The sequence below is a fragment of the Vigna unguiculata genome, chromosome 11, assembly GCF_037176805.1.
Source record: "Vigna unguiculata cultivar grain cowpea cultivar isolate G323 ecotype 2 chromosome 11, ASM3717680v1, whole genome shotgun sequence".
Taxonomy (NCBI): domain Eukaryota; kingdom Viridiplantae; phylum Streptophyta; class Magnoliopsida; order Fabales; family Fabaceae; genus Vigna; species Vigna unguiculata.
The window spans coordinates 2624579-2696667 of NC_140802.1; the positions used below are offsets into that span (position 1 = coordinate 2624579).

At 32.4% G+C, this 72089-nt stretch overlaps 3 protein-coding genes and 1 pseudogene across 4 annotated transcripts; 1 reads left to right on the plus strand and 3 right to left on the minus strand.

The window, feature by feature from the left end:
• Positions 1-5369: 5369 nt before the first annotated feature.
• On the minus strand, positions 5370-51596 carry LOC146880836 (putative disease resistance RPP13-like protein 1). 2 transcript variants are annotated; one of them, XM_085668978.1, is made up of 2 exons: positions 51207-51596; positions 5370-8499 (listed from the first exon to the last, which is right to left on the minus strand). In XM_085668978.1, the coding sequence occupies exons 1-2, from the start codon at positions 51220-51222 to the stop codon at positions 5447-5449; spliced, it is 3069 nt and encodes a 1022-aa protein (XP_085525104.1). In that variant the 5' UTR covers positions 51223-51596; the 3' UTR covers positions 5370-5446. The 2 variants fall into 2 exon arrangements, with proteins under 2 accessions (XP_085525104.1, XP_085525102.1); XM_085668976.1 differs by lacking the exon at positions 51207-51596 and having other exon boundaries at positions 5370-9049.
• LOC146880837 (putative disease resistance RPP13-like protein 1) lies at positions 47828-51200 on the minus strand. The gene has a single exon (XM_085668979.1). The coding sequence runs from the start codon at positions 51144-51146 to the stop codon at positions 47880-47882; it is 3267 nt and encodes a 1088-aa protein (XP_085525105.1). The 5' UTR covers positions 51147-51200; the 3' UTR covers positions 47828-47879.
• Positions 51597-55100: 3504 nt separating the features above from the next.
• Positions 55101-55948, plus strand: LOC146880838 (uncharacterized). The gene has a single exon (XM_085668980.1). It carries the CDS (start codon positions 55107-55109, stop codon positions 55857-55859), a length of 753 nt encoding a protein of 250 aa, XP_085525106.1. The 5' UTR covers positions 55101-55106; the 3' UTR covers positions 55860-55948.
• Positions 55949-67510: 11562 nt separating this feature from the next.
• Positions 67511-70408, minus strand: LOC146880839 (putative disease resistance RPP13-like protein 1; annotated as a pseudogene).
• Positions 70409-72089: the final 1681 nt, after the last annotated feature.

Here is a 72089-nt window from a genome sequence, read left to right on the forward strand (position 1 = left end):
ATGTTTTTGGTCCTCAAGTTTGAGCGAAATTTGAGTTTAGTCCCTCATCAAAACTTTTGACCAATTTAGTCCTTCATCTTCCAAAATACGTGAATTTAGTCCTTTTAACCAAATTTTGTTAAGTTTATCTGACATTTCAAGCGCATTTCATGATAGTATTTAAATTATTTATACTGTTTGACACATTTTTGCTTCAATGTTAACTTAAATACTATCATGAAATGCGTTCGAAACGTCAGATAAACTTAACAAAATTTGGTTAAAAGGACTAAATTCACGCATTTTGAAAGATGAAGGACTATATTGGTCAAAAGTTTTGATGAAGGACTAATTCCAAATTTCGCTGAAACTTGAGGGACCAAAAACATATTTATCCCAAAAAAAAAATACTAATAAATTATCTTATCACAAAAATGTTTTTTACTTAAAAGAATTAAACAAATGTACCTTTGTATTTCGACTAAGAAGTATCCCAGAATTCACATATATGATAATTTTTCTAAGATATATGATAAAAAATTTCCAAACCACAATTATTTTTTTATTAGAAGTAATTATGTTGAAGCGTGCTTATTATGTTCATGTCCCTTTTCTCCTTTTTCTCTAAGTTGGTTGCTGCCCACTCCAATTTTAATGGGGACAGATTGGGAAGATCGAGTACTTCCTAGTTTAATGGATTGTCTCTGAATGCAATTCTTGAGTCTCATAAATTTAAGATTTGACGCCAAATCTCCCTCAGTGAACGACTCAAGTTTTGGACAATCTTCTATGCATATTGACTTTAGAGACAACATATGCATGTTTCTAGACCAGAGCCATGGGAGCAGAAGCCTCAAGTTGTTGGCAGTCTCTAATCTCTAGTGTTTCCAAAGGAACAAGTTCCTCTGGCAGGTGTCCTTCTAGCCTGGGACAAGAAATTATAGAAAGATATTTTAGACGTGGAAAAACACATTCTTTGCATTCCCATTTTTTCCATCATCCCATATTACGCCAAACTTTGCAAGGACATAAATGAAGAAGAGTTGTTCCCATGAAAATCAGTGTCAATACTCACGATTCCATCAAGTCCAACAATACTCAAGTCCTTTAGAAATGGAAAAAGTCCAAGGAGACGTAAACGTTTGCAAGATTTACATCCGTCCAACACTAAGGACACCAGGTTCGGTAATGATTGTAACCAATTTGGAAATTGTTTCCCACCCTAGTCAAACATTGCCAACTCCTTTAAGTTTTCAAAAGGTTGCAGATTCTTAATTACTTCCTCTTCTTTTTATGAATCAATAGAGTCAATATTCCCTCTTCGTCGCAACTCTAGCTTCACAAGAAGTGTTTTATTTAGGGATATGAAAAAAATCCGTACCGCAGGTATTCATAGATAAAATCTATAATAGATAGAAAATGAATATATTATAAATGAATATTCGCGAGTAATGGGTACGGATATTTTTTATACCCGAATGTTAATGAGGTGGGTATGAGTATCATAGTATATGTACCCGTGGATACCTGTACCCGCTATATTCTAATTTAAATTAAAAAAATTTAAAAAAACATGATTAAAACATTAAGACATTGATTTTGAATGAGTTGTTTTTTATCAATTGATTTTAAAAACTCTTCATTTCTTTGTAAATTGTTATTCAACACTATTTAAATGGGTTATTTGCACTTTGTTTGAAATTTATGAATGTTATGTATTGTATTTTTATTTAAATTTATGATTAAAATACGTTATTAAATATTAATTTTTTTTATAAATATCTGTTGGTACTCGTGGATATTCGTGGATATTAAAACAATATGTGGGTACCCGCATAACGGATACCCACATGGATATTGATATGGATACAGGACAAATATTTATCCAACATGTAGGGTACGGGGAAACTACTATCCAAACCCTACCCGCCTCGTTGACATCCTAATTTTATTCTTCAAATATGCTTCTTATGCATTCAGTGAATTTTCAATATTCTAAAGCTCCTAAATTGATATACGTCCATCAAGGTTGCGAGATGCTATCAAACACTCACAAATATGTCCGAGTGTGAGGGATGTATCCTTAGCAGAGTTTTGTGAATAATTTAAGAATGCAAACACTAATTAAAATGGTTTTTTTAGATAAAGATGTGTCACGTGTAATTTGGAGAAGCAGTTATTTAATACAAAGTTATATGCATTTAAAACAAAATTGAAGAATAAATTTCAATTAAAAGTTATATCCATTTAATATAATGCACTTTGGATAAGTAAATTAGAATTTCAAATCTAAAATTCAGTTAAGACGGACTTGGTTTGAAATTCGGCCTAGACTAATTCGACTCGACCTTTAGTTTAGGATGACTAGGTTCAAAGTCATCTCATATTGACCTTCAACTAGGACCGATTAGGGATATCAACGGGACGGGTAGGGTACGGGTAGTAGCTCCCTCGTACCCTACCCGCTGGATAAATATTTGTCTCGTACCCATACACATATCCGTCGGGTATTCGTTATGCGGGTACCTGCATAATTTTTTAATATCCACGGCTACCCGCAGGTATTTACAGAAAAATATAAATAAATATTTAACAATATATTTTAATCGTAAATTTAAATAAAATAAAATAAAATACATCACATTCATAAATTTCAAATAAAGTCCAAATAACCCATCTAAATAGTGTTGAATGACAGTTTACAAAGAAATTATTTTTTTTTAAACTAATTGATAAAAGAATAACTCATTCAAATATGTTAATATTTTAATCATGTTATTTTGTATTTTAATTTAAATTAGAGTATAGCGGGTACGGGTATCCACGAGTACAAATACCATGATACCCGTATCCACCCCATTAACATGCGGGTATTAAAAATACCATGATACCATGATATCCATGGGTACAAATACCATGATACCCGTATCTATCCTGTTAACATGCGGGTATTAAAAATACCCGTACCCGTTACCCGCAGGTATCTATTTTCTACCCGTTGTGGGTTTTAACTGTGGATACCTGCGAGTACGATTTTTTTGACATCCTTAGGGTCGATTATGCTCAACATGGGACTTCAATTGACTCGGTTCGACCTGTGGTTCGATCCAAATCAGCTTGACCTTCGACTTGGACCGACTCGTCTCGACCTTCCTGTCTAACTCGGCTCGACCTTCAGCCCGGGCCCACTCGGCTTAACCTTCGACCTTGTCCGACTCGGCTCGACCTTCAACCCAACCTGACTTGACTCGACCTTCTGTCTAGCTCAACTCGACTTTTTAGATCTGTGGATTTTTTTTCTCCTAACTAATGAACAATTCCACAACTTCGAAAATTGCAATTTTCCCTTTTTCTAAGTGAATTTCAAATTCTTCTTTTTAGTTATTTTAAATACCATGTTAAAATTTCCCAATTTCAATTTTCTTTTAATTTTCCCATCCAAACATATCATTTTCCTTAAAAGAATTTCAAAATTTTCAAATAAATGAATTAATTTTTTATATTGCCTCATTCAAACATATCATAAAAGTATTACAAAATATCATATTCAAATATTATTGTTTTAATCTTAATATTTATTATTCCAAAAGAGATAATAATATCTTTGATTTCATATGTCAATATTGTTCGATATATTTGTCTGTATATACCCGTATATGCTTATATTTACAAATTTCAACATCAACCCCATGTTATCTTATTTGGTATGGGATCATATTTACACTATATCTAAATTTTACTTTAATATCAATTTCTGCACTAATATCTCATTTTAATATAATATATAATTAGAAACTCTAATCGTAAATTTTAATCATATAATCATTCGTTTACTACACATAACTAATAAGTTGTTATATCAATTTTATAATTTAACACAAACAAATTCATATCCAAATATTATTTTCTAATCTTCCAAACAAAAAATATTTACAATACTTTATTATAAATTCAATATCTACAATAATAACAATATATGCACGTATTTCATTTTAAAAATTTTAACTTTAATTTCACAGTATATTTACATTTTACGTTAAGCTCATTTTTATACATACATGTTATTTTTGTTTATAATATTTTAAGTTTAACTTTTTTTTATCTGATTTTGTGTGCCAATACCTTTTTTGTTTACATGGAGGTTTGAGGTTTCAAAATACATATACTCATTCCATGAGTTCTATCAAATATATTTGTTTTTTCTCATTCCATGAAACCTTTATTAAGCATACATTATGTTGTGGAGCGACCACATTTCCATCCCGCCGTTCTAACACGAATATACTTCGCTTTTTATGTATTTATGTTTTCTCATTTAAAGACTTTCTAGGTGATTTATATTTTTGCTGGTGTATTATTTGATGAATTATTGTTTTAGATTTGGGATATATATGTGTTTTCTTTTCATCCTAATTATTTTTTTTCAATTACTTGCACTTTCTTTTAATTTTTTTTTTAATTCATTTCAATGTGTAGTACAGCATGGAGGAGCACATACTATTATTATTTTTATTCTTTGTAGTACTATTATTATTATTATTAGTAATCCATTATTGTTATTAGTATTGATATTCTTAGTTGTATTTTGTATAATCTATTGTATTAGCATAAAAAATAAATATTAAAATAATACTATTTATTTTTAATTAATTTGTAATAAAAATAAATAAAAATATCTGTAATCACTTATTTAACTTTTTTCATATTATCAAAATTTTATTTAAATTATTTATTTAAATATAATAATAATTATATTAATTTTCTTAATTCATATATATATATATATATATATATATATATATATATATATATATATATATATATATATATATCATACTAGTTATTACAAAAATAGCTATAGCATTGAAATTGAAGTTATTTGAACATGTAGCAAAATACTATTTAATTATTTTATCAGAAAGATATATTTTTCTTAAAAGAATTAAATGGTACGTCGATTAAGAAGAAGTATCCCGCAAACCATAAATAATTTTCTTTATTAGTAGTAATTATGTTGAAGCGTGATTATTGAATATAACTATATACAATTTAAAGTCATTAGAAAAGAGAAGTAAAATTTGTGACAGTATAATTTTTTTAAAACAGTATCATCTAATTATGTTTGAAATTTACCACCATATCTAAAGAAATGATGTTTACCATCGATTCGGGTATATCCTCATATATACACTGAGAATAAATAATAAATCATGCAATGGTTAGAATGTAAGAGAGAAGAAGCGTCCCTTATTCTCTTCTTTTTTCTTCAAGTTGTTGGATGCTCTCTCCAATTTTTAATGTGGACAGAGTTTATTGTAAAGCTAATAGTCTATAAAGAGAAAAATTGATGAAATGAGTGAATTGTTAGAAGCTTTTTGCAGGACTATCAACAAAAGAGAAAATAGTTGATATATACATATTAAAAAGAAAATAAATTGTAGCCGAACTATTTAAAACAAATCCATCACTAGTGTATATACAAGTCTTGAATGTGAGAAAATTTTTCCCAGTATTCGCCTATTTCTTTTTGGCAACGCTGTTCCAGCAAAGTACAACGACCTATGTGAAGATATGAAATTGATTTTGGAAGGCCTTCCTCCGGTAAGCATTGAAGGTTGGGGCAGTTATCAAGAGTCAATGATTTAAGAGATAGGAGTTCATAAAGACCCTTATAGTTCAGTTTTTGTAGATTTGGAGAATCAGAGATGGTTAGTTGAGTAAGAGAGAGTGGAAGCAAACCTTCGTCAGGAAAACATTCTACATCCACTTTATCAATGTACAAGCTTTCGAGAGAAGGATTGTCTCTGAGTGCTCCTTTCAGTGAGCCAACAAGTAGTCTAGAGCAATTGTTGAGTGTCATAAATTTTAAATTTGATGGTAAACCTCCCTCAGGAAACGACTCAAGTTTTGGACAGTCTTTTATGTGTAGGTCACTAAGAGATGGAAGTAACATATGCATGTTTGTAGACAATGATTCAAATTTAGGACACTTTTCGATTGTCATATCCTCGAGATGATTGTGAACGTGATCCTGTGTAATCATTTGTAGATTAGGAAACCCACTAAGATACAAATTCCTGAGTGTTGGGAAGAAATCCAATGGAAAGATCCTTAGAGAGTCACAATCATCGCTTATCGACTCCAGGGTAATGTCCAAGTATTCAACAGTGTCAGACCTAACAATTTCAACCAATGATACTTCCATTATGAGACTTTTCATGGTAGCCCAATCCAAATGCAGCTTTCCACAATCTAGAGCGATTAAATCTAGAGCCCTAGGAACGGAAGCCTCAAGTTGTTGACAATATGTAATTTGTATATTTTTCAAAGGAACAAGTTGCTCTGGCAGCACTCCTTTCAGCTTAGGACAATCATGTAGATAAAGTGTTTGAAGATTTGGAAAAACACCTGCTTTGCATTCCCATTTTTCCCATTGTCCCATATTGGAGAATGCTAAACTTTGCAAGGACTTAAATGAAGAAGAGTTGCTCCCATAAAAATCAGCATCAATACTCACTATCCCATCAAGTCCAGCAATATTCAAGTCCTTCAAAAATGGCAAAAGTCCAAGGGGAGGTAAACGTTTGCAAGAGTCACATCCATCCAAGTCTAAGGACACCAGGTTCGGTAATAAATGTAACCAGTTTGGAAATTGTTTGCCAACATAGTCTAAGATTGACAACTCCTTTAAGTTTTTGGAAGGTTGCAGATTCTTAATTACCTGCTCTTCTTTCTTCGAATCAATAGAGTCCCTATTCCTTCTCCATTGCAACTCTAGCTTCACAAGGAGTGTTTTATTCTTCAAATATGCTTCTGATGCATCCACTGAATTTTCAATATTTTGTAGCTCCCCAATTAATAGACTTCCATCAAGGTTGAGCTCTCCAAGTTGTTGAATACCGAACTCCCTGCCATGGCCAACCTTAAAGGATTCCATGACTACTTTAAGATTCTTAAGTTTTCCCAAACCTGATGGCATCTTTTTCACATTACTCGCTATCAATTCAAGGCGACACAAATTGGTGAGTAAATGCAATTTTAAGGGCAACTCCTCCAAATCGCTACAATAGTTCAACTTCAATATTTGCAAGTGGGAGAGTGAACATATCTTTTCAGAAAGTTTTTTTAGTAAAGTATATGAGAGGTCTAACAATCGGAGATGCTTAAGATTTCCAACAGAGTCAGGTACCTCTTTAATGTTAGACCAATGAGAAAGAGATAAAATTCGTAAAAGCCTAAACTTAGAGAAAAACTCATGTACCGACATATTGACACCCCAATGGGCGAAAGAATCAACTGTCCTACCTATTGACATAAATGTACGTAACCTTTCTGTGTTGTATGAGATTCCAAAACCATCAAAATACTGATTGTATCCAAGTTCAACTGAAAAATGACGAGTTACTTTTTGTATCTTCTCTTCTTGATCAACTTCCCAACTAAAGTATATGTCTCCACCAACATACTTTGCCAAATCATTTAGAAGGTCATGCATCACAAATACTTCTTCCTTTTCACCTGATTGTTGGAAGAAGGATCTTGATAGTAGATCATTGAAGTATTGTTGGCAAACTTTTTCTGAAGGATGGTGTAGGAGATTTTCAGTCATCCACAAGTGCGTCAAATGCTCCTTCTCAAACATATAATCCTTGGGGAACAAGGCACAATAAGCAAAGCAGACCTTCAGATGAGAAGGAAGGTGGATATAGCTCATTGCTAAAGCAGGGATAATATCAGAACGCTCTTGTGAAAATTCCCATATTTCGCTCTGGAACACACTTTCCCACTCTGAAATAGATGGTTTGTTGTATAATAGACTTCCCATTGTTTTCAATGCTAGAGGTAGTCCTTTACATTTTTCAACTATCTTCTTGCCAATCTCCATGCACTCTAGATTTTGTTGAGTATCATCATCTCGGAATGCACATTTAGAAAACAACTTCCAACAATCATCTTTTGGTAATTGCTCTAGGGAGTGAACTTCGGACTGCATGGTAGAAGCAACTTCCTTACTACGTGTAGTGACTAGAATCTTACTCCCTTGGACTCCAAACATGAGGGGCTTCTGCACTTCTTCCCAATTACGTTGGTTCTCGTTCCAAACGTCATCCAAAACGAGAAGAAATTTCTTCTTAGTCAAATTTTCTTTTAATCTTGTGTGGACCATCTCTAAATCTCTACTATCATCAGTTGATTTAGTGACAGCCTCAAGAATTGTTCTTGATACTTTAAAAACATCAAATTCATCTGAAACACAAACCCAGACTTTGACATCAAATTTAGCCTCGTTTATCCTTGGGTCATTGAATACATGTTGGGCAAGTGTGGTCTTACCCAGCCCGCCCATTCCCACAATACAAAGTCTTGATGGCTGGTTAGAATTGTTGGTGTCAGATATCAGCCAGTCAACGATCTGTTTTTTATCATTATCTCTGCCATAAATGTCAGTTCCAACAACCAACGATGTTGTTTGTGATTTCTGTGGCAGTTCATTGCTCAACCTAGATCCAACAACCCTACCTGTTTTCAATCCTAGATCACCCCTTTGACTTGAGAGAAATTCTAGGTTTTCAAGGACTTTTTGCATCTTAGACTCAATTTCCTTATTAGATGAACTAATAGGAGAAGATTTGAAGAAATTGAGTACCTTGAACGTACAACATGTAGAGGTTTGAGATTCAGAATCAGCATCCACTTGTCTTTTGGAGAGCATTTGTATATCATCCAAGAGATCCTCTGCATCAAGAACAACTTCTTTGACCTCAAGCAACCAGTTTCTGACATTTAGATCCGTGAACTGCTTTCTCTCTGCATCATCAGCCAGAGAATAGATGGAGTTCAGCTTGGTTTTCAACTTGTTCAACAACTCCTCATCAAGCTTTCTTGTATGAAAGAAATCGAGAATTTGGGGAGAAGCTAGCTTCTTGAATGCAACGTCAAGAAAAACAGAAAGAAGAGCTCCACCAACAAGTGCTAATGCCATGGTAAGACAACGATGAATGGATTCAAGTGCAGTATTAGGTTTTCGCAATGAGTCGGTGCAAGAGAGGTTAATGGAGTAATCAAAGTGACAATAAGATATTCGATAACATTTTCTTCTTCGTTGCTTAGTCAAACAATAATTTTTTAGTCTTTCCCAGATCGCAATCTTCAACAGCTGTATTCATTAATGAATATTATTATTATTATCTGAAAGAGTGAGTTGAATTCCAAGTACACACTTATAAATTTTGAATTTTTATCATATATTTTAAAAATATCATTACAAAAGTCAACGCTTGTATTGTAATCAAAATGATCAAGTTGCACAATACATTTGCATTACTATATTAAAAGGTTTAGTTTGTGGTGATGGGAATAAATAAGGACAATACATAAGATAAATAAAAACTACCCATGTGTTATAATTGTCACATTTTAAAATGAAAACCCTTAAAACTGTCCATAATTTATAGTCCAATGATTTGAGTTTGACAAAAAGAAATGAAAGGAAGGCTCAGATTAAAACTATTCTAAACAAAAAAAAAAATTAATTTTATGAATTTATTGAGTAATGATCTTATTTATCCTGATCAGTAAAAGACTATTTATTGACGAGATATACCACTAAACAATCTAAATAAATATACACAAATTATTGACTCAACTTTTAATTTAAAATTTTAAAAAATTAATATAACAAAGACGGTACTTTTATTTTTAAAGGTAAAATATATTTTTAGTATAATAAATATTGAAAAATAATCTTAATATAATAAAAAAATTCATTGTAGTACCGATATATATGTCCGACCATTCATTTTGAAAATAATAAAATATTATATTTGATATATAAATATAAAAAAAATATACGGATAATTTTTAAAAATATAATAAATATATAAATGTTTTTGTCTGATTTTAAATTAAAATCATATATATTAAAATTGACAACATAAAAAATATAAATTATTATCATTATAAAAGCACTACTATTTTATAAATTAGATATTTTATTAATAATATAAGAAAAGTATTATAAAGTATCATATATAAATATATATATATATTAAACACATATATAACTTGACTCAAGTTGAAGTATTAGTGTATTAGGTTATGATTGAAAAATGTATACATTTTTATTTGAAATAAATAATTATTACAAAAATAATTATACCATTGAAATTGAAGTTATCTAAATATGTAAAAAGATATTAAATAATTATTTTATCCCAAAAGTATTTTATTCTTAAGAGAATTAAACAAATGTCCCTATGTATTTCGTCTAAGGAGAAGTATCCCAGAATTCATATCAGAATAACAATATCGGTATACAGAAAGTTGTAGGTTGTGTTCTTGACCAAACTTTTTCAATTTGATTTTTCCGACATATATGTTAAAAAATTTCCAAACCATGAATAGTTTTTTTATTAGTAGTAATTATGTTCAAGCGTGATTATTGAATATAACTATATACAATTTAAAGTCATTAGAAAAGTGAAGTAAAAGTTGTGACAATACAATTTTTTTTAAACAGTATCATCTAAATATGTTTAAAATTTACAATGCTTTATAAGAAATGATGTTTACTCATTTATACACTCGAGAATGATAATAAATGATACAATACAATGGTTCTAACATGGGACAGTGTAAGACCCCCATTTTTATTTCTGCCCTAAAAGCTAGTAGGCTGCCCTTGTAAGTGGGCCTGAGGCCGGCCCAACATATAAAGCCCTTAGGTCTGCCCTAATTCCACACTCACTCTCACTTTGCTGAAACAGATCTCCCAAGCCCTCTGAGCAGCCGCAATCACCTCCGCTAGGGCTCAATCTTTGGCCTCCACCGCGCTTGTTCAAGCCAGCTCCGCCCCGCCTCGCTAAACTACTCTAGGAGCTGCTATAGTCTGTGTTCGTGTCCAAGAACTCAACTATTAGCCCTTTTTCCAAGTACGGGAAGTTAGAGTTCTTAGTTTCCAGTCGTTTTGGTCTGTGTTTGAGTGGGTTACTGCTTGTATGGTTTAATCCTTCTGGTTAATGCGTGAGAACACTCTATGGGTTTGCTTGGTTTGAAAAACATGGCTGTCCCGACGAACCAGTGGCGAGATCTGTAAATCTCGCCCAAGCGGGTCCGTCTCGCCCAGGCGAGATAAACAGGGAGCTCGCCTAGGGCTTTTGCGCGAAAGGTCGCCCGGGCGACCAGCTCGACGTTTTGAGCGAGCGAGCACCTCGCCCAGGCGAGAGGGGTCTCGCCTAAGCGAGATCCCGCAAGTGCTCCTATTCTCCTTTTCGAGCCCTCGCCTAGGCGAAGGGGGGCTCGCCTAAGCGAGCACGTCTCGCCTGAGCGAGACCCCTCAGCCTGAGCGAGGTGCTGGGCGAGACAGTGCTGCGATTGGATGTTTGTTTATGTCTTAATGATCTGTTTTGGTTGGGTATGAATGTATGATGAGTGATATGTATATAATGGAGTATGAGGTATACGTAGTATGATTCCTGAATTACAAATGATGGGCTTGGCATGAAAGTTGACATGATCTCTACATGACTTGTATATGATGAGTTGGTTACATATGTATGTGTGTGGGGTCACAAACTTGGCATGAACAATAATGAATCTCGGTGGTTGGTAAAGCTTTGGTATGGTTGGCATGAGGAGAAACACCTTACTCATGATAGAGAATAACGAGTTGGTAATGATTCAACATATGAGAAATGGAGTTTTTGTTATGGGATTTGGGTTGAAACCTTATGTGCAATGTATGTATAAATAAATCCCTGGTTGTATATGTATGTTGGTCCGTGTCAGTGCATAATTCCTTGGGGCCTCTAGGTGAGACTTTCAGGGTTGCGCTTCAGTGGTCGGGACGTAATTCCATGGCCCCTGTTAGTGGGTGCCCATGGTGGTGTCCCATCTGTATAACTAAGTAAGGATTCAAGGTAAGGACTGCATCCTGACACTCTAAGGGGCCAGTTAGTCTCACTTAGAGCGGACTGACTCCTGTGGTGAGAGTAGCAGGAGGCCTGAAATTCATTAAGGGCTAACCTTGTGGTGAGAGAAATTGATTCAATGAAACACTTGTAACACATAGCTCGGGGGTGAGCAGCTCGGGGTTGAGCAGAGGTATCCACCACAAGTGCAAGTGTCCGCTGAATCCGACTAAGTTATACGTATCCGGATGAGTCGAGTCAAGTCGTAGTGTATTGAATGAAGGGAAATAACATGTTTGGTTGTCATATGGATGTAAGATGATGAAAATATATTTGACTGTATGATGCATATGTTGTTGGCTCTAGCTTACCCGTTTTGTTGCATGGTTGTGTTGTATGTGGCTGTTCTTTCTTGCGATGATCATCAACTTGATTGATGGGAGCAGATGGGTGAGGTCCTCGTGGTCAACAAGGAAATGGCGACTCCGCTACTTAGCCATCTGGGCTGGATCTTATACTTCTTTACTTTATGCTTCTTGAGGGCTATGGCCCCTATATTCGTGGTTATTAGATTTTTAAACTTTTAGTTAACCGTTATCCTGCTTTTGTTGGCATCGTGGTGTGCCTAGTTTTGTAGGGGTGATGTTGAGAACCCCAGGACTGCATTGTTATAATATCTTATGTGTGGCGTTTCCTCTAATTTTACGTATTAAATTAAATGGGACGTTACAGACAGTAAAAGTATTGAGAGGAAGGAAGGTTTAAATACATACATAATGAGCATCTAAGAGAAAATTATATATATATATATATATATATATATATATATATATATATATATATATATATATATATTATCATATTTTTAAAATTTTGACATATGTGAATTCTAAACAAATAAGATATCATACACATTTGATATTTCAAAGCATCTAATGGTCTTTCAATTCATACATCTGTATTGAAAAATAGCTCCATGCCTTTCACTATGGTTGTTCATGCTATAAATATTACCAGGAATATTTACAATAATTACTGCTCATGTAATATAGATATCCAAAAGATTTTATAGATATACAAATGATTAGTTCATATAAAAATTTGACAGATCTATTTATAAAGTTTATGTTAAGAAGAACTTTTGAGCAAAGATTCACAAGTTTGGACTCTTTTATCTTAACTTAACGAGAGGGAGAATTAGAATATGTGATGAATAATATCATATTAAAAAATACAAAATGTTGTGTACAACTAATGCGAAAAAAGAATAAAAGCTTCAAACCCTTACTTTCTAAACTTTTATAACTTTGATGGTATAATATACGGTGGAAAAGAGCAAATTTGATGACCCAAAGCATAAAATACATGTGAAATTTAAAATTTATAGAATTATGTGCCCATGGTAAAGTAGTTGCCATAATAAATTGTTGTCAATTATATGTGATTACAATATCAAAATTTATGTAACAATTATAAATTAATTGACAAATGGAACACATCTATGGAAATATTTGACCATGTAAATATCTCATATTATTCCACATATCACACACTTGAGAAATTTTCAACATTCTCTCATTTAGTCCATTTATCCCATTATCAATCAATATAAGAAACTAAAAAATACAAGGATCATGATGACAAGTCCTCCAAAAGTAAGTATTATCTCTCATGTATCACACTATATCAAGTCTTTCATCAAATATTCTTAACTATAATGAGTAAACCATATGTTTAATCGGGGTCAAACGAAATTTCTTAAAATAAATAAATATGTGCATAACAAAATGATAAAAAGTCGAAAAAGAGTTTTATCAAAGTAAAAATAATGATTGTCATAACATGGAACTAAGTACCATTCGCGCTAAATGATCCTTAAATTTTTTTAATAACATGCCTTTAATAAAAGGATCGACAATCATTAACTCAGTTCTACTATGCTCAATACCAGAACTCTAAAGTCATATATAAAACTCTTCAAATATATATATAAATATAAATATATATATATATATATATATATATATATATATATATATATATATATATATATATATATATATGTATCATGTAACGTAGTCTCAAAATAAGAAACAAACTCGGTCTCCATACCGGATACTAGAAGTATCAATCAATTTTGAAGTATCAATCAAATTTGCTTTTTGCTACTTCAAAATATAGTTTCACCCATTAGCATAAAAATACTCAAATTATTTTATTTTTTACATTTTTACCCTTGTAATTTTTTACACTTGAAAAAAAATAAAATAATTTGAAATAATTTGAAAAGTTCTTTATTTTTATATTTTAAAACTTTAATTTTTATTTTTCTCTGAATTTTATTTAATCTAATATAATACTTTTAAATAAAAGAAGGAAGGTAAGTGTCATTTTATTAAAATTATAAGAAAAAACGAATATCATTCATTAAAAATATAAAGAAGTTAATTATTTAAAAACCAGAAAGAACATGGACATAGTTTTATTAAAAATGTAACAAAGATAATTATCTATTTTAATATCGGAGGATGTGAGTGTAGTTAATCATAATCTTATAGGGTTAAGCGTTTTTTTTTCCTTTTATTATATAGATTACAATTGAAAGAAAAACTTTAGTTATGATTGAAAAATGTATATGTTTTTATTTCAAATAAATAATTATAGCATTGAAATTGAAGTTATCTAAACATGTAAAAAAAATACAAATATATTATCTTATCACAAAAATATATTTTACTTAAAAGAATTAAACAAATGTACCTATGTATTTCGACTAAGAAGTATCCCAAGAAGTATCCCAGAATTCACATATTTGATCATTTTTCTAAGATATATGATAAAAAATTTCCAAACCCCAATTATTTTTTTATCAGAAGTAATTATGTTGAAGCGTGCTTATTATGTTCATGTCCCTTTTCTCCTTTTTCTCTAAGTTGGTTGCTGCCCACTACAATTTTAAAGCGGTCCGGATCATAGGGCCCATCCGGGACGTCGGGCCCATCTGGGTCGTAGGGTTTGTTTGGATCGTCACATCGGTTTGTGTTATTGTGTCATTCGGGTTATAAGGTCCGTGTAGGTCGTTAGTCTCGTTTGGGTCGTTGGGTCCGTCTGAGTCATCGGGCCCGTCCGGGTCGTCGAGCTCGTTTGGGTCATTCGAGTCGTCAGGTCAATCTGAATCTTCTGACCCATCTGGGTCGTCCGGCCCGTTTGTGTCGTTGTGCCCATCCGGGTCGTAAGGTCCGTGTAGGTCGTCGTGCCCGTCCAGGTCGCCGAGCCCGTCCAGGTCGTCCGCTCCGTCCGGGTCTTCGAGCCCGTTCGGGTCGTCGGGCCCATCTGGGTCTTTGGGCCTGCCTTACCCGTTCGGGTCTTCGGGCCTGCCTGACCTGTTTTGGTCATTGGGCCTGCCTGGTTCGTTTGGGTCTTCGGGTCCGTGTGACCTATTTGTGTCTTCGGGTCCGCCTGAACCGTTCGGGTCTTCGGACCCGCCTTACCCGTTCGATTCTTTGAGCCTGCCTGACTCGTTCGGGTCATCGGGCCCGCCTGACCCGTTCGGGTCTTTGGGCCCGCCTGACCCTTTCGGTTCTTCGAGCCCGCTTGACCCATTCGGGTCATTGGTCCTGTCTAGCCCGTTTGGGTCTTTGAGCCCACTTGGCCCGTTCGGATCTTCGAACATGCCTGGCCCGTTGGAGTCTTCGGGCTCACTTGGCTCGTTGGGGTCTTCGGGCCCGTTTGGCCCGATGGGGTCTTCAGGCCCACCTGGCTCGTCGGGTCATTGGGTCCGCCTGCCTCGTTCGGGTTATCGGGCTCACTCGAATTTTCCGGATCGTTGGGCCCTATCGACTCGTTCGGTTTGTCGAGCCCGCCTAGCCCGTTCATATCTTTAGGCCCGCCCAACCTCTTATGGTCGTCAGGCCTGCTCGATCCGTATAGGTCATCGAGCAAGGCCCATCCAAGTCTGAATTTAGCCTAGTCCATCTCAACCTTTAATCCAACCTAACTAAAAATTTAAATTGAAAATTTGGATTGGATTTTTTGGATTATCCATATTTAAAAATCTTGATTTATAAAATGGATATCCAAACCATAAAATATATGAAATGTAGATTAGATTGAAATCCAGATCCATTAAAATGGATTATAAATGGATTGGATGGGAGCAAAAGTAGATTGGATCAAGAAAATTAGATTTTTTGCCCACCCCTACCTAGTTTAATGGATTGTCTCTGAATGCAATTATTGAGTCTCATAAATTTAAGATTTGACGGTAAACCTCCTTAGTGAACGACTCAAGTTTTGGACAATCTTTTATGCATACTGACTTTAGAGACAACATATGCATGTTTCAAACAATAATTCAAATTTGAGGCACCTCATTATTGTTAGACGCTCTAGATTTAAAGGAAAACCTCCCTCAGGAAACAACTCATGTTTTGGACAGTCTTTTATCCATATAAACTTGAGAGATGGAAACAACATTTGCATATTTGCAAGCAATGATTCAAATTTAGGGCACTTTTTGATTGTCACATCCTATAGATGATTGTGAACGTCATCCAACATAATCATTTGTAGATTAGGAAATCCACTAAGATCAAGCAACCTGAGTGTTGGGAAGAAATCTAGTGGAAAGATCCATAAAGACACAATCATCACTGATTGACTCTAGGGTAATGTTCAAGTATTCAAGAGTGTCGGACCCAACAATTTCCAGCAATGGTGCTTTCATGTTGAGCTCTTTCATGGTACCCCAGTCCAATTGCAACTTTCCACAGTCATATAGCTACCAATGTAGAGCCATGGGAGCGGAAGCCTCAAGTTGTTGATAGTCTCTAATCTCCAGTGTTTCTAAAGAAACAAGTTGCTCTGGCAAGTGTTCTTTCAGCTTAGGACATGAAATTAAAGTAAAATATTGTACACGTAGAAAAACACCTGCTTTGCATTCCCATTTTTTCAACTGTCCCATATTGGAGAACACCAAACTATGTAGGGACCTAAATGAAGAAGAGTTGTTCCTATGAAAATCAGCATCAGTACTCACTATCCCATCAAGTCCAGCAATATTCAAGTCCTTTAGAAATGGCAAAAGTCCAAGAAGAGGTAAACGTTCACAAGATTCACATCCATCCAACTCTAAGGACACCAAGTTCGATAATAAATGTAACCAGTTTGGAAATTGTTTCCCACCATAGTCAAAGATTGCCAACTCCTTTAAGTTTTCTAAAGGTTGCAGATTTTTAATTACTTCCTCTTCTTTTTTTAATCAATAGAGTCCCTATTCCATCGACATCGCAACTCTAGCTTCACAAGAAGTGTTTTATTTAGGGATATGAAAAAATTTCGTACCCGCGGATATCTGCGGATAAAACCTACAACGAGTAGGAAATTGATATATTGTAAATGGATATCCACGAGTAATGGGTACGAATATTCTTTATACCCGAATGTTAATGGGGCGGGTACAGATATCATAGTATTCATACTCGTGGATACCTATACCCGTTATATTCTAATTTAAATTAAAAAATTTTAAAAAAACATGATTAAAACATTAAGACATTGATTTTGAATGAGTTGTTTTTTATCAATTGGTTTTACAAAAATCTTCATTTCTTTGTAAATTGTCATTCAACACTATTTAAATGGGTAATTTTCACTTTGTTTGAAATTTATGAATGTTATGTATTGTATTTTTATTTCAATTTATGATTAAAATATGTTATGAAATATTAAAATTTTCTTTTGTAAGGTACCTGTGGATATCCATTAATATTAAAAAATTATGTAGGTACCTGCATAACGGATACCCACACGGATATGGGTATGGATACAGGACAAATATTTATCCAAATGGTAGGGTACGGTAAAGCTACTACTCGTACTCTTACCCATCCGGTTGACATCCTTAGTTTTATTCTTCAAATATGCTTTTAATGCATCCAGTGAATTTTCAATATTCTAAAGCTCCTCAATTGATAGACGTCCATCAAGGTTGCGAGATGTTATCAAAACACTCACAAATATGTCTGAGTGTGAGGGATGTATCCTTAGCAGAGTTTTGTGAATAATTTAAGAATGCAAACACTAATTAAAATGGTTTTTTTAAGATAAAGATGTGTCACGTGTAATTTGGAGAAATAGTTATTCAATAAAAAGTTATATGCATTTAAAACAAAATTGAAGAATCAATTTCAATTAAAAGTTATATTGATGGACATTCTTGGTGTAAGAGAGGAAGGAGATCATGGAAGACACCAAGAAGTAGATGAAATGCAGCGGAAATGAAGATAAGAGTAAGAAGAGCTCTCGACAATGGAAGTTTTTGGTGAAAATGAAGAGTAGAAGTGGAGCTATGGTATGGAAGGTGGCTAGAGGCGATGAAGGAGAATGTTAGCCATGTATGCTCTCAAACTAATAGAAGAGTGGAGTGATCTCAACACAAACATTCTATTAGAAATTTCAAGAGTTAAAAATGTACAAATGGTATACTTTTGGCTTTTATATGTGAGCCTAAAAGCTAGACTAATTCTTGGCCCTTAGATCAAGCTTGGAGGAGAAGCTTTAATCATCACCCTTGGATGGTGGCTTGGAGAAGGAGGCATCTTCCTAGCCTTTGGATGAAGACTTGGAAAAAAAGACACTCTCTTGGATGAAGGAGGCACATGGGTGGAGTGCGGACTTGGCTCCATGGGTTAAAACCATAAACTACCTCAAAGGGTGAGAGTTTGGTGGTGCTATGGACCACTCTATTGTAAGCAAATTCAATAGGGGGATGATACTCATTCCAAGATTTATGATTCCCCTTAAGCAAAACCCTAAGCAATGTGGAAAGGGATCTATTGACTACCTCGGTTTGCCCATCAATTTGTGGGTGACAAGAGGTAGAGAAAGAAAGTTTTGTTCCTAGCCTAGACCACAAGGTCCTCCAAAAATGGCTTAGAAATTTAGCATCTCTATCAGACACAATTGTTTTGGGTAAGCCATAGAGGCAAACCACTTCTCTAAAGAACAACCTTGCTATGTCGCTAGCATCATCTACTTTGTGGCATGGTATAAAATGTGCCATTTTAGAAAAATGGTCCACTACCACAAATATAGAGTCAACACCCCTAGAAGTTTTTGGAAGCCCCAAGACAAAATCCATAGGGGTGGAAGCAACAGGCAAAAGAGTATACATCCCTGCAGGCATTGCGCTAGACTTAGCATACAAACAATTCAAACAACTAGCGCAATGGTTTTGTATTTTCCTTTTCATATGGGGCCAAAAGAATTTCTCTTTAAGCATGACCAAAGTTTTGGCGACCCCAAAGTGACCCATAAGTCCCCCATCATGCATCTCTTTGATCAAAAGTTTTCTATGAGAACCTAGAGGAATACATATGCGGCCTTCTTTGAAAAGATATCCATTTGAGAGATAAAAGCCGCCTTGGGACTTAATGAGACAATCATGATAAATGATAGCAAAGAAGGGATCATAAATATGCAATTCACATATGTTGTCAAATCCAAGAATTTGGGATCCAAGCTTGGCTAAGAGAGTATATCTCCTTGATAGTGCATTAGCCACCACATTAGCTTTCCCTTTCTTGTACTTGATAACAGAAAGGAATTGCTCTAAGTATTCAACCCACTTTGCATGTCTTTTATTCAATTTGTGTTGGCTTTTCAAATACTTGAGAGTTTCATGATCACTATGGATAATAAACTCTTTGGTCACAAGATAATGTTCCCAAGTATGAAGAGCTCGCACAAGAGCATATAGCTCTTTGTCATAGGTGGGATAGTTACGAGAAGAACCATTTAGTTTTTCACTAAAATAGGAAATTGGATTGCCTTCTTGTAACAAAACCACACTTATTCCCACCCAGAAGCATCACATTTTAGCTTAAAAGTTTTCTCAAAGTTTGGAAGAGCAAGAATGAGAGCTTGGGTGAGCCTAGTCTTGATATCATCAAAAGCCTTTTGTTGTCTTTCACCCCACTCAAAAGATATGTCTTAACAAGTTCATTGAGGGGTGAAGCAATGGTGGAGAAGTTGAGGACAAATCTTCTATAAAAACTTTCTAATCCATGAAAGCTTCTAATGTCCCCAACATTCTTTGGCACAAGCCATCCTTGGATGACCTTGATTTTTGCGGGGTCAACATGCACCCCACTCTTATTGACCACAAATCCCAAAAAGATGACACTCACTACACAGAAAGTGCACTTGTCAATGTTAGCATAGAGTTGGTGGTCTCAGAGAAGAGATAACATAACTCTAAGATGACCCACATGAAGCTTAGAGCTTGTACTATACACCAAGATGTCATTAAAATAGACAACAAAAAACTTTCCTATGCAATCTCGCAAGACATGATTCATTAGGTGCATGAATGTACTAGGAGCATTGGTTAGGCCAAAGGGCATGACTAACCATTCATATAGACCAAATTTTGTTTTGAAAGTGATTTTCCACTCATCACCTTTTTGAATACGAATTTGGTGATAACCACTTTTGAGGTCTATTTTTGAAAATATTTGAGCTCCATGTAATTCATCCAACATATCATCTAGTCTTGGGATTGAGTGCCTATATTTTATGATGATGTTGTTGATAACCCTACAATCATAGCACATGCGCCACTTTCCATCTTTCTTGGGCACCAACAACACAGGCACAACACAAGGACTTAAACTTTTTTGAACCCATCCATTGTCTAGCAACTCATTCACTTGAGTTTCTATCTCCTTGGTCTCAATTGGGTTTGTCCTAAGGCGAGTCTATTAGAAAGACTTGCCCCTGGGATAAAATCAATTTGGTGCTCAATCCCTTTAAAAGGTGGGAGACTATGGAGGCCATCCTTAGAAAAAATATCTTGAAATTCATGAAAGAGAGCACAAATGAAAGGAGGTAGATCCTTAAGAGAAGGATGTTCAAGACAAGTAAGGATTGCTTGACAAAGTAAGAGGAAGGGAGGTTGCTCATTATGAAGAGTGTGCAAAAGAGTTTTATGAGTTAAAAGAACTTCATGAGCAACATCCTTAGAAGAAGAAATTTCCTCTACCTTTGTCTTGTCCGTATAATCTTTAGAAGTATTAGAGTTCTTGGAACTCTCTTCCTCTCTCCTTGCTTGCATTTGAACTTGATCACTAGCAACTTGGCTAGAAGTGAGGGGATGCAACATAAAAGTTTTTCAATGATGTTAGATGGTGATCTCATTGGTGTGGCCATTGTGTAAGGTTCTATGATCAAATTGCCAAGGCCTTCCCAAGAGAATATGGAAAGCTTCCACAAAAAGGAACCTAGAAATGCGTTAATAGATGAAAAAAATTGAAAACAGAGAAGAAAAAGTGCTCAGAAACAACCACTGTACTCATTGCAATTTTGTGCCAAATTGAGGGAATAAATTCCACTTATATTGAAGGCAAACTCAATCCAATATAGCGTACACAATCAAGGAATCAATTAGAATAACAAAGAGTACTTAAAAGCACCACAAAACGCATAAAACAGTAGTAAAACAGAGAATTTCCGAGACCACTGCGCCAGAAAACATGAAAATTTGCCTTAACTTCGCCAATTTTTCATTTTATTTGTACTCAACATTTTTGAATGATTCTTTTTTTTGTATTTTTTGTCTGGATGTTAGCTAAATGAGGAAAAATTCAGATTAAAATTTGGACCAGGCAATGAGTCATGAAAAATCTCAAACAGTAGGTATGCATGCAATGAAAACTAGAAAAATAGACTGGAGCAAAATTGCTCACAGAAATTGTAAGATGTTCTATGAAAATTCAAGATGAATGAACTTGATTATGATCTAAAATCAAGTATGTATTATAGAAGAACATCTTAAACACTCAAAAGCACAATCCAATCGGTGAAATGGACGAAAAACAGTGAGACCATTGCCTTACACATCCACAAGCATCACTTGAAGTTCATAGCTCATTTTGTGTGATGTAGGACTTGGTTCTCATTAAGCAAGTGCAGAATTCAGCCATATGAACGAAAATTAAGATGAATTAAAGTGCTAAAACATGACTTAAGACAAAACACAACATAAGGAATTGAAAATTAAAAGATGCACCGATTAAAATGAAAAAAAATAGCAAGGAAGAAAAGAACAAGTGCTGGAAAACGAAAATGGAACCTAAAACAAATTTGCACCAATGAAACAAGGAGTGCTACAAGATGAATCAATGGAGATTTGTGTAGCCTCAATGTCAAACGATGGAGAGCAGCAAGAACATGAAAAAGCAGCAGAAAAATTGAAGAAAACAGTGGAAAAGAAGAGACAAAACAAAAATTGAAATAAGACACAAGTATGGTCCAAGAACCTTACCCAAACCAAGAGGATGGATGCACCAAAGGCTTGGATGGCTCTAGATACCAATTGATGGACGTCCTTGGTGTAAGAGAGGAAGGAGATCCATGGAAGACACCAAGAAGTAGATGAAATGCAGCAGAAATGAAGATAAGAGCAAGAAGAGCTCTCAGCAATGGAGGTTTTTGGTGAAGATGAAGAGTAGAAGTGGAGCTATGGTATGGAAGGTGGCTAGAGGAGATGAAGGAGAAGGCTAGCCATGTATGCTCTCAAACTAATAGAAGAGTGGAGTGATCTCAACACAAACATTCTATTAGAAATTTCAAGAGTTAAAAATGTGCAAATGGTCTACTTTTGGCTTTTATATGTGAGCCTAAAAGCTAGACTAATTCTTGGCCCTTAGATCAAGCTTGGAGGAGAAACTTTAATCATCACCCTTGGATGGTGGCTTGGAGAAGGAGGCATCTTCCTAGCCTTTGGATGAAGACTTGGAAAATAAGACACTCTCTTAGCCCTTGGATGAAGGATGCGCACGGGTGGAGTGTGGACTTGGCTCCATGGGATGCATGATCCATGAGGAAGTCAGGACCTAAGGGAGACTCTTAGTGGGCCAAGCCCATTTGTACATGTAGCACCTATTTTTATGTGTTACACCATTATTGAAAGCAAAGTCCAAACATTGGCCCAATTTAAATCTAGACTACTTCCTTTATGCATCATCTCATATTTTAGAGGTTTCTTTAGCCCATGTGAATAATGTAAAAAGTTCATGATTGACTTGATCATCTTGTGACCGTTACTGTTTAAAATCTGTTAACTATTTTAATAGTGTTAATAGAAATGATCAAATTGAATAAAATTAACAAATATTAAGATCAAATTGAAAAAATAAAATAAAAAGTAGAACTAAATTGAGACAAAAACTAAGACCAAATAATTATTTAAGCCTAAAAATTAATATATTAAGGTTGACAAACTTTTTAGACCATATTATAATATACGTTTTTTTCATTTATATGAATGTTTAAATGTATTAGAATAATGTAGTACTATTAACTTAATCTTGTTAACCCTTTTTCTTTTGCATCCTTAAATCGGTGTGCCATCTAAGTCATCATTAGTCATTGTACGCACAATAAATACTGTAATTTATCTAAATATAGTACAATCCCACTTGCATTGGTACAAAATTTTAATAAATAATTTAAACTTGAAAGATAATTCGTGAAGACTACAAATACAAGTTACCCTTTTTGTATGTACAAGTATGGTGCTTCAAGTTACTAACATTTACATAATTGGTAAAAAGTGAAGACAAACCTAAACAATGATTCTCGGAAAAAGAATTAGGGGAACCAACAAGGGTGGACAAAAAATCCTATTTTTATGATCCAATCCATTTTTTCTATGATTCAATCAATTTAATATCCATTCTATTAAAAATCCAATCAATTTAAAATCCATTTTATTGGATCTGGATATCAATCTAATCTACATTTTATATATTTTATGGATTGGATATCCATTCTCGAAATCTAGATTTTCAAAATGGATAATCCAAAATATCCAATCCAAATTTTCACTTTATATTTTTTGTTAGGTTAGGTTAAAGGTTGAGACGAACTAGCCCAAATTTAGTCGTATTTGATTGAGTTGGCGTGACCCTGTACAAAATTTGGCCGAATTAGGCCAAATTCTGTTAAGTCGGTCTTGATCGAGATTTGACCCAGTTGGTCCTGGACAAAATTTGGAAGTATTTGACCAAATCTGTCATATTCTTTGGTGTGAGCCCTATGGACACAAATTCGGATCCACATCCATTATTTGGATCCAAAATGGATATGGATTAGATTTTCGATAAGGTTGACACCATAGAATTTGACAGATTTTTTGTCGAGGCCAACGAGGCCAAATATCAGCATGGGATGAACTTGGATGACTTTCAAACGAATTTCGGTCGGGGACGACGTGACCAAATTTGGGCTAAGGTCGACTCAAAAAAATTTCAGTTGAGATCGACTTGACTGGATTCGACTGAATTTTGGCCACGACCGATTTTCCTAATACGACCAAATTTTGGCCAGGGCTGACTTGGCCAAATATGACCACATTTGGGTCAAGTCCTGATCAGTCAAATTTCGGTCAGGGTTGACTCCACTAAATTCTTCGGCCGAGACCGACTTGACTGAATATGGCCAATTTTCGATCAGAGCCGACTAAGTTGATTATAGTCAAATTTCGTTTGTGACTTAGTTGACCGAATACGACTAAATTTGGGTAAGTACCGAGTTGACCAAATTTTGGTCATGACCAACTCGACTGAATTTGGCCAAATTTAGGTTAGGACCGACTCACCTAAATATGACCAAATTTCGGTCGCGATCGACTCTGCCGAATACGACCAAATTCAGGCCAGGACCAACTCGGTCAAATTTTGGTCGCGGCCAACATGACCAAATTTTGATCGGAGCCGACTCGACAGAATTCGGCCGAATTTCGGTCATGGCTAACTCAGTTGAATACGGCCAAATTTCAATCGTGACCGACTCATTTAAATACAGCTAAATTTCATCCTAGGTCGTCTCAGCCAAATACGACCAAATTTGGGTCAGGACCGACTCAGCTAAATCTCAATCGGGGCCAACTCGATTGAATTCGACCAAATTTTGACTGGAGCCAACTAGGATGAATACAGTCAAATTTTGGTCGCAGTTGTCTCGGCCGAATACGGTCAAATTTTGTCTAGGTCGACTCAGGCCAATGCAGTCAAATTTGGTCAGGGTGAACTCAACCGAATACTTCCAAATTTTGTCTAGGAGCAGCTGGGCCAAATTTCGATCAAGACCGACTTGACAGAATTCCACCAAATTTTGTATAGGGTCACGCCAACTCAATCAAATACGACTAAATTTGGACTAGTCGGTCTCAACCTTTAGCCTAATCTAACCAAAAATATAAACTGAAAATTTGGATTGGATATTTTGGATTATCCATTTTGAAAATCTAGATTTAAAGAATGGATATCCAATTCATAAAATATATAAAATATATATCAAATTGATATCCATATCCAATAAAATGGATTTTAAATGGATTGAATTTTTAATAAAATAGATATTAAATGGATTAGATCATAGAAAAAATAGATTGGATTATAAAAATGGATTTTTTGCCCACCCTTGATTAGAATTTTGTGACACATCTCTTCGCATATTGAATGTCAGAACAGAAAACCAATAAAAAAATATTGCCAGCCAACATCTAAATACTTTCCTAAAATCATCGATGTAATGATAGCAGATATCTGCAAAAGCTTCAAATTATTGTTGTTGCATAAGGTTAGCTTTCCTATTTCTGGTAAAATAATGTTTTTTCTCTTCTTTCGATCAATAAGAAACTTGAAGAATGATAAGCAACAAAGAAGAACCTTAGCTATACTGCAACCAGTAAACCAAAGCACCATTATTTTATGACCGAATAAAGTATTTCAGTGTAATAATGTGAGACGTGCGACGTGAGACGTGCGACGTGAGACGTGAGACGTGCTATGTGGGACGAGGAAGGTAACATGTGAGCGTGAAACGTGGGACGTGCGACATGAGACGTGAGACGTGAGACGTAGGATGTGTGATGTGAGACGTGAAACGTAGGACGTTGGACGTAAGACAAGAGACAACGTGAGAAGTGAGAAGTGAGACGACGTGTGACGTGAGACATGAAACTTGAGACGTGGGACGTGGGACGTGCGACGTGAGATGTGAGAGGTGAGACGTGGCACGTGGAATGTAGTACGTGAGACATGAGATGTGAGACGTGAGACATGTGACATGGGATGTGAGACGTAAGACGTGTGACGTAAGACGTGGACATGGAACGTGAGACATGAGACGTAAGACGTGATATATGAGATGTGAGACACGAGACGTGGGACATGAGATGTGGGACATGAGACGTGGGACATGAGACATGGGATGTGAGACATGGGATGTCGAATGTGCGACGTGAGGCGTGAGACGAGAGACTTGAGACGTGAGACGTGAGACGTAGGACGTGGAACGTGGGACGTGGAATGTGAGACGTGGGACCTGGGTTGTGAGACGTAGGACGTGAAACGTGAGACGTGAGACATGGGACATCGGACATGGGACTTGAAACGTCGAACATGGGACGCGAGACATAGGACATGAAATGTGGGACGTGGGACGTGAGACGCGACACGTGAGAGATTTGGGACATGGGACGTGGGACGTGAGACGTGAGAGACGTGAGACATGAGAGACGTGCGACGTGAAACGTGAGACGTGAGACGTGAAATGTGAGACGCGAAACGTGAGACATGCAACGTGCGACGTGAAACGTGAGACGTGAGACGTGAGACGTGCGACGTGCGACGTACGACGTGAGACGTCCGTAAACACTAAACCTTAACATTTATATTCATAACCTTTAAAACTTACAATTTAATGGAAAATTTTAGAAGTTTAATAAAAGAATTTTTAATGTATCCATAAATTTGTACTAACAAATTTAAATTATACTCTTGTAAAAAAATGTATTGATAAAAAGAGATTAAATACATATAAAATTGAAAGAATAAAAATATGAGGGTAAAAGTAATAATTAATGTTTATTTAACACAAAAATAAAAATTATGAGAATAACAACAATAATTTATATTTATTGAACTCTTAAATGAGCAAAAGGAAGTAGAGAAAGATTTGAAAAGTTAAACTATGGATGAGCAAAAAATCTAATTTTCATGATCCAATCCATTTTTGCTATGATCAAATCCATTTAATATTCATTTTATTAAAAATCTAATCCATTTTATTGGATTTAGATATCAATCTGATCTACATTTTATATATTTTATGGATTGTATATCCATACTCTAAATCTAGATTTTCAAAATGGATAATCCAAAATATCCAATCCAAATTTTCAGTTTATATTTTTGGTTAGGTTAGGCTAAAGGTTGAGACGAACTAGCCCAAATTTACTCGTATTTAATTGAGTTGGCGTGACCCTATACAAAATTTGGCTGAATTTGGCCAAAATCTGTCAAGTCGGTCCCGATCGAAATTTGGCCCAGCTGGTCCTGGAAAAATTGGAAGTATTCGGTTGAGTTCACCTCGATTCAAATTTGACTGCATTGGGCTGAGTCGACCTAGACAAAATTTGACCGTATTCGGCCAAGACGACCGCGACCAAAATATGGCTATATTTAGCCTAGTTGGCTCTAGTCAAAATTCAGTCGAATTCAATCGAGTTGGCCCCGATTGAGATTTGGCCGAATCGGCCCTAGCCCAAATTTGGTCGTATTCGGCTGAGACGGCCTAGGATGAAATTTGGTCGTATTCAAATGAGTTGGTCATGATCGACATTTGGTCGTATTCAACTGAGTCGGCCACGATCGAAATTCAGCCGAATTCAGTCGAGTCGGCTCCGGTCAAAATTCAATCGTGTTCGGCCATATTTGGTCGAGTAAGTCCTGAATGAAATTTGACTATATTCAACTTAGTCGGCTATGATAAAAAATTGACCATGTTCAGTCAAGTCAGTCCCGACCGACAAATTTAGTAGAGTCAACCTTGACTGAAATTTGACTAATCAGAACCTGACCCAAATGTGGTCATATTTGGCCAAGTCGGCTCTGGCCAAAATTTGGTCGTATTAGGCAAAATCGACCCTGGCCGAAATTTCATCGAATCCAGTCAAGTTGATCTCAACTGAAATTTTGTCAAGTCGACCTTGGCCCAAATTTGGTCACGTCGTCCCCGATCGAAATTCGTTTGAAAGTCATCCAAGTTCGTCCCATGCTGAAATTTGGCCTCGTTGGCCCCGACAAAAAATCTGTCAAATTCTATGATGTGAGCCCTATGGACACAAGTTTTAAAAAATTTAATTTGAATTTATTTTATGAAAAATGAATTTTGGATTTTGAACTTGATCCAAATATTTAGATCTGGATTTAAACTTGATGTAAATATTTGGATATGGATTTTTAAAGAATTCAATCTACTTTTATTTTTGAAAAAATAAATTTGAATCGAAAATCTAATCTAATTATTTGGATCCAAAATGGATGTAGATTAAATCATTAAAAATTCAATCCATGATTATTCCTAGGAACCAAGGATCTTTGTCTTCAACCGACCATAGTGATGAATTTCGGACAGTGGGAACCAGTTAACAAAGAAATTGCTCTAGCCAGATAGCATGGTGCTATTTTTTAAATTTTATAATACAAACTAAAAAGTACCTTTATTCCGATATAATAATTATTGTTCAAGGTTCTTTCACCTAAACCAAGAAAAACATTTAATTCTTCTATTTTATCTAGAAATTGTAAATTTGACATCAAAATCAACAAATTCTCCTCCAGAAAAAAGACTATTACATAGGAACAAATGTACTACACGTATAAATACTTCAAAAGAAAAACGCCTGAAATTAAAGAACTTTATAATAAATAATACAAGAACATAGTAAAGAAGTCAAAAAAGAAAGATCATAAATATGGTACAGAGAAATCTAAATGAAGATCAAAAAGAAGCACAAGATATTTGAACAGAGAAGTCTAAAGAAAGAAGAAAGAACAAAAGCAAATGAAAAAGGAGTCTTATAAACTGTGAAGTAACAAAGGTCAGAACATAAGTAACTACTGTATTCCAGGGGTAAAGATGTCGACACTAAATGGAAAAGGTTACTTTGAAGTTTTTCTATGGTAGTTCAAGTTTATGTGCTTGATTCGTTCATGAAAAGTGGAATTGTTGACGATTTGTCCTGTAGATTGGCTGCCACAGAACGACTTGATCGATAGGTTGAACTCGCAGATCGTATAAGAGATAATTGAGCCACCATAGTTCATAGGTGGTGTTGGCTAAGATTATGTATTCAACTTTGGAATTGGAAGAAGATCTAGAAACGGTGCTTTGTTTTTTTTATTTTCAAGAAATAAAAAATGTACCTAAGAAAATATGATACCCAGTAACATACATATTGTGTTTGGACATATAGTCCAATCAGAGTTGAAAGTTTTGATTTGAATGTTATCGGTATCGGTAGCTGAACTATTTTTTTTTTAACAAACAGTGATCAGATTTGGATTGTTTAAAACCAATAGAAATAAGAAAAGAGTTGTGAATGCATATTGAAATAACCTTTCCATAACAAAATATCTAAAACAAACTTTTTGAAACATATGGGATACCTTCCTGAATAAATTTTTCAAAATAAAATTTTCAAAATAAGTTTTCTTGAATTTGTTGCAATTGAATTCTCTTCATTTTTTAAATAATCTATTTGGATAGAGTAATTGAAATATCTTACATTTCAATTGCTTGTTTGAATAAAGTAATTGAATTTCTTTTATGAGATAAACCTTCATTTTTACAATATTTATTTTAATATATAAAAATTTGAAATTAAATTTAAAAAATATATTAATCAACTTAATACATTTAAATTCGATCAAATTTCAATTAGATCAATTTGATCGAATTCAGTCAAACTTTCGCTGGCATAAACTAAGTCCAATTTGGTCAAATTTAGGTTGGACTCATCTCGGTCAAATTAGACCGCGGTAGACTTGACAAAATTTGGCCGGGTTGACTGTACAAAATTTAGTCGAAATTCTGTCAGACTCGACTCGATATAATTTCGTCAAATTTTGGTCCAAGAACCTTACCCAAACCAAGAGGATGGATGCACCAAAGGCTTGTATGGCTCTAGATACCAATTGATGGACGTCCTTGGTGTAAGAGAGGAAGGAGATCCATGGAAGACACCAAGAAGTAGATGAAATGCAGCAGAAATGAAGATAAGACCAAGAAGAGCTCTCGGCAATGGAGGTTTTTGGTGAAGATGAAGAGTAGAAGTGGAGCTATGGTATGGAAGGTGGCTAGAGGAGATGAAGGAGAAGGCTAGCCATGTATGCTCTCAAACTAATAGAAGAGTGGAGTGATCTCAACACAAACATTCTATTAGAAATTTCAAGAGTTAAAAATGTGCAAATAGTCTACTTTTGGCTTTTATATGTGAGCCTAAAAGCTAGACTAATTCTTGGCCCTTAGATCAAGCTTGGAGGAGAAACTTTAATCATCACCCTTGGATTTGTTGCAATTGAATTCTCTTCATTTTTTAAATAATCTATTTGGATAGAGTAATTGAAATATCTTACATTTCAATTGCTTGTTTGAATAAAGTAATTGAATTTCTTTTATGAGATAAACCTTCATTTTTACAATATTTATTTTAATATATAAAAATTTGAAATTAAATTTAAAAAATATATTAATCAACTTAATACATTTAAATTCGATCAAATTTCAATTAGATCAATTTGATCAAATTCAGTCAAACTTTCGCTGGCATAAACTAAGTCCAATTTTGTCAAATTTAGGTTGGACTCATCTCGGTCAAATTAGACCGTGGTAGACTTGACAAAATTTGGCCGGGTTGACTGTACAAAATTTAGTCAAAATTATGTCAGACCCGACTCGATATAATTTCGTCAAATTTTGGTCCGTGCCAACTTTGTCGCATTCAACCAATTTTGGCTGGGACGACTCAATCAAATTCGGTCTAATTTTGATCAGGACCAACTCATTAGACTTTCGGCCGAGGTTGACACGACCAAATTTCAATTGGGGCTAACTCAGCTAAATTTTTCCAAATTTTGGTTAGGTCAATTTGGCCGAATTTTGGACAGTGCCATCTGGGCCGAATTTTGGTCGGGTTTAACTCAACCAAATTCAACCAAATTTTGGCTGGTGCTGACTCGACCACATTTGCAAAATTTCGAACGAGGTCAACTCGACAAAGCATGACAGAATTTCAGACGGGGTCGTCTCGACCAAATTTATCAGAATTTCTCTTTGGGCCGACTAGGTCAAATTTGGAAAAAAATTTGATCGAGGCCTATTTTGTTGAATTTAGCCAAGGTTGACTTTGCCAAATTCATCCACAATTCGACCAGGGTCAACTCAAATTTGGTCGAATTTCAGACATGTCTGACTCGACAGAATTCATCCAAATTTCGGCCAAGTCTAATTTTTGTCGTATTGGACCAAATTTTTTTAAGGGACGACTTAATAGAGGATTATCCCTAGATTCCATACATGAAGAACTTGAAGATGAACCTTTACAATTCAAGGACCTATGACAAGGGTAAGGAGAAAGATATTGGAAGATCAAATCTATTCAAAGGTTCTTAATGCTACAAGCAATTGAAAATTTAAAGGATATGAAGATAATGGCTTGGAGCACATTTGAAGGATAGTTTTTAGGAAAATCAGATTATGTTTTTGGACTTTGGGTTTTCTTTAAAAACTAGTTATGTTTCTATGGTTTTGGGCTTTGGGTTTTCTTATATAAATTCGTTTATGTTTTTATATTTTTGGGCTCGGGCCTTCTTGTAAGGTTCCTAGGTTTCCTTAAACTTGTGTGCCTATATATAGAGGTACAAAAAATTGATGTAGACACTTTTAGTCATATATTGAATTTTATTTCATTGAAGAGGGGATTCTCTTTGTTCTTAGCTTAGGCCTCTGGTTCTTATCAAAGATTACATCTTTGTGACGAATCTTCACTTGACTTATCAATCTGCTAGATTGTGGCATCCTCCATCTTTGTCTTATTTTGCAATCCTCTCTAATTTATTTTCATTGTACTTTTGGAAGATTCAAATTCATAAACGATCGTACTCTTTCTTGGATAGAATCGCATCATCTAGTATCTAGAGCAATTTTCTAGTTTGAATTTCCTCTTCTATCTTATTTTTCTGTCATATAAAAAAAAACTAAAATTTTTGGATGTCTCTGTGTTATGTGTTTTATTTTGAAATTTTGTTTGTTTCATTATTCTTAGAATTTTTGAAGGAGTAAAACCCCTAAGGTTTTATCCAATTCCATTGAGTTTTAAATTTGTCGTGTCTTTTTTTGTGTTATTTGTTTAAATTGTGTTTTTCTACATTTGATTCGGGAAAATTGCTTGTTTTTATGTTTTTTGTTAATGTAGTCCCAATTAACTGTTTGCAAGTGCAATTACATTGATTTACATGAACTTAGTGGTTTGAAGGACAAATTGTTTGGTTTATTTGTGTGTTGAACTTTAAAATTAAAAAAAATGTGGATCAAAGTCAAAAGGAAACAAATATATATTGAAAGAAAAAAAGAATAAAAAAAAGGACTTCAACACAAAATTTTGCTACAATTTTATTTGTGCTTTATTGATTTATTGCATTGCAATCAGTCTTTTCTTAGAGTCTTTGTTAGACTCGTGAAAATTAATTAATTAAATAAATAAATAATTAATAAATGCGGGTAGTGGGAGCCTGTAAGACATTAAGTATTGATTAATATGATGTGGAAAAGTACTAGCTTAAATAGTTGAGAGTACTTAGATTGTGTGAGAGGACTTGAGTTCAAGTCCTATGTATGCTGTTTATATGCTATTTAATTTATAATTATTTTAATTATGAAATTGTTTTATATAATATGTTGGTTGTGGTGCGTGATATTATATTCTTAAATGAGTAAAAATTATCACAAAACATGAATTGATTGAATGGTTGTGCATTGGTTTGACATTGGCATGGTTATGGGTTTGAACCTTGGTAAATCTAAACTAAATTTTCCTTTTTGCTAAAATTAGTTTTGGAATGAAGGTGAAAGGGTAGAGAAAACCCTAGCTGAATGAGCCTCCAAGGGAGGCTGGAAAAAAGGTGCGTCCATTTTGATCAAAGAAGAAACCAAGAACCCTAAGTTTAAACGAAGGAGTCCAGGTTAGGGGAGCTAAATATAGTATGATTATGCATGAACTATTTTATTTCGTTTAAAGCTAGTGTTTCTTGAAATTTTCAGAAACTGTCTGGTCGACGATGAACTGCTGTCAAACGACTCTTTCCTTTCTAGGTCATTCTGGGTTCATGTAGAGGAACCATCTGCCAAAATTATCGTTAAATAGCATGTTTGACCAACGTTGACCCGCCCTTGCCCAGAGTTGACTAGTTGACCAATTTTGACTCTTTAACGGTCCATTGAGAGGATGCCACGTGTCTAAGTAGTCTCTCTCTCTCTCTCTCCTTTAGCATTTGGCTGTCGTGAGTGGTTCAGGCGAGATTATGGTGGTTGTCGCGGTGGCTGCGGAGTTGACGCGGAAGGTATTGCTGGGTCCGCGGCTGTCACGGAGATGTGGCGTTAGGTCTGCATTCTCAATCGCGGAGGGTGGTTGCACGAAGGGCTTGTGGCTGCAGGTCACGGTGCTGCTGCCATTGAAGGATCGAGTGTGGCGACTTCACGTTTGAGCATGGTGTTGCCATCAACGTTGTCGCGAAGATAAAGGTGCAGATCGAGAATGGTGGCTCCAACAGTGTGTTGAACAAAGACGATGGTGCAGCCATGGCGATTCCGGCGTGAAGCGCTAGTGCTGGTGCTGGTGCGTGTTTCAAGGACTCGTGCTCCATTAATGGAGTTTGGCACAGGTGCTGGTGCGGGTGCTACTGGTGGTTCTGAGTTTGGTCTGGCGAGTTACAGGCACGACATATGCAGGCTCACGAGCGCGAGTGGTGTTATCATAGTGGTAGCCGCGTGATGAACGGAGAAGACGACGCAGCAGAGCTCTGCGTTGGCTGCTGCAAGTCTCGCGAGCTCCGACGGTGCAACAATGGTGGTTGCGTTTCCAACTTGAGCGCGATGGGGTGACTACGGTTCCGGCGAGTTGCAACGGTGGTCAGACGTTGCGGTGGCTATCGTAGAGGGTGGCGGCTACAACATGGTAATGGTGAGAGAGAAGGAAAATTAGGGTTAGGGTTTCTGATTGTGTGAAGAAGAGAAGGTGATAAGGTGTCACTCTATGATTGGTTATTTTAATGAGTGGAGGATTGATGATGTGGCAAGTTTTAATTGGTTATTTTAGTGAGTGGAGGATTGAGGACGTGACAAGCTTTAATTGGTTATTTTAGTAAGTGGAGGATTGCCACGTGGCGTAATCTGGTTGAGTGGAGTTTAAGTGATATGAGGGGTGCAAATTAGTAAAAAGTAGGGGTGCAGAACAGAGTTAGATGACCGAATTACAGGAGGGGTGTGTAAAATAAAACCTGGAGGTGCATTTAGCTCCTGAAATATTCCTTTTCAGAATTAGATGGGCCAAAAGAAAAAGGGGTATGTAAAAATGAAAACTAGGGGTGCATTTAGCTCTTGAATCATTCCTCTCCAAAATTCTGATTTTGGGACTTATTTTGTAACTTGAAAAATTCCAAATTCACACTCTTAAGGACCTAAATTAAATTCTAGTTGCATTCTTAAACTTAAGAATATACAATAATATATTATGCAACTAAAATCAACTCTTAAGTGCAAAAAGGATATTAAATCCCCAAAATGTAAACACTTAATGAGGGCAAAGGTTTGAACTCATCATACCCTCTAGGGGGTCTGGAAGTGGAAAGTGCATGGCGCCTCGTGAGCAGCAGGCGATATTGCTACAACAGAATCATGTTTTGTTTGTGTGATTTGCGTGGTCTACAAGGTTTCTAGGATATCTTAACGGTCGGCTTGCAAGTGTTCCTTGAGTTGTGGCTCGGAACATATCCCTTGAGTTGTGGCTCAGGATACGGGTTAAGCACGTGGTATTCCTTGAGTTATGGCTTGGAATAGCAACTCTTGAGTTGTGGCTCGGGATGGCGGATGAACATGAGGAACTATTGAGTTGTGGTTCGGGTTGGCGAGTGTTGCCGGTGTAACATCCCTATTTTTTAATAAACTGTATTATTTATTTTAAAAAAAACAATTAGAAAATCTTATGTTTTTACTAATGTTTCATATTTTATCTAAATGTAGTTTAAACAGTGAAAATATATTTTATCATGATGTAATTTTTACTTATTGAAAATAACAATAAGAAATAAACAAAACAAATAATATAATATATATATATATATATATATATATATTAGATAAAAATATTTTAACTAAATAGGTGTGTGTACTAAAAAAATATGAAGAATCTTCTAAAAGAGATAAAAAGAAAAATATAGAAAAGAAAAAGAAAAAAAGAAGAAGAAGAAGAGATAAAAAGATAAGAAGATAAGAAGATAAAAAGATAAGAAGAAAAAAAAAGAAGATAAGATGAAGAGATAAGGATTATCTCTTCATTAATGCATGTAATGATGATTTTGAAAGAAAAAAAAAAGAGCACATGCTTTGCTTTATATATATATGGAATGAGAGAAGTTACGGGAGGTGAGAAGGTGAGAAAGTGAGAAAGTGAGAAAGAAAGAAAGTAGAGGGAGAGAAAGAAAGGAGAAAGAGGGAGAAAGAAAAGGAGAGAGAGAAAGAAAGGAAAGAAAGATTGAGAGAAGAGAGAGAAAGAGAAAATAGAGAGAGAAAGTTTAGAGCAAAGATTCAAAGAGATTCTAGTCCTCTACAAATATTATTAGTGTGCAGTGTGCTCTTCAATTAAGGTAAGGGGGAGCGAGGTTAAGCTTTTTTTATATTAATCTTGATAAACTCATGGATTTTATATTAATCTTTTATTTATTTTGACCAATATATTATTCTATTTACTTTCATTTAACTTATTTTTATTTATTATCCTCTTATATTTATTTCATTTAATCTTCAATTATACATTGATCTTGTTTATTTATTTTATTTAATTTATCTCTAGTTATGCACTAGTCATGTTTATTTATTTTATTTAATTTATCTTCAGTTATGCACTAGTCCTGTTTATTTATTTTATTTAATTTATTTCCAGTTACACATTGGTCCTGTTTAATTTATATTATTATTATTATATTTATTTATAATATTATAATCTTTATCTAATTATTTATTTAAAGTTTTTCCTTTGATTCTTATTTTATCATTATTTTAAAATTAAAAAAAATGTGAAGTGAAAGTAAATATTATTTTATCATTATTTACATTTTATCGTTGTTTATATTCTTTGTGTATAGTTTATACAATGACATGATTTGATAGTTATAACATTTTATGACCTTTGAAAATATCCAAGAGTATGTCAGTTAAGTAAGAGTTAAGTCTGGTTTCAATAAGTTGAGATTAAACTAGTGTTAGAGTGTTTGTATTTGGGAAGTCACAGTTTGGTACACTGCGGGATGAAAGGCAGGGACCATGGTGGGGTCTAAGGAAGTTTTACCAAGTAGGTGAATATCTGGATAGTTCAGAATAGCGCACTGTACTAGGATATTCATAGGCCAAACTTAGGACTATCCAATACCTGCTCGGCATCGCCAAGGTTAGGTAGTGAGTATATATCTCTTTTATGGGCTGATAAATTACTAATATTCTCGAGAAAGAAATAATTATAATTGTACCAATGTTTTATGAGAAATATTCAACTACCTAATCACTTCCCAAAGTAACTTTTGATGTTCATAATGGATCATCAGAAGTGGAATATGGATCCATATGTCTGGTAAAACAAGATCAAGTTTTGTGGTCGTAGGTCCAAATCTAGGCCCCAGTGTCTGTATTGTTTGTTGAGTTTATTAAGATTGATATTTAAAGTTTGTAAAAGTAACGATCAATTTTTAATAATTTAATAAATTATTATATTTAAAGGGTAAAATTGGTATTTTGAAATGTGGGCACAAAAAGGGAAATCTCCTTTATATATTATTATATATATATATATATATATATTATTTTTATTATTAAGAAAAAGTATCCCAGAAACCATAAATAATTTTCTTTATTAGTAGTAATTATGTTGAAGCGTGATTATTGAATATAACTATATACAACTTAAAGTCTTTAGAAAAGAGATGTAAAATTTATGATAATACAATGTTTTTTAAATAGCATCATCTAATTATGTTTAAAATATACCACCATATCTAAAAAAATGATGTTTACCATCTATTCAGTATATCCTCACATATACACTGACAATAAATAATAAATCATGCTTTTATATAAATATATATTGACGTCCCTTCTCTCCTTTTTTTTTCCTTTTAATGTGGATAGAATCTAATACTATATACAATTGGGAACTAACAAAAGGTAAGTTTTTCAATTGAATAATATATCTGAGATACTTCTCATTTCAAATTTTTATCTACAAAAGGAAAAAACGTTGATGTGTCAAGCTCTCAACATTTTGAAGGTAGAAAAAAAATTGAAAAACAAATGGAAAAATGAAAGTTTTAATTCAAACTTCATTCTCTCTCTTCCTCAGTCTTCTCACCTTTCGCCTTCTCAATTCTTTCTCTCTCTTTCTCATTCTCTCTGTTTTCGCCTTCTCACTTCTTTCTCTCTCTTTCTCATTCTCTCTGCTTCCGCCTTCTCACTTCTTTCTCTCTCTTTTTCTGTTGCTCCGCGTTCATCATGGTTTCTCTGCCTTTCTTAGCTTCTTCTCTAACATCTCCTTCTGTTCATCTTCTTCTTTTGATCGGGCTGTTTTTAAATCGCAAAAAACCGACTATGGAGATGCTTTATATTTTTTTCTGAGCTTTCTTTTGTTCATCTTCTTCTATTCATCATGTTTCTTTTGTTTACAGGCTTCAACTGAAGATTACAAACACATGCATGTGAGATTTGCCGTTCATAATGAGATATTTTTTTGTGTGGAGATCTTTATGTTTTTTACTGAGATCTAAGTGATTCTTGGCTTGATCTTATGTTTCAGGTTTTTAAATCCTTGAAATGAAGAGTACAACCACATCCATGTGTTTTAAACCGCAAAAACCGACTATGGAGATGCTTTATATTTTTTTTATGAGCTTTCTTGTGTTCATCTTCTTCTGTTCATCATTTTTCTTTTGTTTACAGGCTTCAACTGAAGATTACAAACACATGCATCTGAGATTTGCCGTTCATCTTATGTTTCTTTTGTGGAGATGTTTTTTTTTTTGCTTTCTCACACGAACTGGTATGGTTCTTTATGTTTTTTTCTAAGATCTAAGTGATTCTTGGCTTGATCTTATGTTTTAGGTGTTTAAATGCTTGAAATGAAGAGTACAACCACAAACATCTGTTTTAAACCGCAAAAAACTGAGTCTGGAGATGCTTTATATTTTTTTCTGAGCTTTCTTCTGTTCATTTTCTTCTGTTCATCATGTTTCTTTTGTTTACAGGCTTCAACTGAAGAGGACAAACACATTCATCTGAGATTTTCTGTTCATCTTATGTTTCTTTTGTGGAGATCTTTTTTTTTTTGCTTTCTCAAGCGAACAGGTATGGTTCTTTATGTTTTTTACTGAGATCTAAGTGATTCTTGGCTTCATCTTATGTTTCTTGTGTTTTAATTCTTGAAATGAAGAGTACAAGCACAAACATCTGTTTTAAACCGCAAAAAACCCAGTCTGGAGATGCTTTATATTTTTTTCTGACCTTTCTTCTGTTCATCATGTTTCTTTTGTTTAAAGGCCTCAACTGAAGAGTACAAACACATGCATCTGAGATTTTCCATTCATCTTATGTTTCTTTTGTGGAGAGCTTTTTTTTTTTGCTTTCTCAAGCGAACAGGTATGGTTCTTTATGTTTTTTTTTCTGATATGTAAGTGATTCTTGGCTTCATCTTATGTTTAAGGTGTTTTAATTCTTTAAATGAAGAGTACAACCACAAACATCTGGTTTAAACCGCAAAAAACCGAGTCTGGAGATGCTTTATATTTTTTTTTGAGCTTTCTTCTGTTCATCATGTTTCTTTTGTTTACAGGCTTGATCTCCAGACTACCAACACATGCATCTCAGCTTTGTTCATGTCGTTATTTGTTTTTATTTTTTATGTTTTTCGATTCTTTCTTTAACATTTTCAAAACTCTTTGTATTATCTTCTCATTTTAAGATATTTGATTTTATGTAAAAAAATCAGTTCACAAATATGAAATTTTTTATTTTAATTATTTATTTATTTTATTATTTCAACCCTATTATCTTTTAATTTGTACTTTTTATTCACTTTTACAAGCAACCCGTTCATCTTCTTCATTTTTCTACCTTCAACTCTCTTGGTGTAATTTTTTTTCGTTCATGGTATTTTTTAATAATGCATTCTATCAGCAGATCTCTTTATTGTTACCTGATTTACGTTTTTATTTGGACATTTTTCAAAGAGTTCATCATATACTATATTTTTTTCAAAGTTCTACACCAAAAAGAGTTAATCTAACTATTTTTTCCGTTTATCTACTTTGATCTAACTGTTTTTCTTCTAGATACAGGCTTCAAATCAAGATTTCAAAGTCATGCACGAGTCTTTTTCGCTGTACAACTTAACTGGTAAGTAATTTGTATCAAAATACCTTTTTCTTTACCAATTTACCTGTATTTTTCCACCTTTTACAAGCAAACCCTTCATCTTCTTCATTTTTCTACCTTAAACTTTGTTTGTGTCATTTTTTTTCGTTAATGGTATTTTTTAATAATGCATTGTATCACCAAATCTCTTTATTTTTACCCAAATTTTGTTTTTATTTGGACATTTTTCAAAGAGTTCTTCACACTTTTCCAATCACCGTTTACTCCATCAAAACCATTTCATTTACAAAACGTTTTGTATTCCAACCCCTTCAAATACTGCTTCGAATTTTTTCCAAATCAACCTATCAATCAGTATTCAAACGCATTAAATTTCGCACTGCTCGAGATAATGATGAATAAACTGCTCCATCATATCTGTCACTACTCCATCATTTACCACACGTTATAATTATTAAACTTTATTCTATTCCAATATTAAATACCCCATCCTGAAAAAAAAATCAACATTACTAAATTACATTAAATAATTCTTCTGATACTTTTACGACGCTTCGTAATTCTTTTTTTTAACGTATTATTTTTTAATTCGTATTTATTAACCTGTACTTTTACCAGTTCAGATTGTGCAGTATGTACGGATACTTCCAACAGCTATGACTTCTCCCATTCTTTTATATATATATATATATATATATATATATATATATATATATATATATATATATATATATATATATATATATATATATATATATATATATTCCCTATGTTTACCAATTCAAAGTCAGACATCTGATTTTTCTACTGTTACCCATTTTCTTCTCTTACAATTTTACTTCATCACCAACCTATTCTCATGCAATGGAATCCATGCCCACACCACAATCCATACTTTCTTCAGAAATGGTTGGCGGATTCATTTCTATTTTTTTGAAAGACCAGATATATTTTTTGATTCAAACTCATTTATTTTTGTTATTTATATTTATTTATTTCTTTATTTTTAACTTGCTAATCTTTTAAGGACTTTGGACACGTTGACCGAGTGTTCATAATACGCTATTGGAAGGACCTTGCTGCTAAATGGACTGTTGTTGATTACCAAAGTAATGTTCACCATGTTACTTACAACATGGATATTCACACTCCAATGATTACCCAAGGTTGGAACCAACTAAGATCTTTCTATGGAGATCATCAACTCTCTGTAGAGGATCACCCTGAATTGTTTTTTGAAGTTGAAAGTGAAAGAACAAGCAGAGATATCAAAGTTCTTTATCCATTTTTTTGGTATTAAAGTTGAAAATTTTGTATGTAATTTTGTTTGAACTTCTTATATATATCAATATATAAGAAGATTTCAATTGGACTCTTATTTTGTATGCAGTTATTATATATCTCAATATAAAAGTTATATTTTATTCTCTTTTATTATATGTATTTTCCTTTTTTGTATTAGATTTTTTTCGACTTCATTTTAGTCAATATAAATTATTTTTAATTAGAAATTGAATTAATTAACATTAATTACCATTCCATATGAATTGGAAATTTAAACGTCAGTGAAATACAATAACTATTACTTATTAATTATTATTATTAAAATAATATAAGTTATAAAATAATTAAAATATTTTTCACCACTTTCATACTCAGAAGAATTTAAGATCAATTTTTATGGAAAAATAAATTTAAAATGACCGTTTAAAAAACTTTTTGTATTCCAACGCCTTCAAAAAGTGGTTCGAATTATCTCCACAAATCAACGTGTCAATCAGTATTCAAATGCATTAAATTTCGCATTGCTCGAGATAATGATGACTAAACTGTTCTATCATCTGCTACACGTTTTAATTATTAAATGTTTTCATATTCCAATATTAAATACTAAATTGCCAACCAAGAAACGTTTCATTTCTTTTAAATTTATCTTCATTATGGTTTTCACTTCTCAAGATAAAATTAATTGCATTGTCCAGAGTTATCAACACTTCTCAAGATGATAATCATGGTTGCTCTACGTAATATTATTATCACTAACATGCTTTGATTACCGGTACCTCTCTTCACACTTAAAGAACGTTGCTACGTCTACAATTTACAACTTATATTCTTTCAAGGATATACTCATATGCGTTCATCTGTGTAGATCAGATTTCCAGACATGTATTGGAATATACAACATTCATTTATTATAGTAAGAGTGTGTCATATCCCAAAAAAACATAATTGGTGGTCTTCATAATTAATGTTTTGGAGTGATAAGTATCATAAGATGACATTTTAGGAACCTTTACAAAGTTTTTCAGAGAAAGTAACTATTGTTTTTAAAATAAATTAAACTAAAAATGGTAATACAAAAAATTAATTAGGATTTGGTGTGGAATTTACAAAATATTACACGATATTTACTGAAATGTTTCATAGTTTTGAGAGTGAATACTTTCAAATATAATTTTCATGTTATTTGATACAATAATATTTACTGTTTAAGAATTATAATAGTGAAGTAAATGGAAATCATAAGTTACAATTTATTTTTAAAATAAATGCAAATCGAGGTAAAATCTAAATTTTCTAAATTTTTCAACAAACAAAATTGAAATAAAGCTCATGCTTCAATAAATATTTATTAAAGTTTAATAAGTTAAATCCATGAATCAAATATATTTGTTTCCTTCCTCATTCCAGTCCCACATCTTAAAAATTTAAGAGTACAAAAAATATTTATAATTTAAAATTAAAAGAATACATAATGATAACTACCAAATATGTTTATATAAATATTAATAGTTTCTCCTTTTTTATAGACAAAATTAGTTATTTTTTTAATTTTTGTTTTAAAAATAATATTACATATTACACTTTTTTTTGAATCTGATTAATTAATAATTTCTTATTAATAAAAAATGCAAATAAAATTATTTACTTTAAATACATTTATTTACCAAATTAAAAATTAAAACTTTTTTTTACTTGGCTTGCTAGATATGCTTTTAATACTTTTCAAAAAATACTTTTCATCTTCCAGAAATTAAAAGATGTTGAGGAGAATAAAAACAACTTTTCAGTTTCTTTCAACACTTTCAAAATAAAAATTTGTCTCTTCCAACACATCTTTATAATCAATTAGCATTAATTATGAAGAAACCAACAACTTTTTTAGTGTCTCAATACAATGTTATATTTGAATTTATTGTATTATAATTTTAAATGGAAAATATTTTAAAAAATCTACATACCTTCTTGAAAAACTTTTATACGGGGTCCAAAAATCTTCTCACATTCCCATAGAGTAAAAGTCATTTTGAATGACCAAAATCCCTAATAGTATCTAATCTAATATATAATTATATACAATTGCAAAGCTAACAATATTGTTTTGAGTTCTAATGTGCATTGTCCCAAAATATACATCATTGGTGGTCTTCATAATTAATATTTTGAAGTAAATATGATAAAATAATAACTTTAGAAACTTTTACAAAGTTTCTTGGAGAAGGTAGCTAATTTTTATAAAATAAATCTAATTAAAGAACGTAATATAATAAATTAATTAGGATTTTGTGTGGAATTTACGGATATTACTTGACTGAAATGTTTTGTAGAATCGAGAGTGAATACTTTAAAATATAATATTAAATCTTATTTGATAAGATAATATTTACTATTTCAGAATTTTTATAGTGAAGTAAATGCAAATCATAAACTACATTTTATTTTTATAATAAATACAAATTATAAAGGTATAATCCAAGTTTTTAAATTTTTGCACAAACAAAATTAAAATAAAGTTTTGACTCGATGAATTTGTCTTATTAATGATAACATAGACTTTTAAAAAGTTCAAAGTAGAAGAAAGATTTATAACTAACAAATATTTTTTATATAAGTATTAATATTTTCTCCTCTTCTACAGAAAAATTATGTATTTTATTAATTTATTTTAAAAATAGTCATTACGTATTACACTTTTCTTAAAATTTGATCAGTTAATAGTTTATTAAAATTACTTACCTTAAATATATTTAATTACCAAATTAAAAATTAAGACTTTTTTTTTTACCTAGCTTACTGAAAAATATATTTATATTTTTCAAAATCTACTTTTCATCTTCCAAAAATATAAAGATGTTAAGAATTAAAACAATTTTCCAGTTTTTTCCAACACTACTTCCAAGCTATATTTTTTCAACCTCTTAAAGAACTTTTCAGTTTCTTTCAACCTACTTCCAAGATATATTTTTACGGCTTCTCAAATATGAATGTCTTTGTCATTAAATAACATTAAATATTAGAAAACAACAACTTTCTGTGTTTCTCATTGCAATGTTATATATGAATTTATTGTATTAAAATTTTAAATGGAAAATATTTTAAAAATCTACCTACCTTTTTAAGAGAGCTTTATACAGTTTTCAAAAATCTTCTTAAATTTTAACGTAGCTTATTGAATAAACTTTATAAATCAACACTTACGTCTTTCAATATAAATGTCAAAAATATAAAGAATAAATGGAAAACTTTTCATCTTCCAAGAATTTTGCATTTTGAATTATGACTATTTATTATGAACAACATGCAATCATGATTTGTGGGACTCAATGAATCATGAAGTATCAATCAAACACATAATTAGAGTTTAAGACATTCACGAAAAATATTATTTATCAATTCTAAGTATATAAAAAATATAAAATTTTTATATCATCATGTTGTTTTTTGAGATGTTATATGCTTCTTTATTTATCGCTAATGATTAATACAAAATGCAAAATCTTCTTCTATTAATGTGCTTGAAAACCGATTGATCTAATATTACTTATTATGGTTGTATTCTTAACTTTATATCAATTATGGTTTTAAAATATTGCATTGGAAACCAAAATCTTCTTCTATTAACGTGTTTGAAAACTGATTGATCTAATAATACTGATTATGGTTGTATTCTTAACTTTATATCAATTTATGATTAAATTTAAATATTAATTTAAGAATAAATTTATATTTGTGTAGGATTAATGTAATATTATCATTTTATATTTTTATATAATATTACATTACATTGAATTTACATTGGAAACTATTTTTTTTCATTTAATGTCCTTCGAAACTGAACTTTTCTTATAGTTGATTTTTGTAAACATCAAGTAGTAAATAATATTAGGTAATATATTCCTTCCGTGTGTTTTTAGAATAAATTTCAAAATTAATTCATTGAAAATAATATCGTTTTTAAGTTGTGAAAAATTAATCATAATACATATAATAATATTAATAAATTTTGGATTCAAATTTGAAATCATAACTAAGGATGTCAAAAAAATTCGTACCCGCGGGTATCCGCTGATAAAACCCGCAACGGATAGGAAATGAATATTAAAAATGGATACCCGCTACCCGTGAGTATGGGTATTTTTGATACCCGCATGTTAACGGGGCGGGTACGGGTATCATAGTATCCGTACCCGTGGATACCCGTTCCCGCTAAACTTTAATTCAGAAAAATTATTACCCCACAAATGAGTCAAAACATTATGAGTCTTCATTATATTAGTAAAAACTTTAATTCAGAAAAACTATATATATATATATATATGTATATTAGTAAAAACATTATGAGTCTTCATTTAATAATGGTGGTCAGATTCTTACCCCACAACTAAGTAAATTACTTCCATATACTGTGGAGGCATTGATGTGTTTCTAAGACTGGTTATGGACCAACATGAAAGGTAATGAAATTAACACTTTTACTTAGATATTTTAATTAAGTGATTGTTAGAAATTTTTACTGAACTCCTTATGTTTTAAGGCTCTTCTAGATTAAAATGGGACAACATGAAACTTTATACAATGTTGCAAGAGGTGGACATTGATGAAGTTAGTAATTTCTTTAATATTTTATTCAAAAATAAACTACAATATAAATTGGTAGTGATTTTTTATTTGTTTGTTTTTCAAGAATCAATTGGAGAAAGGGAACTTGTTGATCCTAACAATAATTATGGTTAAATAATTATTTTTTTAAATATTTTTTTAAATATCCGCGGGTACCCGTGGATACCCGCGGATATGAAAAAAATAGACGGGTACCCGCATAACGGATACCCGATGGATATGGATACGGGTACAAGGCAAATATTTATTCAGCGGGTAGGGTACGGGAGAACTACTACCCGTAACCTACCCGCCCCGTTGACATCCCTAATCGTAACAGACAGTAAAAGAAAGAGAATGTGATAAAAAAATTAAATTTAACATTTAAAATAAAAAAATATATACAAAAAGTTAATTTTTGTAATAAATACTTTAATATTTCTGATAAAAAATATATAAATTCAAATATTCAAAAAATTTGATGACCCATAATGATATAATAATATATTATAAAATATAATAATACGTAACAATGTAAATATAAAATATAATAATATTAATATAATTAAAATATAAGGTAAAAAATAAAAATTATAAATTTTTTAAACTCTTAAAGATATGGAAATAATTAACTATTTCAATTTCAATATTATTGCAAAATTAAAATTCATATATTGTGAAAATTGGAATTCGAAGTATATACAGTAACATTTTCTCTCAAAGCAATTACCAAACTGAAACTTTAGAATGAAAGTGGTACTATTTGACTAATTAAACAAAAAATATACCAATAAAATTTAAATTTTAACATTAAAAAAATTGTAAAATAGTGTAGGTTTTTCAATAAATTCTTATAATGTCTCTAAACAACTTTCAAATATTTTTAACGTATAAGAAATGTTCATATTTTATATATTATGAAAATCTGAAAAATGATAAATTAAAAAAATTTAATGGAAATACATTAATATTCACAATTAAAAACAATAAAAGTTAAAAATATGATATAGAAAATAAACAAGTAATATAATATTTAGGAACAAAAGATCTATGGTTCTTAATAATATAATAATATATTAACATATTAGTCCTAATATAATAATAATAGTAAAAATAATTAAAATATGGTGTAAAATAATAAATAAATAATTGTCAAATTTAAATATGAATTTTTAAATATTTTTCACATATTTTTTGACATTTTACACAAACTTAAACAATAATTTAAAAAATAATTTTTATAACATATACATTGGTATATCATTACAAGTTAAAATTATACATTCTTAAAATTTTTAAAGATATAAAAATCACTAATAATCTCGATTTCAATATTTTTTTTTTCTAAATTAGGATATATATTGTCAAATTTGAAATTCAAAATATATAGTAATAAATTTTGAATTTAAATTCTAAATTTTAAAAGCTATGAAATATGGGAGCAAAGTTAAAATTTGAAATTCAAAATCCAAAAAAATTGTAAAAAAAAGGACTCTAATAAAAGAGTCTATCAACATCTAACCTTTGTATTTTTGCATAGTGTACTATTTATATTTGGCTACATAGTCTACATTTTGTAAGTTTTGATTGTTTACTATTTATATTTTGTTTGCAGTCTAACATTTGTATCTTTAAAGAATCTACTATTTATATTTAGGTGTAATTAGTCCGATACTTTTGTTTGGATATGTCAGTTTCATACCCACTTTTACAAAGATGTCAATTGGGTCCTAACTTTGGAAAAGATGTCTCAAACAGGTCCCTTTGAGAAAAAAATATTAACGTCATTAATGGTATCGATATTTAAAATGACTTACAAGAGTGGAATGAACCTAATTGAGACATTTTTTCAAAAGTTGGGATTGGATTGACACATTTTTAAAAGTGAGTACCAAATTGACACATCTGAAGAGAGTGAGTACTATCTGACTAATTAAACATTACATTTATATGCACGATCTATCATTTGTAGCTTTATATGGTTTACTCTTCACATTTTTTGTATCGTCTAATGTTTGTATCTTTATTAAGTCTACTCAACAATTTCTATATCGTCCGTCATTTTTATTATTAGAGAAACAACTATTATATTTTTCTACATTTTTTACTCAATATTTCATTCAAAATTAAATTTGATTTCTTAATTTTAATTATCTAAATCTTAATATATTATTTAAAATAGTTATATATAATACATTTTATTAAAAATATATATAAATAACTTAAATACATTTTTATTATAAAATCAATTAAAATATTATTATTGAATTTTATAAAATAAAATTTATATTAAATTTAATTATACTTTTATAATTTCAAATTAATTTAATAAATATATTATAATTTTTAATTTTAAAATTTGATATCCCGTGCGTTGCACGGGTAAAATTACTAGTTTATTGTAAAGCTAATAGTCTATAAAGAGAAAAATTGATGGAATTGGTGAATTGTTAGAAGCTTTTTGCATGACTACCAACAAAAGAGAAAAATGGTTGATATATACATATTCAAAAAAAAAAAAAAATTGTTGGCCAAAAAACAAATGCATAACTATTTAAAACAAACCCTTCACCACATTATATACAAGTGTTTAATGTGAGAAAGTTTTTCCCGGTCTTCGCCTCTTTCTTTTTGGCAACGCTGAATGAGCATTGGACAACGAGCTATGTAAAGAAATGAAATTGATGTGGGAAGACCCTCCTCTGGTAAGCATTGAAGCTTGGGACAGTTATCAAGACGCAATGATTGGAGGGATGAGAGTTGATAAAGACCCTTATAGTCCAGTTTTTCTAGATTTGGACAATCACGCATTATTAGTTCAGTAAGAGAGAGTGGAAGCAAACCTTCACCAGGAAAATATTTTGCATCCACTTTTTCGATGGACAAGCTTTCCAGAGAAGGATTGTCTCTGAATGCTCCTTTCAGTGAGTCAACAAGTAGTGTAGAGCAATTATTGAGAGTCATAAATCTTAGATTTGACGGCAAACCTCCCTTAATGAACGACTCAAGTTTTGGACAGTCTTCTATCCATAGATTCTTGAGAGACAACATATGCATGTTTCCAGACAATGATTCCAATTTAAGGCACCTCTTTATTGTCAGATGTCCTAGATTTGATGGCAAACCTCCCTCAGGGAAGGACTCAAGTTTTGGACAGTCTTCTATGTTTAGGTCATTGAGAGATGGAAGCAACATATGAATGTTTGCAGGCAATGATTCAAATTTAGGACACTTTTCGATTGTCATACCCACAAGATGATTTTGAACGTGATCCTGTGAAATCATCTGCAGATTAGGAAACCCACCGAGATACAACTTCCTGAGTCTTGGGAGGGAATCCAATGGAAAGATCCTTATAGCGACACAATCATCACTTATTGACTTAAAGGTAATACACAAATATTCAACAGTGTCAGACCAAACAATTTCCAGCAATGATGCTTCCAATATGAGACCTTTCATGGTAGCCCAGTCAAAATGCAGCTTTCCACAGTCATATAGCTTTAAATCTAGAGCCCTAGGAGCGGAAGCCTCAAGTTGTTGGCAGTCTCTAATATATAGTGTTTTCAAAGGAATAAGTTGCTTTGGCAGCTCTCCTTTCAGCTTAGGACATGAAGTTATAGTAAGATATTGAAGACGTGGAAAAACACCTGCTTTGCATTCCCATTTTTTCCATTGTTGCATATGGGAGAATACCAAACTTTGTAGAGACTTAAATGAACAAGAGTTGCTCCCATAAAAATCAGCATCAATACTCACTATCCCATCAAGTCCATCAATACTCAAGTCCTCAAGAAATGGCAAAAGTCCAAGGGGAGGTAAACGTTCACAAGATTTACATCCATTCAACTCTAAGGACACCAGGTACGGTAATGAATGTAACCAGTTTGGAAATTGTTTCCCACCATATTCTAAGATTGCCAACTCTTTTAAGTTTTCAGAAGGTTGCAGATTCTTAATTACCTCCTCTTCTTTTTTCGAATCAATAGAGCTCCTATTCCCTCTCCATCTCAACTCTAACTTCATAAGGAGTCTTTTATTCCTCAAACATGCTTCTGATGCATCCACTGAATTTTCAATATTCTGAAGCTCCTTAATTGATAGACGTCCATCAAGGTTGAGCTCTCCTAGTTGTTGAATACCGAACTCCCTGCCATGCTCAACATTAAAGGATTCCATTACTACTGTAAGATTCTTCAGTTTTCCCAAACCCGACGGCAACTTTTTCAAATTATTCTCTATCAATTCAAGGCGACACAAATTGGTGAGTAAATACAAATTTGAAGGCAACTCCTCCAAATATATACAATAGTTCAACTTTAGTATTAACAAGTGGGAGAGTGAACATATCTTTTCTGAAAGTTTACTTAGTATGGTATGTGAGAGGTCTAACAATCGAAGATGCTCAAGATTGCTAACAGAGTCAGGCAGCTCTGTAATGTTAGAACAATGAGACAGAGATAAAATTCGTAAATGCCTAAACTTGGAGAAAAATTCATGTATCGACATATTGACACCGCAACGGGTGTAAGAATGAATTCTCCTACCTGTCAACATAAATGTGCGTAACCTTTCTGTGTTGCATGAGGTTCCAAACCCAAACCCATCAAAAAATTGTCTGTGTCCAAGTTCAACTGAATAATGACGAGTTACTTTTTGTACCTTCTCGTTTTGACCAACTTCCCACCTAAAGTATATGCCTCCACCAACATACTTTGCCAAATCATTTAGAAGGTCATGCATCATAAATACTTCTTCCTCTTCACCTGATTGTTGGAAGAAGGATCTTGATAGTAGATCATTGAAGTATTGTTGGCAAAATTTTTCTGAAGGACAATGTAAGAGACTTTCACTCATCCACAAGTGCATCAAATGCTCCTTTTTAAACTCATAATCCTTGGGGAAAAGGGCACAATAAGCAAAGCAGACCTTCAGATGGGAAGGAAGGTGGATATAGCTCAATGCTAAAGCGGGAACAATATCAGAACGCTCTTGTGAAAATTCCCATATTTCGCTTTGAAACACACTTTCCCACTCTGAAACAGATGATTTGTTGTATAATAGACTTCCCATTGTTTTCAAGGCAAGAGGTAGTCCTTTACATCTTTTAACAATCTTCATGCCAATCTCCCTACACTCTGGATTTGGTTGAGTATCATCATCTCGGAATGCACATTTAGAAAACAAGTTCCAGCAATCATCTTCTTGTAACTGCTTTAAGGAGTAAACTTCTGACTGCATGGTAGAGGCAACTTCCTTACTACGTGTAGTGACAAGAATCCTACTCCCTTGGACTCCGAACATGAGGGGCTTCTGCACTTCTTCCCAATTATGTTGGTTCTCGTTCCAAAGGTCGTCCAAAACAAGAAGAAATTTCTTCTTAGTCAATTCTTCTTTCAATCTTTTGTGGACCATCTCTAGATCTCTACTATCATCAGTTGATTCAGTAACAGCCTCAAGAATTGCTCTTGATACTTTAAAAACATCAAATTCATCTGAAACACAAACCCAGGCTTTGACATCAAATTTAGCCTCGTTTATCCTTGGGTCATTGAATACATGTTGGGCAAGCGTGGTCTTACCCAGCCCGCCCATTCCCACAATAGAAAGTATTGATGGCAGGTTAGGATTGTTGTTGTCAGATATCAACCAGTCAACGATCTGTTTTTTATCATCATCTCTGCCATAGATATCAGTTCCAACAACCAACGATGTTGTTTGTGATTTCATTGGCAGTTCATTGCCCAACCCAGATCCAACAGCCCTACCTGTTTTCAATCCTAGATTACCCCTTTGACTTAAGAGAGTATCTAGTTTGTCAAGGACTTCTTGCATCCTAGACTCAATTTCCTTATTATAGGAAGTAATAGGAGAAGATTTGAAGAAATTGAGTACCTTGAACGTACAACATGCAGAGGTTTGAGATTCAGAATCAGCATCCACTTGTCTTTTGGTGAGCATTTGTATATCATCTGAGAGATCCTCTGCATCAAGGACAGCATCTTTGACCTCAAACAACCAGTTTCTGACACGTGGATTCGTGAACTGCTTTCTCTCTGCATCATCAGCCAGAGAATGGATGGAGTTCAGCTTGGTTTTCAAATTGTTCAACAACTTCTCATCAAGCTTTCTTGCATGAAAGAAATCTTGAATTTGGGAAGAAGCTAACTTCTTGAATGCAACATCAAGGAAAACAGAAAGAAGAGCACCACCAACAAGTTCTAATGCCATGGTATGACAAAGATGAATGATTCGAGTGCTGGATCAGCTTTTGCCAATGACTCGGTGCAAGAGAGGTTAATGGAGTCATGGAACGGACAATAACATATTTTATCAACATTTTCTTCTTCGATGCTGTGCTTAGTCTAGTCAAACAATAATTCTTAAATTTTAATCATATATTTTAAAAACAACTATTACGAAAGTAGTCAAGCTAGTATTGTAATTAAATGATCAAATTGCACAATACATTTGCATTACTATATTAAAAGGTTTGTTTGTTAAACAATACACTTGCGTGTCGAACATGGAATGATGTAAGATATTTTGTTATTTTACTGATTTTTATTTTTTATTTTTTATATTTGCGGAAGTTTCATGGTTGAAAGCATACTTTGTAAGTGATATGAACATGGCATGAAATAATGGAATTTACTTTTATTTTATTGATATATCACATTCACACGCCTTAATTCCTAAATTTTACCTGTATATTCAAGATCAAAGAAACCCACACTGTAATAAATTTTTTTAATATATTCTAGAATACATCTCATATTTAGTCCTGAAACGATTTGTAGCTTTATATATGAATTCATTAGTATTTATATAAATGATAATATTATATACATAATTATGACATGATGAAAATAATATTTTTATACGTTGATACTATATTTTAATTACATTAACATGCATTTTATTTATATATGCATGAATATTAGTTGCAAATGGAAGTGAAGCAAATACAGTTTTAGATAATAGCTTATGTCTGGGATATTGGATATAGATATTTTGAAAATTCATTAATTGAATTTTTTATCGTACAAAATTATTCAATCAACAATCTTCTTTTATAAAAATAGTAAGCATCTTTTTAAAATAAAAGACATTCTCGTGTCTAGATAAAATTATTAGAGATGAAAGGGTTTTCTTTTGAGTATCTAATGACACTTTCATTCAACAATAAATCACATATAATAGAAGTATCCCATAATTCATATCAGAATAACAATATCCGTATACAGAAAGTTGCAAGGTTGTGTTCTTGACCAAACTTTTTAAATTTATTTTTTCTAACATATATGATAAAAAATTCTCAAACCATAAGTATTTTTTTTATTACTAATTATGTTCAAGCGTGATTATTGAATATAACTTATACAATTTAAATTCATTAGAAAAAAGAAGTATAAAATTTGTGACATTACAATTTTTTTAAACAATATCATTAATTATGCTTAGAATCTATTGTAAGGTTCATTTTAATTTTCTCGCTTTTCTGCCCAATGTTTAAGGGCTGCCCCAAAATATTGAACCTAAGGGTTGGTCCATGGAGTACCCAAAACCCCCTAAGTAGTCCTAACACCCCCATTCTTTTGTTTTCCAAAAACAAACCAGAACCCCTCCCTCTCTTAGTGCTACAACAACTCTGCTAGGGTTTGGAGCTCACTCGTACTCAAGTTAGCTCAACCAGTTCCTCTTCAACGTAAGTTGTTCCTCATCCAATACCTTCTTTTCTAGCGTTGTTGTCTTGGTTCCAACAAGGGTTCTTCTTGGTAACCTTGTTTTCCTCTGTTCTTCCATTTTTCCAGCTCACTAAGTTGTTTCTTTGAGTTGTTGTGCTCCGCTGTTCGGTGTCGAGTCCTTTGCTAGCTCTTTCCAGGTAAGGGAAGCTAGGGCTTACTTGTTCAATTCGATTTTTGCTTGCCTTGCTACTGTTTCACAAATTTCTGGACTTGTGTGCTACTGTGAATGTATGGAATGCCTTGCTATGTTGTTTGGGTATGTATGTATGGCTGACGCAGGGAGAACAGTGGCGAGATTTGATGTTTTCGCCCAAGCGAGCTTGTCTAGCCTAGGCGAGACTAGCAGAAACAGGCCTAGGTTCCTATTCGAGCTCTCGCTCAAACAGAGAGCTCTCGTTTTGAGCGAGGTATTATCTCGCTGAGGCGAGAGGGGCTCGCTTAAGCGAGCACTCGTGGGAACTTGAGGCGCGTCGATGCAGTTGTAGCCCAGGCGAGGAACCTCAACTTTGGGTGAGGGGTAGTCTCGCTTAGACGAGGAGGGCTCGCCTAAGCGAGAACTCGTGAATCTTGCAAGGGCTCTTTGTTGGCAGTCTCGCCTAAGCGAGGACCTGTGGCTTGAGCGAAGGACCTCTTTTGCCTGAGCGAGGGTCCTTGGCTTGAGCGAGACTGGTGCAGAAATTTGCTCCATGGCTGTTTTTTTTTTCATGTTTTGGTTGTTGATTGTAAGTTTGGTTTGGATTACCCTATTTAAAGCATGAAGTATATGAATATGCATGTAAGATCTGATGGTATGAGTTGGAATGGATGAGTTTGGCATGATATACGTATGAAATGTGGTTAGATGGTTGATGGTATATTGAAATGAGGTTGGTATGCATGATGATTTCATACTTGGTTGGTGAGACATGATTTTGGTATGGTTAGGACGTAATTCCACGAAGGTTACGTGGTGGTGCCTCATTGGTCAGGACGTAATTCTATAGATCTCTAGGTGAGATCTCATGGTGGTGCCTCACTGGTCAGGACGTAATTCCATGACCCCTATTAGTGGGAGCTCATGGTGGTGCCTCAGGACGAAATTCCACGAAGTTCATGGTGGTGCCTCATTATATAATTTAGTAAGGATTTAAGATAAGGATTGTATCCTGACACTCAGAAGCGGACCTATGAAGGGACATAGGGGGGCCATGGCCCCCCCAAAAATTTTATATCTACATAATTTAATTAATATATAATTTTTAATATATATTTAAAAATTAATATTTTTAATATATTTAATATTTTAAAATTTTTATATATCTATATTTAATATATTTCTATTCTTTTTTTTTTGTTTTTCACATTTTCAATTTTACCTTTTTAATATTTTTAAAAATAAAATTAATTATTTTATTAACATTATCTTTCAAGTGATCACTTATTTAATTTAATCATTTTTTATTTGACTATTTTTATTTGAAACTTAACTATTATAAATTAAAATTAATTATAGTAAAATTATAAAAATTATTTGTATTTATTTTATAATTATAATGATAACAATAATTATAATTTTATTATTTTTTATTATCTTAAAAATAGTAAATACAATGTTTTTACCAGTTTATATAAATATTTTGAAATTAATCTTTTAATTTTTATTTTCGTTCAAAAATGTGAAGTTAGTCCTCCAGTTTTTTTTAGTCCCAATTTGATCTCGATTTTTGAAAAAATGATGTAATTTGGTCATTTTTCGTTAAATTTTCTGAATCAGATCAAGATTTTTTAATCAAAATTGAAGTTGTGAATAAAGATGATTTGCTTTGTTTGTGTAACTGACCTAATCTTAGAGTCAATCATGATAAAACATCATTGCTCCGCTTTAAGAAATTTAACGAAATAATCAAATTGCATCAATTTTTAAAAAAATCGAACCAAATTGAAGCTAAAAAAAAATAGAAGACCAATTTGACATTTTTTAACAAAAAATGAAATAAAAGAGTAATTCAACCAAAATTTTGGCACCTCCAAAATATTGGTCGAAGATCGGCCAGTGGACTGGGCTACCATGAAAAGTCTCGTGTTGGAAGGATCATTGCCGGAAATTGTTAGGTCTGACACTATTGAATATTTGTATTTTACCCTGAAGTCAATAAGTGATGATTGTGTCGCTCTAAGGATCTTTCCATTGGATTCCCTCCCAAGACTCAGGATGTTGTATCTCAGTATGTTTCCTGATCTGGAGATGATTTCACAGGATCACGTTCACAATCATCTCGAGAGTATGACAATCAAAGAGTGCCCTAAATTTGAATCATTGCCTGCAAACATGCATATTCCATCTCTCAATGAGCTACTCATAAAAGATTGTCCAAAACTTGAGTCGTTTCCTGAGGGAGGTTTGTCGTCAAATCTAAAAACTATGACTCTCAAGAATTGCTCTAGACTACTTGTTGACTCACTGAAAGAAGCATTCAGAGACATTCCTTCTCTCGAAAGCTTGTCCATTGAAAAAGTGGATACAAAATGTTTTCCTGATGAAGGTTTGCTTCCACTTTCTCTTACTAAACTAGTCATCTGTGATTTTCCAAATCTAGAAAAACTGGAATATAAGGGTCTTTATCATCTCTCATCTCTCAAATCATTGCGTCTTGATAAATGCCCCAACCTTCGATGCTTACCAAATGAGGGTCTTCCCACATCGATTTCATATCTTACTATAAGTGATTGTCGTTTGCTCACTTACCGTTGCCAAGAAGGAGGCGAAGACTGGGAAAAAATTTGTCACATTCAAGACTTGTCTTTACGGCACCATCAGTGATGGGTTTGTTTGAAATAGTGATGCATTTGTTGGGCAACAATTTATTTTGTTTTTGAATATGTATCAACTATTTTTCTCTTTTGTTGCTACTCCTGCATAAAGCTTCTAACAATTCACCCATTCCATCAATTTACTTTAACATCATAATTATTATGCCTCTCTTTATAGACTATTAGCTTTAGAATAAATTCTGGTGTAACAAATATATTTACAATACACTTAAAATAGGAAGTAATCTTCCCACTTTTTCTCTCTTACATGCTCGTTATCCATATATTCCAACCTTCCTTCCTCTCAATTCTTTTACTGCTGCTAAGAATTGCATGATTTATTATTATTGTCAGATTATATGAGAATATATGATTTTAAATTGTATACAGTTATATTCAAGAATCACCCTTGAACATAATTACTGCTAATAAAAAAGAAATATTTATATGGTTTTTGGGAATTCTTTATCATATATGTTAGAAAAATTAAATTAAAAAAGTCTGGTGAAAAATACAACCTGCAATTTTCTGTGTATACTGCTATTGTTAGTCTGATATGAATTCTGGGATACTTCTTAGTCAAACTACAAAGGTACATTTGTTTAATTGTTTTAAGAAAAAAATATTTTTCTGATTAAATAATTAATTAGTATTTCTTTATATTCAGATAACTTTGTAAAATAACTTGTCTGACCGTGTCTATGCACGGATTGTTATTTTTTACTTTTTCTTAAATTTGTATTAAGAAAATTAATATAATTGTTATTATACTTAAATTAAGAAAATTAATATAATGGTCAGAAAATACACCTCAAAACCATGCGCGTTGAAAATTTAGTCCCTTCAAAGCAAAACATGATTATTGGCTTAGATTTTATTTTAGGCCACAATAGAACAATCACCATAAATAGAGACTACGTCATTATTAGTGACAAAACACAAATGTCACCCATAATTAGTGGAGACAGTTATACTAAACAATCATCTGACGAATGTTCATGTACAAACAACACATCTCTAGAAAAATGTGCATGCATAAAAGAAGAGATGGAATTCATAGATTACTGTCCAGATGATACTATGGATTCTTTTTCAGCCATAAAAATATCTAAGACACTATCTTTTGATAGTATCCAACAAATTTTAGACAGGTTAAACAAAACTAGTATAATAGGAGAAGATCCTACAAAATTTTGGGACTGAGATCCCATTACCTGTAAATTAAACATAATTAACCCAGATTTAGTTATAAAAACTAAAGATATACAGTACAATAACTGGGAACAAGAAGAATGTCGAATGCATATCGACCATCTTCTTAAACTGAAAGTAGTAGCTCCAAGTGAAAGTCCTGACAGGAGTCCTGCTTTCATAGTTAATAAATCTTCCGAACAAAAAAGAGGTAAATCTAGAATGGTTTACAATTATAAACGTTTGAATGATAATATAGTTGAAGATGGATATACAATTCCATCTAAAGAAATTCTTATAAACCGAATTCAAAACGCAAAGTGGTTTTCAAAATTCGATCTCAAAAGTGGGTTCCATCAGGTAAAAATGGAACCAGAATCAATAAAATGGACAGCATTCTCTTGTTCACAAGGATTATACGAATGGCATGTCATGCCTTTCGGTCTTAAAAATGCTCCAGCTATTTTTCAAAGAAAAATGGATAACATTTTTAATGACTGTAAATCTTTTACATGTGTCTATATAGACGACATACTTGTTTTTTCTAAATCAAAAGAAGATCATTATCTTCATTTAAAACAAGTACTATACAAACTTGAAAAATATGGTTTGATCATATCAAAAGGAAAAATGGAAATTTGTAAAAATTTCATCGAATTTCTTGGAACAGAAATATGTAATGGAACCATTAAACTCCAACCTCACATTTCTAAGAAAATACAAGATTTTCCTGACAAAATGGAAGACATAAAAACACTAAGATCCTTTTTAGGACTTTTAAATTATGCTAGGAATTTTATCCCAGATTTGGGAAAATACACTGCTCCTTTATACAATAAAACTTCTCTAAAAGGAGAAAGAAAATTCAATTCGGAAGATATAAAATTAGTCCAAAATATAAAACAAAAAGTAAATAAATTACCCACTCTACAATTACCATTGGATTCAGATTTCTTAGTAATCGAATGTGATGGATGTGAAGCTGGATGGAGAGCCATCCTAAAAAGAAAGAAAAATAAATATCTTTCCAAAGATAATGAACAAATTTGCAGATATGCTTCTGGAAAATATACAGTAAAACCACAAGTTTATCAAACTAGCACTGACTACGAGGTCAATGCAATTATACACGCTTTGGAAGCTTTTAAATTATTTTTGATAAATAAACCAGAAATAACCATTAGAACTGATTGTGAAGCAATCGTTTCTTACGGAAAAAACCAAATAAATAACGACAAAAAACCCCATAGACGATGGTTACTCTTTAGAGACTACGTAAATTCAGGAAAAATAATAAATTTTGAACACATTAAAGGATATGACAACATGTTTGCTGATATCCTTTCCAGGTACATTATACAAAAGTGAGACAATCATATATATGAATAATTTACATATCGAAGATCCTGAAATTCCCCCGGGATTCAGGGGCAGAATAAACCCATTATGGCTAAGAGGGATTAGTCCCAGTTTTAATCCTAATCCTACCATCGAAATATCTAAACAAATAAAAAGGTTTAAAAGAAAGTTAGCCAAACTAAGGCGAAGAAGAAATGAATTATTCCCACACAATCCTTTTCAATATACTTATACACTCGCCCAATACAAAGGCAACATCATAGTCCTGGAACAACACCTTTATAGGATCAGACATTTTATTGCCTAACCTCTTTGCTCTTGTTGCAGGTACAAATATTCCAGAATGGAATACACATAAAATACAAAGAAAGGACTTTCGGGTCCTAAACTAGTAAAGTCCCCCTTTGTGGTGGACCAATACACAAAATATGGCAAACAAGAGTTGCCAATACTTACAAACACCTACCATTTCCCTGGTAGAGATAATACAAATGTCAAATTAAATGTTTTAATTGACAACATTTGGAATATTCCAAAATACACAGTTCAGAATGAACAACAAGTCATTAAGGTGAAACAAAGCATCATTAGTGCACTATACAATTTCTGCAATGCAGATAACAAAGGAGTTTTGTTAACTTCACCATCCTCTCCCTCTGGGAAAGGATTTACACATTATGCCTTGATTACAGGGCCAAACAAAGGAGTTTATACTTCATACAAAGACCTCTCTAAGGCTAAACAGGACCAATTCTGGTCCACATACAAAGGTTTTAATTCCCTAGAAGAAGCCCAGATGGCTTTAAAACCAGGAACAATTGATGAAGAAAAAATAAAGACAGGGATGGCATTCGAACCCAAAACCCAAACACAAACCTATGCTGCCTCTTGCAGTTTTTCACCATAGATAAACCCAAACATTTTCCTCGCAAAATTTGAAGTCATACAGGAATTCTTGTTTGAGGTACATTCTGAAACACAAAATTACAACGGTTTGTTTGTAAAACCCCAGACATATTTTGATACAAAGACACCGTGCCAAGAGTCCTCCGACTATTGTAAAACAGTGTCCACAAAGTGTACATGCCAGATAAAGTTTATTTTTAGGAAGGCTCAAATTGATTTGAAGACCTTCAAAAACCAACTATACAGAGACGTGGTCATATGTCCTTCTCTATTATTAGAGGCAGGATGTCTCCAGACACTTATTATCCCACCTACTGAAAAGTTCAACTCTCTTACCCAAGAGATAAATTCGGTAGTGAATGAGATACAGGCAGAATATATGACCAATATCTGCCTACAAATTACCTCTTCTCCTAAGAGCGCCACGAATCCTGACAGCGTGGCAACCCATGTGATAAAACTGTACACAGAGTCAAATCCCGAGGCCCATGTTCATTTGCAACACGGAACCTTGAAAGGATTATCTTTAAATAAAGAAAAGTTGTACCAGTACCAGCTCTGGAAGGCTTCTACTAAAGGATCAAACTGGAATTTCTCTAGAAAGGATAACACAGAATATATCCTTTTGAAAGAAATCATAAACACAAAGATATATTGGAAAAAGTTTATGGGAAATAAATTCCATCCTTTCCCCATCGAGGCCAGTCCAATACTGGTAAAAAGATTTGAAAAGGAAAGGATATACAGAGAAATCTATGAAGAAACGGGAAGCCATGGACAAGGAACTCCTGGATCTTCCTTCCCTTCAGACAATGAAGACTCTGATCAAATCCTTGAAGAAGACCACGAAGACTTGACGTCCACTATGGTCTCCAGAAAAGGACAATAAAGAGTGTTTTACCTGAGACACAGTAATTTTACTCTTATCTGAGTAATAGACTGAAGGGTAAAACAACACAGTTACCACATGACCTACACTACAAGTAACCGGTCATTTAAAAACCGGTTCAACAGGTGACAAGTTTTCAAATTTTTCTATAAAAGAGTCTGTAAGACCCTTATGCTGGGTAAGAAACTCTGATAGAAGAAACAACCCCTCTCTCTCTCTTCTCTCTGCCTTCTCTCTACTCTTTCCCTTTTCCCCCTCCTTCTCTACTCTTGTATATTGAATACCCAAACATAAATAAACGAGGTAATTCAGATCTCCCCCCTCTCCTTGTGGAACACAAGTAAGTTTTATGGCGTAGTTTCTTTTTAGGCATCTACGGATGTCTTGAGTAATATTTATTAAAGATGCGATAATCATTTAAAGGCTTAAAAACAATTTATGTACAGTATTTTATCTTTCATTTTTGGAGATGTAAACTTATGAGAGAATATCTAACCGGCTTTGCCAGATTTATATTCTCATAATCTTACACAACTCCTTCGTTTGTTGCTTCTGTTTCTGTTCTTAGTTTGTTGCTTCTGTTTCTGTTCTTATCCCAATTTCCCTTTTCTTTTCCCCCCTCTCACTCTTCCATGGTATCAGAGCAAGGTTTTTCCTTGGATGCCTTATGAATATTTTTGTAATTGAAGTGGTTTGTATTCGCTAAGATACCCTTTGTAGATCGGGCAGGTTATGGCCAGGAGAGCCTACAGAACCATAAGTCCCAAGTGATCTGCCTCAGTGGGTTGAGGAATACTTTGCATATTGCGGCACACTTTACATAAATATTTGCTTGTTTATATGCTTTTGTAAAGTTTTGTTTTAAATTCTGACTAGAAACAATCAAATACTACGCGTATTCTGGGTTATATTGCTTGTAGTGGGCATATAACTTCGGGGTATATATTAAGAGGAGTGCTAAACAGCACTTGGGTATAACAACCCCTTAGCTCGCAGTTGAGGTATACGATGTCAGAAATCTAAAAAAAAGGGATTTTTAAGCCTTATGATTATTTATATTCTTTATAAGTATTACTCTACAGTGTATTCCGTAGATTCCTGCCTTTTTATCTCCTGTTACTGCTTTTCCACCTTTCCTGCTATTTTCCTGCAATAACACTGCTTTTTTTTATTATTCTTCTGTTTTAAAATTTTTATGGATCACATACAGCCCATACAGCCATTTCTAGGCTCTGACTACAAATCAGCCTTAACGGCTGTAGAAAAAATTACAAATTCTCCTCCGGTAGGTTATAAAAAACCTACTTCAGAGGTAGACCACGTACACACAGTTATTATAGGACAAAATAACACTATAATAGCTCTTCTAGAAGAAGTCTCTAGAAGAAGTCTCTAGAAGATTGAATCATATAATTGATTCTACTAAAGGGTCTAACTTGTCCAAAGACATAGAAGGCCTTACAAAACAAGTATCAAAATTATCTTTAGGAACACATACACATGTAAAAACAACAACTTCTCAAAAATTCATTAAGGTTACAACTAAAAAAGATACAAAAGCTGCAAGTACTAACGCGACACCTTCTACAAACAATAATAATAGTTTATAATGATAACACAAACTAATACGTCTACACAAGCTAATAGTACTAATATGAATAGTACAACAAAACCTAGTAGCACACAAAGATTCCCCGGAATCCCTAGAAGATTAAGGGAACACCAGACTAGAAGTCAAAATCTCATACAACATCCAGGAATCTTAGACAGATTCTTAAACAGACAAAGAACTACTAATATTAGAAGACTAGAAGATTTAGTAGATATACAACAAAATACAGATATAGGATCTAACTCAAGAATAGATTCCCTAAATCCTAGACAGTTATACAACATAGGGTGGTTAAGTTCTGAACGAACTAGCCTCTATCGATATAGGAGAATAGAAGATTTTCATCTCCCAGACAATACCTACGAGATAATTCCCCTAATATCTCCACAAACAGGTAGACAATTACAAAATCTACAAGCAAGATATGTCCACATGGGATTAATCACCATTGGTGTCAGATCCTTAGCAAGACATATGGTCGGAGCTAGAGCTTTGATAGTTCTACATGATTCGAGATTTCAAAATAATGATTCATAGAGTGTAATAGGGATTTTAGAAGTAGATCTAAATCAACCCTTTTCTCTCATTTATCTTGCCCCAAATTTCACATTAACTTTACAAGATTTTATAAATCATATAAACTTAGAAGTACAAACGATAGGTTTTGGACCCAATTGGATGGGTGAAAATCTACATTTAGACATAACTTTCATAGGAAGAATAAGTAATCATATTTCTTCCATGTATAGAATAAACACTAGACCATTAGAAGAAGCCATTAGCTCTTATGGTACACAATTTTTACCAGCTCAAGCCTTCACAAGAAGAAATGAAGGACACTTGTGGCAAACACATTTACCCAGAGAGGAAAATAACCCAATCACAGCCCCTTCATCTGCTATTTTACATAACAAGTCTAGAGGACTCAGTCTAAGCTTTGTAGACTACACAAACATACCACAACTTAACCTAGAACAAGATAGGTTATCCGAAAATAGGCATAGCACTTCAGCTATTCCTGATAACGAACACATTTCCATGATGAATATTATACAAGATGAAGAAGATGAAGATGATGATATGACGGATGAAGAATGGAATCATCATCAGGCTATTATAGCTATGTACAGACAAGGATCTTTGGATTCCTTTAAAAACACAAATTATGAAAATGTTTATAATGAAACAGAAAATATTATAAATGATTTTCTCGATAACCTACATTTAGACGAAGAAGAAAACTCTTCAGTAATATCAGAACCTATGTCTGCATTAGGTTTTGTCAATACAAGTGTAGGATCAGTAAAGAACTTTATTACATCGAATTTCCCAAAATAGGGACCAAATTGAGATAAAAACAAATAAAGTGATCAAATCGATATTTTGCTACGAAAATAGAGACCAAAGACATAAATAAATCAAAAATTAAATTTGTATTATTTTAGATTTTAATGTGAAATCCTTTTTTCTATAAATTAAAATTATTTTATCTTGTAATAATGCAATTGATAAATATAAATTTTGTCACTATTTATATATTTTTTGTGACTAATTTTATATTTATCACAAATATTTTCCATAATAGTGATAAAATAGAAAAAATATCACAAGAATTATATTTAAAAGATAAAAACACATTTGTTATTAAAAAATTTACATAATAAAATTATTTTTCGTATAATAAAAATATAATTAATATAAAAGTTTTTAAATATTTTTAAATTAATAGATACTACTAATTTGTTAACTATTTAAATATTATTTGTGATTATATTTTAATTTGTTAAAATTGACAAAATATTTTTCTGTTGATGAGAATCAAATTAATAACAAATTTATTAAATATTTGTAATTATTGATTAGAACAAAATATAATAAATATTACTAATTTTTGTTGAACTCATACCCTTGTAATAATAATAAAAAAAAGTCACTACACCACCTCGTAATTACAATGACATTTTTTATATTGTTATTTAGCTATCGGTAGCTTTATATTGAAGTATATTCCACTCAAATTTAATTTCAGCATATAAAATAGAAAGTGTTTACTTTATATATATATATATATATATATATATATATATATATATATATATATATATATATATATATATATATATATATATATATATATATATATATATGTATGTATGGTAGATGGATGAAAATGAATAGATGAGTAGAATGCACATGACTAACAACAAAGTTTGTTTCACAAAATTATACAAAACAATAATCAATTATCTAAACTTAACCATGACATCATTTTCTTTATTCTCTCTTAAATCAATATGTTTATCATCACTTTTTTCATCGTCATCATCAATAACTTTTTAAAATATTTTTAAATTTTCATTAGTAGTGGATTGGACTAAATTTTTTCTATTCAATGAAAACTCGTATTCTTTATCTAACACATTAGATTATTTCTTCATTCTTTTGACACACTTCATTTATAGCTTATTATGACATATTATATCAATCTCTAGGCTTTGTGTTCACCACTAGAAGCCAATTAGGATCTTTGTTTTAACATAATACACTTGTTGAGCTTGACTAGCTAAGATATATGACTTATTAATCTTCAATTTACAGTTAGTCTTAATAAAAATAAATTCATATTTATCTTCTTTGTATCCTCTCCCTTTGTAATACACATTCCACCGATCACATTTAAATAAAGTGACATTATTTTTACTAGAGTAAATTCAATAATATTTTTCAAGACACCAAGTAATCCAAGTTACCTATATTATGGTCACATTAATTTGACATCCCTACCCATAAATATTTAAAAAATATATATATTTTTTAAATTTTTTAAATAAATTATAAAAATAATTAAATATAATATAATATAAATTAAATATAAATTAAATTTTCATTTTCATTAAATTTAACCTAATAAAATATAAAATTAATTTTAATTAAATTTAACTTAATAAAATATAAATTAAATTTTAATTTTTTGTGAGTAATGAGTACTCGCAGATATGGATAGTATGATACCCACACCCGACCAGTTTATAAGTGGGTATTAAAATACTCATTATCTGCAAATAATAAATACTCACGAGTACTAACTATCCACTACAAATTTTATCCGTGGATACGCACAAACACATGCATTTTTGCAATCCCTACCTCCATCCATATGACAAATATTTTTATCCAAATTTTTGATACCTCCATCCATATGACAAATATTTTTATCCAAATTTTTGATCAAATGTTCGTATATAATTCTTTTAGATAGAAATAGATTATTGTTGCATATTTCTTTATAAACAAGGTACTAATTGTCCTACTTGAAGATCGATAATTGCCAATTCAATAAAATAAAAATTCTTTTCTAATAAAAAGATTTTCTTCTATCAATAATTTGCATACAACTTATGTTAAATCCCATCCCTATCAAAGAAAAATAGTATATTACCAATTTATAAACCAACATCCTAGAGTATTTGTGCCTCATGCCCATGCAGGATAAACATAAACAGGAGTGAATATGTTGCTTATTAGAGTGTCTACTTGGCAATTCTTCAAGGAAATTGGCATAAATGAATCATTCTTTATGTTTTTTATTTTTATAATCTTATGTTTTTATGTAGTATCATTGTTTGTTTGGATGCAAAAACATGTCTAACAATGAAAAACAAAGGCTACAAAGAATGAAAAAAAAATGAAGCAAAATTATAGGCTTTAGGATTACTTATTCTTCGAAAGTCAGGATAATAAAGAGTATGAGTCCAAAGAATTAGAAGATTTCAATCTTCAAGTGAAAAAGATGAAAAATACAATTCAAAAAAAAAAGATAGGTAATTAACGAGACTCTTACGAAATGTATAAATGCTTGGGATTAGTTTAGTGACATTTTTTATTTTTTAACTTTTTATGATTCTTTACTTTTGTATTTTGTAGATAACAAAAACTATTAAAATTAAATCATTACAAGGTATTGTTAAGGTATTTGTATAACTTATTTTTTCTGAAGTTAAATAAATCATTACAAGGTATTGTTATAGATTTGTTTTTCTAAATTTATTGTAGATCAATATGCGATTAAGATGAGCCGTGACGTACCATTAATGCAAATCTCTTAAAGAAAAGAGAAGAATTAAACTACTTCCAAACTTCCATCAAATGGGTATTATTAATATTTAAAATTTTTAATTAATATGTCTATGATTACATCTTTGCATTTATATGATATTATTAATTATTTATTTTATTATTAATGGTTTACTCTCTTTTTTTAGGATCAAAATCCTTAAAGATTATCGAGGATACTACATTTACTGTTATTTTGTAAATGCCGTTTTAATTTAATTGTTTAAAAGTAGAATTAGGTCTCATCTTACGTATACATGTCTGGATTTGTTGTTTAATATTTTAGTTTGTCATATATTTTATATTTTATTTATTTTAATTGATATTAATTTTTAACTTTTAAATGTGATTTATCTATTTATTATGACATGATAGTTATTTGTGACAACTACACATTATTCTAATTTCCAATAATAAAATATTAATAATTAAAAGTAATTAATTAGTAATTGTCACAAAATTTTACAATAGAAAAATAATACACTAAGACTCAAGACACGACTTATCCGGATATATATAATTAGTCAGATTCACCGGATACTTGCACTTGTGGTGGTCTCTACTGCTCTGCAGAGCCCATTGTCAATGAGTTTCACCCTACCACTCACAAGGTTAGCCTTAAAAGATCTAAGGCCTCTTGTTACCCTCACCGCTTCAGTCAGTACGCTCTATATGAGACTAACTGACTCTTTAGAGTGTCAGCAGTGGCGGATCTTCGACCAATATTTTGGAGGTGCCAAAATTTTGGTTGAATTACTCTTTTGTTTCATTTTTTGTTAAAAAATGTCAAATTGGTCTTCTATTTTTTTTTTGAGCTTCAATTTGGTCCGATGTTTTTAAGAATTGATGCAATTTGATTATTTTCGTTAAATTTCTTGAAGCTGAGCAATGATTTTTTATCATGATTGACTCTAAGATTAGGTCAGTTACACAAACAAAGCAAATCATCTTTATTCACAACTTCAATTTTGATTAAAAAATCTTGATCTGATTCAGAAAATTTAACGAAAAATGACCAAATTACATCATTTTTTCAAAAATCGAGATCAAATTGGAACTAAAAAAAACTGGAGGACTATCTTCACATTTTTGAACGAAAATAAAAATTAAAAGATTAATTTCAAAATATTTATATAAACTGGTAAAAACATTGTATTTACTATTTTTAAGATAATAAAAAATAATAAAATTATAATTATTGTTATCATTATAATTATAAAATAAATACAAATAATTTTTATAATTTTAATATAATTAATTTTAATTTATAATAGTTAAGTTTCAAATAAAAATAGTCAAATAAAAAATGATTAAATTAAATAAGTGATCACTTGAAAGATAATGTTAATAAAATAATTAATTTTATTTTTAAAAATATTAAAAAGGTAAAATTGAAAATGTGAAAAACAAAAAAAAAAGAATAGAAATATATTAACTATAGATATATAAAAATTTTAAAATATTAAATATATTAAAAATATTAATTTTTAAATATATATTAAAAATTATATATTAATTAAATTATGTAGATATAAAATTTTTGGGGGGCCATGGCCCCCTACGTCCCTTCATAGGTCCGCTTCTGGCCCAGTCAAAGTGCAGCTTTCCACAATTTAGGGCAATTAAATGTTCAGTCCTGGGAGCGAAAGCCTCAAGTTGTTGGCAGTCTGTAATTTCTATTTTTTTCAGAGGTACAAGTTGCTCTGGCAACTCTCCTCTTAGCTTGGGACAATCATCCATATAAAGTGTTTGAAGATTTGGAAAAACACCTGCTTTGCATTCCTATTTCTCCCATTGTCCCATACCGGAGAATGCCAATACTCACTATCCCATAAACGTTTACTCACTTTGTAGAGACTTAAATGAAGAAGAGTTGCTCCCATAAAAATCAGCATCAATACTCACTATCCCATCAAGTTCATAAATACGCAAGTCCTTCAGAAATGGCAAAAGTCCAAAGGGAGGTAAACGTTCGCAAGAGTCACATCCATGCAACCTTAAAGACACCAGGTTCAGTAATGAATGTAACCAGTTTGGAAATTGTTTGCCAACATAGTTTAAGATTGCCAACTCCTTTAAGTTTTCGGAAGGTTGCAGATTATTAATTACCTCCTCTTCTTTTTTCCAATCAATAGACTCCCGATTCCCTCCCCATCTCAACTCTAACTTCACAAGGAGTGTTTTATTCTTCATATATGCTTCTGATGCATCCACTGAATTTCAATATTCTGTAGGTCCTCGATTAATAGGCTTCCATCAAGGTTGAGCTCTCCTAGTTGTTGAATACCGAACTCCCTGCCATGCTCAACATTAAAGGATTCCATTACTACTGTAAGATTCTTCAGTTTTCCCAAACCCGGCGGCAACTTTTTCAAATTATTCGCTAGCAATCCAAGGAGACACAAATTCGTGAGTAAATACAAATTTGAAGGCAACTCTTCCAAATACATACAATAGTTCAACTTCAGTATTTGCAAGTGGGAGAGTGAACATATCTTTCCAGAAAGCTTTTGTATTAAAGTATATGAGAGGTCTAACAATCGGAGATTCTCAAGATTGCCAACAGAGTCAGGCAGCTCTTTAATGTTATAGAAATGAGACAGAGATAAAATTCGTAAATGCCTAAACTTGGAGAAAAATTTAGGTATCAACACAATGACACCCCAACGGGTGAAAGGATCAATTCTCATACATGTCGGCATAAATGTACGTAACCTTTCCGTGTTGCATGGGATTTCAAACCCATCAAAATATTGATTGTGTCCAAGTTCAACTGAATAATGACGAGTTACTTTTTGTACCTTCTCTTTTTGACCAACTTCCCACCTAAAGTATATGCCTCCACCAACATACTTTGCCAAATCATTTAGAAGGTCATGCATCACAAATACTTCTTCCTTTTCACCTGATTGTTGAAAGAAGGATCTTGATAGTAGATCATTGAAGTATTGTTTGCAAACTTTTTCTGAAGGACAATGTAGGAGATTTTCAGTCATCCACAAGTGCGTCAAATGCTCCTTCTTAAACACATAATCCTTGGGGAACAGATCACAGTAAGCAAAGCAGACCTTCAGATGGGAAGGAAGGTGGATATAGCTCATTGCTAAAGCAGGGATAATATCACAACGCTCTTGTGAAAATTCCCATATTTCACTTTGGAACACCCTTTCCCACTCTGAAACAGATGATTTGTTGTATAATAGACTTCCCATTGTCTTCAATGCAAGAGGTAGTCCTTTAAATTTTTCAACTATCTTCTTGCCAATCTCTGTGAACTCTAGATTTTGTTGAGTATCATCGTCTTTAAATGCATATTTAACAAACAAGTTCCAACAATCATCTTCTCGTAATTGCTTTAAGGAGTGAACTTCTGACCGCATGGTAGAAGCAACTTCCTTACTGCGTGTAGCGACTAGAATCCTACTCCCTTGGACTCCAAACATGAGGGGCTTCTGCACTTCTTCCCAATTACGTTGGTTCTCGTTCCAAACGTCATCCAACACGAGAAGAAATTTCTTCATAGTCAATTTTTCTCTTAACCTTGTATGGACCATCTCTAAATTTCCACTATCATCAGTTGATTTAGTAACAGCCTCAAGACTTGCTTTGGATACTTTGAAAACATCAAATTCATCTGAAACACAAACCCAGGCTTTGACATCAAATTTAGCCTCATCCATATTTGGGTCATTGAATACATGTTGGGCAAGAGTGGTCTTACCCACTCCGCCCATTCCCACAATACAGTATTGATGGCGGGTTAGGATTGTTGGTGTCGGATATCAGCCAGTCAACGATATGTTTTTTATCATCATCTCTGCCATATATATCAGTTCCAACAACCAACGATGTTGTTTGTGATTTCTGTGGCAATTCATTGCTCACCCCAGATCCAACAGTCGTACCTATTTTCAATCCTAGATCACCACTTTGACTTGAGAGAAATTCTAGTTTGTCAAAGACTTCTTGCATCCTAGACTCAATTTCCTTGTTATAGGAACTAATAGAAGAAGATTTGAAGAAATTGAGTACCTTGAACGTATAACATGCAGAGGTTTGAGATTCAGCAACCACTTGTCTTTTGAAGAGCATTTGTATATCATCCGAGAGATCCTCTGCATCAAGGACAGCATCTTTGACCTCAAACAACCAGTTTCTGACATGTGGATTCGTGAACTGCTTTCTCTCTGCATCATCAGCCAGAGAATGGATGGAGTTCAGCTTGGTTTTCAAATTGTTCAACAACTTCTCATCAAGCTTTCTTGCACGAAAGAAATCGAGAATTTGGGAAGAAGCTAACTTGTTGAATGCAACATCAAGGAAAACAGAAAGAAGGGCACCACCAACAAGTTCTAATGCCATGCTAAGAGACAATGATGAGTGGATTGAAGTGCTGTATTAGGTTTTGGCAATGAGTCGGTGCAAGAGAGGTTAATGGAGTAATCAAACTGACAATAACATATTCGATAACATTTTCTTCTTCGTTGCTTGGTCAAATAATAAATTTTTAGTCTTTCCCAGATCGCAATCTTCAACAGCTGTATTCATTAATGAATATTATTATTATTATCTGAAAGAGTGAGTTGTATACTGCTATAACTATGAATCATGTTAAGAAATATTTAAATACACCGACTAGCAGATGGAAGGTGAGAGAGCTTGAACGAAAAATGTAAATATAATATATTCGTTCTATTTCAACCTATAACTTCAAGTGCTGTATGAATTCCAAGAACACACTTATAAATTTTGAATTTTATCATATATTTTAAAAAAATTATTACAAAAGTCAACGCTTGTATTGTAATTAAATGATCAAGTTGCACAATACATTTGCATTACTATATTAAAAGGTTTGTTTGTTAAACAATACATTTGCATGTCGAACATGGAATAATGTAAAAGGATTAGTTTGCATTAGTATATTTAAAGGTTTAATTTGTGGTGATGGGAATAAATAAGGACAGCTTTGTTAAACAATATATGATAATAAAAACTACCCATGTGTTATATATGTGACATTTTAAAATGAAAACCCTTAAAACTGTCCATAATTTTTAGTCCAATGATCAGAGTTTGACAAAAAGAAATGAAAGGAAGGTTCTGATTAAAACTATTTTAAACAAAAAAAAGTAATTTTCTTAATTTATTGAATAATGATCTTATTTGATCCTGACCAGTAAAAGACTATTTATTGAAGAGATATTACACTAAAAAATTTAAATAAATATACATAAAATATTGACTCAACTTTTAATTTAAAATTTTAAAAAATTAATACAACTTCAATTTAATATCTTGAGATAATAAATTTATAATTTTTTTTATTTTCGGAACTTAAATTCTTAACATTTCATCTGTATAATAATGTCATTAGTTAATAAAGAGGTTGTGTTTATTATTGTTGTGATTGATGTGAATGAACATTTCTAGTTAAGAGAACATCAGAGACTTTATATTAATTGACGTATTTTCAACGTATGATAATGTACATTTTTTAACAAAATTTTGTTTTGAATTTTTTTTAAAAAATACGTATAAATTTTATTATAAAAAAATTTCAGTTAATTGTTGTCCATTGTTTTGCAAAATATTTGGTATAAAACACTTTTCATAACAAATTTTGTAGAAAATACTTACAGATTTTATAATTTTATAAAAAATAATTATTTATGAAGGAATTAATTGTCAATTAAGATTTAAAAAAAATAGCAGAAAGTCTTTTCTTACAAACCTTTTTAACAAATTTGCAACAAAAATTTCATGTAATATGAGAATTTTTAGTAGTGTTACTTTATTATTAAAGGTAAAATATATTTTTAGTATAATAAATATTAAAAAATAATCTTAATATAATAAAAAATTTCATTTTGGTACCTATATATGTGGAAACATTCATTTTGAAAATAATAAAATATGATACGTGATATATGAATATTAAAAAGTATATAATAATTCTTAAAAGCATAATAAATATATAATTGTTATTTGATGAATCCAAATTAAAATCATATATACTAAAGTTGTGAACATAAAAAATATAAATTATTACCATCATAAAAGTACTATTGCTTTATAGATTAGATATTTCATTGATAAATATCAAACAAATATTATAAAGTATCATACATAGATACATATTGAACACGAATACGAGTGACTTAAATTGA

What these genes read in the sequence shown, in the direction of transcription:
- LOC146880836 (XM_085668976.1), bottom strand. Translation starts at nt 8,962, where the DNA reads ATGGCATTAGCACTTGTTGGTGGAGCTCTTCTTTCTGTTTTTCTTGAC.
- LOC146880838 (XM_085668980.1), top strand. Translation starts at nt 55,107, where the DNA reads ATGAAAAGTCTCGTGTTGGAAGGATCATTGCCGGAAATTGTTAGGTCT.
- LOC146880837 (XM_085668979.1), bottom strand. Translation starts at nt 51,146, where the DNA reads ATGCAAGAAGTCCTTGACAAACTAGATACTCTCTTAAGTCAAAGGGGT.